Below are 72,089 nucleotides of genomic sequence, written 5' to 3'. Positions count from 1 at the left end.
TTGCATCAACCAAAGTATCACCATCAGAGTGCAAATGTATTCATTAATGATAAACCCTCCCCCACTTCCACTCCAAATCCACTTGGTAATAGATTTGAAAATCCAGAATGGCTGGAGAATTGATTTGCCTTCCAAGGATAACTTCCACTATTGAATATTGTCTTCATGGAAAGTTAGGCCAGATTTAGATCCCCCAAACCCTGACTCAGAATTGCAGTGATAAGCATTGACTTCAGAGAATTTTTGAAAACAAGCCACAATAAAGCAAACATTATGTTTTACTTATTTACTGGGAAGAAACTTACTTCTTATTAATTAATTTTCTGTGTTTTAATGATGTTAAAGATTCCTTTCAGTTCTTACATTATATAATTTTATGACTATTACCATCATTTTATTTTCTCACCACCTTTGATAGAGTTTGCTGAGATACTATTAGGAGGTATGAATTGTTACTGATAACAGATGAGACTGAGCAAAATATGTGTATTGTTCAATACAAGAAATAATCTTGTGAAGTTCAAAAACTCAGAATTTTTGTTTCTTCGTATCCCACTGACTCCCCTACAAAAAGTCTTCTTGGCCAAAATAAAAGTTCCTTGCCATCACCTAAGAAATTTCTTACTCTCCAGAGAGTCTTATCCCCCGCGCCCTCCATAGCCATTGAGGATGATAGAATGAAGTACAGAATTTTAGAGGCTCTGAATTCCTCACTTTCTTGATTCATTCTGGACATTGAACAGAATAACCTGCTGGGAGACCCCAATAAAAAGACTGCCTTTACAAACACTTTGCCTTTCCCTTCATTTATAATTGAGGTTGAGCTTGTCAATAAAGCTTTCCAAAGGCCATTCACCACAATACTCTTAGACAAGTAGTTACATTCTTTCCTCCTCCCCTACCAAAAACAAGACTATTTTTGTTGCCTTAAAAAAAATGAATAGTAGTAGCAGGCAATTGGAAGCAGACCTTAGCTTTTCTATCCTGGTATGATATTAAAGGATACTCTCTCTAACAGAAATACATCATGGACCATAAGAAGTTGTTCCACTTTTTTCTCTTACTGTAGTTCTTGTGATGTAGTCTAAAGGAATTTCAAAATAGGGTCCTGAAGTCCTTTTTCTCCTTGTTCCTCCTGCTGTGACTATTCTGTTGGGCATTCCCTGTCTTTCCTTTTTTCCCTTTATTTTTGGTAACAAATGAAAGAAGAAATTACTGGACTTGGGTCCATTTTTTCTTCTCCAAATCCATTGGTCTTATTGAGCTTTGGTGCTTGTGTTCACATTTATGAAAATAATCCTCTGTAGATTCCTATTAAGAAAAGTAAAGTAAAACAACAACACTAACCGGCGTATTCCTCGTCTTCATCTGGTCAGTCATAATCACCCACTGCATGCAACATCACCAAGTGCTGAAAGTGGTTCTTTTCTCTATTTGTACTGTTTATTTTACCTCAAAATATATGAAAATAAAGATTAATTGTACCTAGACTATGTAGATCATTTTTTAATTACCAGAGTTCACCAGGCGTACAGAATATGATGATTAAATAGGACAGCAAAATGGCTAATCCATCATAAAATGTATAAGTTCCTTACCCCCAAACTTTCAACTTAAGATGCTTTTATTCATTTGAAAAATTCAGCCTTGCAGTAAAAGACAAGAAGGCAACTAATATGAGCTAAAGCCCCATATTTGCATTAGCATCGGTCAAATAGAAGAAAACAACATAACCTATTTTTAATTACATTCAAGGTGTTTGTCCTATTAATCTGAAGATTAACTAGCAAAAATGAATTCCACTGGTGAAATATTACTTTCTAGTATATTAGAAAAAGAAATAAAATCACCCTGGATATAAAGCAATGTGTGGTGAACCCTTCTTACAAACTCTTGCATGGTGGTTTCTCAGGAAACCGAAACTCTGCAGTTGTACAAACAAAAATGCAGAAGTGGGTATTTCACAAAACTAAATCCAATTTTCATTCCTAATCAGACCAGTTCATTTTCAGACATTTATGCAGAAAACCATGTCCCTCTAAACTGAAATTAAAATATGATCTCCTAAGCATGAACACTGATGATGTTCGAAGATGAACATTTATTCAGTCAAATTTGATTTTTGAAGCCATGTATTACAGGATCTCCATAGACTGGCAACTAGTGAACCACCAGGTAACCTTGTTCTTTGGTACCTCTGCAGAGGCCCTGCTGAATCATCGCCTTATAGGTTGTGTGCCAACTCTGAAACAAACACAAACGTGTATTTCCTCTCCAAATGCCCCACTTCTGCCAGGAAACTAACAGATGCACCAACAAATGTTGCAAGTCTGTCTATTAAACATGGAGCTCATTGAATTTCTATTGCATTTCTCCAGCACAAGTGCATTTGGAGCAAAGAAAGAAATTAAAATGAAGTCAGGTGTCATTCAAGAAAATTACAGTCCCACAGAGGATAGTTTTGAGTTGCAGTTTTCAGTTGCCATGCTGTGCCTTTCACAGCTGCCTACAGTTCTCGTCATTAATAATCAGTAAATAAGATCTGCAGGTGGGCCTGGAAGGCACCCCGAGCCAAGAAGACGGTAGTTAGGGCTTCTGTCTCTAAGATGGGTGGCCAGGCTCATTTGCACAACCCAGCTTATGTTTCCACACAAAAGTGCAACCCTACTTAGCATAGCTTCAGGGAAGCTGCCACAATATAGGGAATGCTAATTACTGTAACCAACTGGCAACGATGCATCCAAAATTAAATGGCCTGTGACTGAGCAGATGAACAATTTTTATGGCTCAAAGATCAGGGAACAGGGATAGTTTGTTAAATTAACTGACAGCCTCTTTGGTCTAGGTAGGTGAGTCGAAGTCATTTGAAAGCTGTGTTTGCGTGCAGTTACATAGCAGAGCCTCTCCTGCGTAAGTACGGTTCCCCTGCAGTTTTATGTGGGAGTACGGCTACATTTAGTACATAAAATTCACAAAGTTCTCCGGTTCAGTTCATAAATGACCAGGAGAAGCTATTCTAAATCCCTGTGGGATTGATTTTTCACATACAAAGATCTGATCTTTTAAAATTCAGCTGAATCTAACTCCTAGAATTATGTAGAGAGGTTTTTAGGAAACCTACAGAACCCTGCATGAACAAAAGCTTTTAACTTCTAATTTCCAACATTGATCACACTTAGACACCAAGCCATTTCACTAGCATATCAGAAGTTGCTGTTATTAGATGTTCATTCCCAACTGTTAATGCATAACTAAAAGTCTTCCTGAAAAACAAATAATGTAGAGATGAGAGCATGGCCTCTAACATTTCCAAAGCATTGCTTCTAGCAAACAACGTTTTTTCACCTCACAGTTTAAGCCAAAATTTCTTAGCTTCAGCACTACTGATATTTTAGACTGTATAATTATTTGTTCCAGGGGAGTGGAAGCTGTCCTGTGCATGGTAAGATATTTAGCAGCACCCCTGACCTCTACTCACCAGATGCCAGTAGCAACTCCCACCCCCTCCCAGTTGTGACAACCAAAAATATCTGCAGGCACTGCCAAATGAACCCTGACAAACAAAAGCACTCCTCGTTAAGAACCACATTTATTGAATGCCTATGATATTATACAAGACTCTGTGTAAGATGGGGGATAAGTAAGGGATATACTGACAAACAACAGTCAGACCATGTCACAGTGTTAACCTGGAGGAGTGTGTAGTTTAATAAGGGAGACAGATATGTGAACAGAACATTTCAGCACTATATAATAAGTGCTAAAATACAGGTGTGTAGAGGGTGCTCTGGAAATATAGAGGAGTAACAGCTCCTAAGGGTTCTGGTAGGATTTCCTAGAGGAGATTACTCTGAACTGGGGCTTGAAGAATGAGTTAAAGCTGGCCAAGTAAAGAAAGATGGAAACAGCATTCCAGGTAGAAGGAACTTCATGAGCAAAGACATAGAGGTATGAAATAACAGGGTACATGCGAGGTGCTATGTCCAGTTTTCTAAGCAGCCCTATTGATACTACAGTTTTTAAAAGCACATCCAAAAAAAAAAGGAGACAATGCTACGAGGTTGGAGCAGAAATATATCATGATTTCTGATGTTACAAGAAAGTTATTCCTAATCATTAATTCAACAAATATTAATTTACCGTCAACTAGGAATACAAAGATACATGATACACCTTGCCATCTAGATGCTCACTATCTGGTGAGAGATTTCAGAAGTGCAAGTATGACCCAGATATTGAACTAAGCTGCACATTAGAATATAACTCTGTGTATTACTCCAGCCTCTGGAATCTTTCCTTCGTGTATTGAATTTCACCATGAAACATTAGAATTAGAAGACTGCTATTACAGACTTATAGGAGAATCCTGAAGAAGCTGAAGACATACATCCTACAGAAAACCTTATAATTTAGTTGGAAAGATAAAATCCATTAAAAAGATAATAAATCATACAAATAACAAAAATGCTAAAGAAGAGTTATAGGCTCAAAGTAGCTGAACAGACTGAAATAATGATAGACTTTCATAGCCAGGAAAGGAGTTGAGAAGGACATGGACATTGTTCTGTTCTTAAAATATAGGTCATGTTAAAATAGTAGAAAAGAGGAAAACATTTTAGACAATGGAAAAAATGATAATTACAATGAAACAGATGTTAGATTGTGTCTGGCATTGCAAAGACAGTGAGAAGACATACTTGAGCAAAGCAAAGAGCTCCTGCAGGAAAGAAGCAGAAAGGAAGGGTTGAAAATAGACAGTAGCAAGATATGGAGAACCTTCAAGCTAGAGGATGGGGTTTGTGGATGGGGTTAACTTAGACAATGCTTGGTATTTAAATCTATCCTTGAAAGGAAAACAGAATGTTGATAAGAATTAGGGGGAAATACATGGAAAATAGTAAGGAGGTGGGAAAGGACAGTGTATGTCCAATATGGCTGGAAAGTTTTATTGGCTTTGCATGGTCTTACATGACAAATGGAAGACATGTCTTATTTGTCTGCACTTTTTTTGTATTTCATAAATAACATGATATGGTTTGGCTATGTCCCCACCCAAATCTCAACTTGAATTTTATCTCCCAGAATTCCCATGTGTCGTGGGAGAGACCCAGGGAGAGGTAATTGAACCATGGGGGCCGATCTTTCCCATGCTATTCTCTTGACAGCAAGTAAGTCTCACGAGATCTGATGGGTTTATCAGGGGTTTCCACTCTTGCTTCTTCCTCATTTTCTCTTGCTGCTGCCATGAAAGAAGTGCCTTTCACATCCCACCATGATTCTGAGGCCTCACCAGCCATGTGGAACTGTAAGTCCAATTAAACCTCCTTTTCTTCCCAATCTCAGGTATGTCTTTATCAGCTTTGTGAAAATGGACAAATACATACCATTTCTTTTTAGCATTGTAATAACATAATGGTTACTATAAATAATTACAGGAAAGTTTTTATCTTGTTAGAAAATAATTTCGAAGCCATTCTTTAACATGTATTATATCTCTGCAACCACAGGCCAAACCTCTAGGAAATATCTTCTGCCATTCTCCTTCACTCCTCTGACTTCAATAAAATGACACTCACTTTTCTCAGCCCTGCAGAATAGGCAGTAAATAATACCTCCCAACCACACATGCCTCTGCCCCATGCCCCTTAGGGACTCTGTTGCCTGCAGCCAATAGACTTAGGTGCATTCCTGCCTAAAGCAGGTAATAATCTGGCCCAGCTAGTTAGCATCCTGCAAGTTAGCTCCTTCTCTCCCAGAGGCAGGTGGAAATCTCTTTCTGTTTTTCTTACACTTTATTTAGAAGCATGTAATTTTTATTGTGAAAGGCATGAGATAGAACATAGACTTTGCCTTCCAATGACCCTGTGGCCCTGGCACAGAGGCCAGCATCCACATTATATAATTAAACACACATACAAGAAACGACATTTCTGTCCATGATTTTCAAATTTGAGTGTACATAAGAATCACGTGGAGACCAGCAGCCTAGAAATTCTGATTCTGTAAGTGGGGGGTTGGAGACTAATAGCTCTTTTTACTCAAATGATTCTGACATAGGAACATATTTTTAGAAACAGTTTTCAGAGAAACACAAATTATTATTTTTAAAGGATATTCCAGACATCTTTCTGGAAATTAATGCTTATCTTGACTTTCTCTCTAAATAATGATTAGTCAAAAAAGAAAACTTGTTGTCGCTTTAACTTGAAGCTTTTAGGTTCTGAGGCAAATAGATCAGGAGTATTCAATACTTTAAAATCACTAGAGGAGTCCTTTAAAGAAATCTACTACCACAAGTCACATAGCTCAGACTCAAATCTTCCCTGGCTTGCTCCATAATTCACATTTTACATCGTTGCAAAATGTGAGTGATGGAGAAAATTTCTTGTCAAAGAATCTCCTTCCGTTAAATAGAAGAGAAGCTTTCTCAAAATTCAGGCCAAGGACTGTGGCTCATGCCTGTAATCCCAGCACTTTGGGAGGCTAAGGTGGGTGGATCACTTGAGGTCTGAAGTCTGAGACCAGCCTGGCCAATGTGGTGAAACTCCGTTTCCACTAAAAGTACAAAAAAAAAAACGTTGGGTGTGGTGGCATGTGCCTGTAATTCCAGCTACTCTGGAGGCTGAAGCAGGAGAATTGCTTGAACCCAGGAGGTGGAGGTTGCAGTGAGCCAAGATCATGCCACTGCACTCCACCGTGGGCAACAGAATGAGACTCCATCTCAAAAAAACAAATAAACAAAAAAGAATCCTTTAGAGTGGGTTGAATGCTGATCTGGGGTGAACTTATGTTCTGATGATTGTCCCATAAGGCCTTCATCTTACCCGAGGCTCCTTCACTCTATGCTTTAATTCCTTCCTACAGAAACCAGGGAATCAAAAACATATAGAAAGGGGGAATGCCAGAACTAAACTAGGGAACAATGTGACGTGGTCCTGCTCACACATCAGCCAAGGCAGGGTAAAAGAATCTGCCCCACTTCTAGACTTGAAGGAATCAAAGAGATAGGGAAGGAGAAAGAACAACTTCATCAAAGTTAAATACTTTTCCTCTGCAAAACAGATTGTTAAGAAAATCAAAAGACAAGCCACAAACTGGGAAAAAGTAATTGCAAAACACATATCTAATAAAGGATATGTATGTATCTAGAATATATAACAAACTCTTACAGCTAAAAATGAAGACAAACATGAAATTTTAAAAATGGGTAAAAGATTTCAGCAGTCACTTCATCAAAGAAGACATATGAATGGCTAATAAACATATGAAAAGATCCTTTCAGGAAATATAAATTAATAGCATAATAGATGCCGCTAAACACCTATTACAATGGCTGAACTTATAAAAGCCTGACTGTACTGCTTGTTGGTGAGGATGTGGAGCAACTGGAATTCCCATACATTGTTGGTGAAAATGTAAAAGATAAACCACTTGAACAACACTTTGGCAGTTTTTAAAAACACAAACACACTAATAAACTAAAGGCTGCCAATTATAAGAGGGTTGCTGTATACATACCAATAGCATATAAAATCTAAGAAATTCAAAATGGAGCTTCCTAATCTCCTTTTGAGAGCAAGGAAGATAACCTGCTGATATTTTCCCCCTGCTACAAAAATGAATTGCAATAAACTAACTAGCAGAAACAGGCCTGCTTTCTTATGTCTATCTCAGGCCCGGCCTGCAAAGCCTGATGCCCCAGTACTTAGCCTTGCAAACCTCAACATGGCTTCCCCAGGTACTGAGCATGCCTGTCCTTAATAGCAGCATGCCAGCAGGGACTATCAGTTGCAGCTGTTTCCCAACTGTTTACAGCAGAGCTACATTGCTCTCTCTTTTTGTTTTGTCTGTCTGTTTGTTTGTTTGTTTTAAGATATGGGGTCTTGCTCTGTCACCCAGACTGGAGTGCAGTCACACCATCATAGCTTATTGCAGCTTCAAACTCCTGGGCTCAAGCGATCCTCCTGCCTCAGCCCCTCAAAGTGCTGGCATTACAGGTGGGAGCCACTGACCTTCAGTTTTACTTTTTCAGATTCCACAGATAAGTGAGATCATTCCACAATACTGAATCTTGAGTAAACTTACAAAATTTAGTGATTGCTTTTGTCTTACCCCACACTTTGTTGTCCAAGCTAGTAATCCTGAAATCTTCCCAACTCTCTTTCCCTTGCTTGCATCCCCATGACAAAGGGCACTCTCTCACCCAGCCAATTTCTCTGCATGGGCAGTCTCCTCTGTCCTGAGGGCTTTGCTGTCCTTGGTTGCTGCTGAATATTCTAACCACTATTTCCTAGAGATGGCAAAACTTACCTGATCCCTACCCTTAAAGGAGACTTCTCCACAGGATGCCCACAGCACAGTGCAGACTTCATGACTGGCCCAAAGTTAATGCTCCCTAAGTGATGGCTGTTATGGCTATATTATCTTACTATATTTGATTAAGTATAAAATGTATCTATAGCCAGAGTGACTAAAGCTCTTTGAGGGCAGACACTATGTCTTAATTTAATATTTTCCAGGTTTCCTAATACACAGTTTCCAGGACATAGTGCATCCTTGACAAATGATTGGTGAATAAGCAGCCACTGGAACACATATCAGAAAATTCATCAATGGCATTTTAACAGCTATGTAGTTTTGTTACCTCTCTGAACCTCAATTCTCTGAACTATAAAACAGAGAGAATGACAGTCTATCCATAAGGTTTGTTGCTAAGAACACATAGTACACACTGCAGAATGTCTGCTGGGCTGAACCACTATTCATATTGGGTTACCTTTTGCAGTACTGTATTAGTCTGTTTTCAGGCTGCTTATAAAGACATACCCAAAATTGGGTCATTTATAAAGAAAAACAGGTATGCCGGGCACAGTGGCTCACTCCTATAATCCCAGCACTTTGGGAGGATCACTTGAAGTCAGGAGTTCGAGACTGGCCTGGCCAACATAGTGAAACACCATCTTTACTAAAAATACAAAAATTAGCTGGGCATAGTGGCCTGTGCCTGTAATCCCAGCTACTCGGGAGGCTGAGGCAGGAGAACTGCTTGAGCCCGGGAGGTGGAGTTTGCAGTGAGCTGAAATCACACCACTGCACTCAAGCCTAGGTGACAGAGAGAGACTCTGTTTCAAACAAACAAAAGCAGGAAAGAAAAAAGAAAAAAAACAAGAGGTTTCATTGACTCAGTTCCACGTGACTGAGGAGGCCTCACAATCATGGAGGAAGGCAAAAGACATGTATTACATGGCAGCAGTCAAGAGAGAATGAGAACCAAGTGAAAGGGGTTTTCCCTTATAAAACCATCAGATCTTGTGAGACTTATTCACTACGGCAAGAACAGTACAGGGGAAACTGCCCCCACGATTCAACTATCTCCTACCAGGTCCTCCCACAACATGTGGGAATTATGGGAGCTATAATTCAAGATGAGATTTGGGTGAGGACACATCCAAACCATATCAAGCACTGCTAGAATTTTTGTGTCTGAGAAAGAAATTACAACAAAAGTCATACTCTTTTCTTTTGCTTGCACTCAGTTTTTGCAAAGCCAGAGCAATAAAGTTGAAACTACTTCTTGAAAATATATGTTTAACTTTATGTTTTGGTGGAGGGGTGAGGCGAAGAGGGAATGGGGACAGAAAAAAAAAGTGGTTAATCAAGGCACCACTGGGTTGGTAAAACACCTTCTTGCTTAGGGTGGATGGGTGAGGGAATACTAGAAGATTAATTTGGCCCAAGTCTTGCATTTATCAGATGAACCAAGTTTTGACATTTAACATCATCTCAAAAAGAATGTAAATACTTCATTGTAGGGACATGCTGATCATTCAGCCTAAACTTGTATACTACGATACTAGCTCTGAAATTTTTTAGTGTAAACCATAGTCAGAAATTTATTGCACATCACAACCAGCACAAAGCAATACTTACCATTACCACATGCAATACACTGTGTATTTGTATTACATTCTCTTTTCTGGAAACTTTCTTAAAGTATAGGTTGCAATCAGGTGAAGGTGAGGGGATGGGAAAGGTGGATAGAGTCAGTATAAATTACTAAGGTTCTGCAGGCTGGTGGGAGTGGGGAGAAAATACAAATCCCACATAAAAATTTTCAACCCATCCACCCTGGCTTGGGGGAGGGAGGTGAAGGAGTTTTTTTTACACCTGAACCTGCTCTTGTTTGCTCTGCTGTTCACCCACTAATTGATTTCATGATCCACTGATGGAGATGTGACCCATGGATTGAAAAAACCAAAAACTTCCCAAGACAGCAGTTCTTGTAGTGTCCAGCACTTAATATTCTACAACAAATCCTATAATTTTCTTGGACAATGTGAACTAACTTTGTTATATTATATTTTTGTGTTAAAGAAATTCATTTGTTAAATGTAAATCTTCAAAATATACTACAATACTGTAATACTGTGTTGGCATTTTCTTTCATAAAAAAATGTATACTGAGGAGCTTAAAAAATAAAAACCAAAAACCAAAAAAGGGGCCCTGCCTTTTGACTTCTGAAAAGTCCTTCTTATACACCTGTAGTTGATAAGGAGTTTCCCTCAATGACTTTCAACATGAAAACCAAGTCTCCTTCTGAAAGACAAACTTGCACCTCTAACATATCCTCTAGAAGAAAATAGTCTCTGAGGCCCACAGGAGCAGAGGGGCTGCAGCTAATCAGTAATAATGACCTATCTCAAGAACAAACGGGTAACCAAAGGAGGAAAGTGGGAAGACCCTGAGGCACAAAAGCCTATCCACAGCAGGTGTGTGCCCAACCCACTCCAGCAGAGAGAGCTACTGATTGCAAAGATCAGAGAGGAGAAGTCTCCTCGGTCCTAACTCTTTAGAATTCTCTGCATCCCAGAAACAGCATACCCTCCAGACTCGCCATTTTCCTTTGCTCTAAAGTAATGGCTGCTAAATGAAAGATTCAAGTCACCAGAAAGGGGTTTCCTTCTTTGTAAATTCATGCGTTTGCATTATTCTTTATGTATCTGTGGTGGTCAGTTTGATTAAAGTGAACCTGGTAAGCATTGACTGAACTGATATATTGCAGTTTCTGGACTTTCAAAGCTGAGAGTCAAATCTGAAGCAAACTGAATTTACCAACATAATGCCAACTGTGAAGAATGATGGCACCATTTACAGTGTTCTTCTGATGCTTCTATCCATGTCCCAAAGCTCTTGGGTGTCCCACTGGTCCCTTGGAATTCCTCAGCCACTTATACCCTCCCTAGAACTATAAGAGGAACTTCTATATTTGGTAGCTGTTTTTATGCTATAATTAGATTTAGCAATTAGATTCAATGTTTTAGGCTTCTTTTAAGACCCGAAAGAACCTTTGGAGGTTGTTTTGCCCAATCTCCTTGACATGCAGCTGGGAGTACTGAGGCCCACAGAGGTGCAATGACTTGCCCTCTGTCATGCAGGTAGGTAAGGTGTGGTGCCAAGGTAACCTTCTACCTCCTGGATTCCCAGGGTAGTTAATGCTGAGACTGCTGAGAATCGAATGTGTAGTCAATAACATTACAGTAAAATGTGTTTAGGTTGTCCTAATGTGGGGTCAGAGAGAGAAAGCATAAAGATGGGTAGGATATTTCAGTGAAAACCAGGAGAAATGGGAGCTAAAACCCAGTGTCAAATATATCCATGTAGAATTTGGGACAAGGACAAAGAAAAGAATTTTGGGCTGGAAATGTCTCTCTATTCTCTTTCAATCTCTCTCTTTCTCATTCTCTCTCTTTCTTTCTTGCTCTCTCCTTCCCTCCTTTCTTCTTCTCTCCCTCCTTTCTTCCCTTCCTTTCTTCTTTCCTATTGTTGTTTCTTAAACCCAATTGTTTCTTTATAGAATAATTATGGAGATATCCATGAAGCCAGGATTAGATGCACAGATAATTAAACATACGTGTCCATTAATGCACACATGAGCACATGCATGCACACACATGCGTATCCTATGTACCAAAACCAAGATCAAGGTATATTGTTGCAGGTTGGGTTCTCTGGGAAGCTGACTCTGAGACAGAGTTGAACATGCAGGAGGTTTGTCAGGAAGTGCCCTTGTGACGAATACCAGTGAAAGGGTAGGAGAGGGAAGTAGGGTAAGGAACAGAAAGAAGTCAAGCTGGGATGCAGACCCATCAACACTTCATCAGATCCCACAGGGAGCTCTACGGCTAAAGTCACCCATTACAGTTGTCCTGCATTGTCCCCAAATAGCTGAGCCTTTATATCCCTGCCTCCATTAGTCTCCAGGTGTGAGCCACCCCCAGAAGGATATGACCTTGACTGAGATAGTTCTCTGTAGTTGAGGCCAACCTTGAAGGGGATGAAGGCTGAAGAGTGTCTGCTGACAGTTCTCCCAACAAGTGGAGCAACAAGATCCCCCTGAAATAAAATCTATGTGGTTTATCTGTGTTCAGCACATATTTTTCCAAGAAAGGGCTAGCCTGTACTGTATACATAGACAGAGACATATATGGTCTCACAAAACATGAGCACTTAGAGGGCAGGGCTGTTGTATTGGAAGGATGAGCTGGCATTTGCAGCTGTTGAAAAAAAACACTCCAAAATGCCAGTGGCTTATAACAATAAAGATTTATTTCTAACTTATGTTTCAAGCCTGTTGCATGTGGCTTGAGATTCTTCTCTATGCTGTCTTCACTGTAGGAGCCAGGCTTACAGAGAAGCCTCTACTGACGTACTTCCAGTACTCACAGCAAAAGAAAAAGGGGCATGAGGAAGTAGATAAATATTTCTAAAATTTGAGTATGGAAGACACCTATCTATATTACCTCTACTCATATTTCATTGGCAAAAGAAAGCACCATGATCAAGACAACTTCAATAGGACTGTAAATATAACTGTCTTCCAGGAAGGGGAGGAGAAGCAGATTTTGGTGACCACTATTATAAATTTTTCACAGCTACATTAATCTCAAGGAACACTCTAGGGAGACCAAAAGCAATTCTGCAAGTCACCATTTAAGTTCATGAAGTACAGAAATGATGTGTGTTATAACTGTTGAAAGACAGGTATGAGATTTGTGTGAGGCCGTTAAGTATAGCACTTGTTAGGGCTTTGGCTAGACCCAGCAGGTCCTCAATATATTTCCACAAAATTGAATTGAAATTTGGTTTTCATGTGGATTTTCCTTGAATTTTGCTCACTATAAGGTAACATAGGTAACATATTGAGTAAAATATAGTATAATGATGATGCTTTTAAGGTTGATTTTTTTTTTACTGTTAACTTTTGTGGTTATGAAAGTAATTTTTAAGTTTAAGAAAATCAAAAGCATAAATAAAAATCATAAATAGAAAAAAGTATAAATAAGTAAGAAAAAGACATAAATAAGGAAAAAAGTGTCTTGGTTCAGCCTGCCATAACAAAATACCATAGACTGGATGGCTTAATCAACAGAAACTTATTTTCTCACAGTTCTGGAGCCTGGAAGTCTTTTCAGAGTGACAATATGGTTAGGTTTTGCTGAGGGCTCTCTCCTTGGCTTGTAGACAGCCCTCTTCTGCTTTTCTTGTACATCTTGACATGGTGGGGAATAAGAGAGCTCTGATCTCTCTTCCTCTTCTTAGAAGGCCACAGTCCTATAAGATGAGGTCCTCACCCTTATGACCTCATTTATCTTTAATTACTATCTAACAGTATCTATCTTCAGATACTTTCACAGTGGGGGTTATGATATAAGAGTTAAGGAGAAATCACTTAGGCAGATAGCAAGGATATGGGAGTCCTTGGTAAGGCTTTTCTTTTTAATGGGTATATTTAAAAGACCTTTATGTTTTTCTCTTCATAAATCTTGTTTTTCAGGAAGAGTTTTTTTTTCTGTCAACTGAATTACTTCTTTCACTGTTGCTTGCCACTCTTGGTGCATGCATGAAAGACCCTAGAATGACTTCTGGCGGCCTAGGACTCCTCGGGAAAACAGAAAAGTCACCACAAATCCCATTTTGGAAAAAATCTGGTTTCTTCATGAAACCCCTGGAATTAGAGGTGAATAAGTGCCTCTCAAAATCTGTCTTTGTCTTCCGGCTATGCTTGTCTGCTAGGCCCTGGAAATTGTATTCCTAGCCCTTTTCTTAAAGGGTCTCATCAGGAGGCCAATAATCTAATTGAGAAACTAGCAAACAAAAAATCTTATAAGAACTGGATCTTCTTCTGTCGGTCTGTGTGGTTATATATGTGTTACATGTGTAATGTCTATTTAAAAAGAGCTCTAATTAATTGGGCTAAGAACAATAAGTGCTTAAATCAAATATTTTTAAGGGAAAAGTAAAAGCTCTGGTAGCTTTCAGTTCACGTAACTTTAATCTTTAAAAATAAAAATAGTTTTAGAAATTATTGGTAAAATACAAAGGTCTTCAAGGTGTAAAAATGTGGTCTAAATTAGGCAGGTCAAACACTACAGGTTTGCTAAATGTTTTGAGGTTGTAAACTGCTTCCTTAGCCTTTAAAAACTGTCAACTTGCCTGCTTCACAATTGGTAAGGCCTGGGAACATATGGAAGCAAGCATGCCCCTAACTAAGTCATACTTTATCTACATCTAAAATAAGTCAAACTTTTTCTACATCTAGCACATAATTAAAACAACCTACCAGGTTTTACATTAAAGTTGAAAATTGCCAAGTTACCATTATGACATGTAATCGAAACTACTGAATATAAATCTACATGCAAGGTGTATAAAAACCAGTAAAAGGTGTTTTTATTTAAAGAGTATAAAAAGGCACGGAAATGTACATTTTGCCTAAAAGTAAAGGATTGTCTTAAATTAAATAAAATAAAGTGAAGGGTTTAAGGAAATTGTGAAAAGATGGTAAAAATTTATCTTGCAAAAGAAACTGTGTGTGAACATATTAACTAAATTCAAAGGGGTATTATATGTTTTTTTCTGTAAATTAAACACTAAAATAAAAGCACAACAAGGTTGTTGTTGTTGTTGTTGTTGTTTTTTCTTTCTTTCTTTGAGACGGAGTTTTGCTCTGTCACCCAGGCTGGAGTGCAATGGCGTGATGTCAGCTCACTGCAACCTACGACTCCTGGGTTCAAGCGATTCTCCTGACTCAGCCTCCTTAGTAGCTGGGATTACAGGTGCACGCCACCACGCCCAGCTAATTTTTTGTATTTTTAGTAGAGACAGAATGTCTCCATGTTGGTTAGGCTGGCCTCGAACTCCTGACCTCCTGATCTGCCCACCTGGGCCTCCCAAAATGCTGGGATTATAGGCGTCAGCTGCCGCACCTGGCCCAAGGTTTTCTTAACATGCCAATCTGCTCTTTAGCAAAACTTGCAGAGAGTTATAAAAGGTTTGTGAAAATCTCACTTTATAGTCAAACTGGTTAAGATTAAATAAGATTGTCCATAAGGTTTCATTAAAAATTAGGGTTAACATTAATAACAAACTAATGCAAAGGTGAAATTTTTTTTTTTTTTTTTGAGACGGAGTCTTGCTCTGTTGCCCAGGCTGGAGTGCAGTGGCGCGATCTCGGCTCACTGCAAGCTCCGTCTCCCAGGTTCACGCCATTCTCCTGCCTCAGCCTCTCCGAGTAGCTGGGACTATAGGCGCCCGCCACCACGCCTGGCTAATTTTTTTTTGTATTTTTTAGTAGAGACGGGGTTTCACCGTGGTCTTGATCTCCTGACCTCGTGATTCGCCCGCCTCGGCCTCCCAAAGTGCTGGGATTACAAGCGTGAGCCACCGCGCTCGGCCACAAATTATGTTTTAAAACTTATTGGCCAGGCGCGGTGGCTCACGCCTGTAATCCCAGCACTTTGGGAAGCCGAGACGGGCGGATCACGAGGTCAGCAGATCGAGACCATCCTGGCTAACACGGTAAAACCTCGTCTCTACTAAAAATACAAAAAATTAGCCAGGCATGGTGGCAGGTGCCTGTAGTCCCAGCTACTAGGGAGGCTGAGGCAAGAGAATGGTGTGAACCTGGGAGGCGGAGATTGCAGTGAGCCGAGATCGCGCCACTGCACTCCAGCCTGGGGGACAGACAGAGACTCCATCTCAAAAAAAAACCAACAAACAACAACAAAAAACTTATCATACATCTATCATTAACTTCTAGTCTCATTAGTCATTTATAAATTCTTGCCTACATTTTAAACTAACCATGCTTATTCTTGTAAGCCAACCACCAATCTTCAGCTGTGGCTCAAAGGAAACAGAAAGGGACGGGTAAAGTAAAAATCCAGAGCAATGTTCTAGTTCTGGGCAATTATCCTATCCATCCTGCTGGGTAACCTATAAACCAAAGTTTCCTTTTTTTGCGGGGGCGGGGGGAGGAAGTACAACCAAGAAAGCTTAACAAAGACAAGCCCCATACACCCACTTACAACAGCACAACCCATCTAAATGGCTCACAGGTAGAAAACTCTGTTGTCATGGTTATGGCCTATAGTGCCTCCACTAATAACGGTAGTCTTAATGCTCATATTTAAACCCTATATTCTAAACCTCCTTGTAAAGTTTGTCTCTTCTCACCTAGAAACCATCAAGCTTTAAATGGTGCTGCAAATGGGGCCAAAAATAAAACCGCTTTTCTACCAGGGACCCTTAAATAAACCCCAGGAGGAGCCCTAGCTGCTCTTCTCATACCACTTTCCTCTCCAGCAGGAAGTAGTCGCCCAATTCACCCAAAGGCAGCTAGTGATTCCATTCCTGAGGGGGGAAATACTTATACGAGACAGAAAGAAATTATTAGGTAGACAGGGTAAAGAGAGTCCCCGGCAGAAAACTTTCCTTCTAACAAAAAGCAGCTAAGAAATTTTCTAACCTCATGTAGTTCAAAGAAATCACTTTTCTTCTAACAAAGAACAGCCTGAAAGAGCAGGCTGTAAAAACACAGATAAACAGGTTGGGCACAAAAGAGTCGGAGAGTCTCCTGGGTAATCACCAAACTTCACACTCATACAATGGGCCCCAGGAAAAACAGTGGGCCTTAATAAGCACATTCCTTTCCCTTTAGGCACACTAAGATAGGGAAGCTAAAAGCGGACTCTGGAATGAGGTGGGGGCGATACCTGCAGCTGCAAGAAGATGTCTGGGAACAGACACAGAAACCCTCACTCCTAGATAAGCAAAACAAAGCAGCACAGACGAAGAGTTTGCCTATGGCCGCCGCGGTGGCTCACGCCTGTAATCGCAGCACTTTGGGAGGCTGAGGCAGGCGGATCACCTGAGGTCAGGAGTGCGAGATCAGCCTGGCCAACATGGTGAAACCCCGTCTCTACAAAAACACACACAAAAAAGCGGGCATGATGGCGAGCGCCTGTAATCTCAGCTACTCAGGAGGCTGAGGTGGGAGAATTGCTTGAACCCGGAGGTTGCAGTGAGCCGAGATTGCACCATTGCACTCCAGCCTGGGCGACACAGCGAGACTCCGTCTCAAAAAAAAAAAAAGAAAGAAAAAAAAAAAAAGAAAGAAGAAAAAAAAGAAAAGAGTCTGCCGACATAATCAAGGAATGGGGTGAATGCGGTGAGAGCTGACAGAAATCTCTGCTCTATGCAGACAGCACACCTGGCCCCAACTAAATCTTTGGGCCTTAGGAAGATAAGTTCTCCACCCCTCACTCCTCACTAGCCCATTTATAAAAACCCTAACATTTTTACCACGACTTGGCAACCCGCTTGGGACCCTTCTCTGACAGAAAGCTGTTATTTCCTTTTGCCTATTGAACTCCTGCTCCAGTCTCCCTGTGTGTGTGCGTGTGTTTCTGCAACCTCAATTTCCTTGGCCGTGAGATCAAGAACCTTGGTATTTACCCCGACAACGAGTCTGCTTCACAATGACTGGTGGCATTGAGTGCATAAAAGAGGTGTTGAGCCCTATTTCCAGGAAAAGCAACTTGAGAACTCCATGGTCAAGTTTAGCATGGCTTTGTGGGAGTGGTACCCTCAGACAGAATGCAATTATTTGTAGAGCTTCAGTAAATAGAATGAAAACACTAGTTTTATTAAAAGGGGACTGACTTTGGGTTCCTGTGGCGGAGCGGCACCTCGGAATTTCTGTTCACACATAAAATAAGGTAGGAAGAAAATGAATATGCTCTGATGGGCAACTTAAGAGACAAAAGCAGTCAGTATCTCAGAGCTGGGTTCCCTATTCTGCTACTTTGCCCCACAACCTCTCCGCCTTGGTGGTTCCTGTTACAATACTCCTAGAAGTGATATTTCCTTCCTTTATTCTCCAGCACTCAACAAACATTTGTGAAGCCTTAGGTAGAACTAAAATATTCTTTTTCAAATGACCTAATTTAAAACAATCACCCAATTTGCAACATTTAAAAATATTTAAAATTATAACTTGCTGTGTCACAATGGCCAGAGGCTAAACAAGAGAGAAATAAGAGCATCCAGAGAGAAATTACTATACAAATAGACATTTCATGATTGAATAGAAGAGTTGGGCTGAGTTCTTCCATTTATAAAGTGGTTCATTAATGGTGCAGTGACTGGTACATCATTGGTAGTGAATAAAATATTTGTTGAATGAATAAATGAAGGCAAGGATCTTGTTTGTTTGATTCACATTTGTATACCTACTCTTACACCAGTGTCTGGCACATGAAAGAAGTTTAAAATATTGGTGTATTGAACAAATAAATAACTAACTTTATTTATTTATTTATTTTGCAATTACTATACTGTGATTACATACAAAGCTGATGTGCGGGTTCAGTATTAAAATCTCAACTGCTACTCAAGAGGCTAGAGTTAGTTCCTAAACAGTGCCACATAACTTTTCCCACTAAAATGTAAGCTCCATGAGATGGAGCTTTGTCTGAGTTAGTTGTGCCTTAATGCTTTTAATAAAAATACATTAAATGAATGACTGCTAACTTCTAGGAGTTTAACAGTGAAAGCAGACAACATGTGTCAATCTATTCTAAAAAATCAAAACCAAAACCGAAACCCACTGTTTAAGAGAAACCTAAGTTTTCTGCTGCAGTAACAAGTATCTTTCATGCCAACATCTTGAGACACCTTAGTTCAGAATTCCCAGCCTGTGAGAGGACGGTACCATACCTGACATTCATGCTACTGGGCCAGCACCCCTGATTAATTTTTAATGTATCTTTATGAGTTTCCTCAGTGTTAACCACAATCCAGGTGGGGTGTACAAGTTTAAAACAAAAAAAAGTCTTTCAGGAATGAAAAATAAATGTAAGCTGAAATCAATATTTATGAAGTTGTGATTAATTGACTGATGACCAAATGATTACAAAACGTCTGTCTGAAACATCTACTCAAATTTATTAGCTTTGACCAAAAAAATTAAAAAACAATCCAAACTGGGTCAATGAAAGAATAATGCATTCCTAATCAATTTTTAATAGCACTTAAGATTTTATATTTTTTTAAACTTGGTTTTAAATAATTTATCATCAAAATGAATCTGATTTAAACATGGGGTAAAAGGTGTTCCATGGCTATTTGATGGTTTTCTTAGCAAAGAAATTCAATTATGACTGACTTTTTATTACTGAGACACTTTATTAATAATAATACATCTTGCACTTACACAAAGGCATTGGGCCAACATTCTCGAGAGTCCAGCATGTGTGATCTAGGATTTAGCCCCAATTCTACTGTTATCTGGTGATTTACCTTATGTAGGCCTTGATTTCCTCATCTGTGAAAGGAAAGGCCTGCATAACAACCTTAAGAGCCATTTTAGCTCTAAATGTTTATAATTCTAAGGATGTAGGATAGCTTTAGCCCATTCCAGATGTCAAATGTAATAGAACTCGTCAGATCACAGGGCTGCTCATAAAGCTACCAAGATGTGGTGATCAAAATTAAGCAGCAGTGAACCAAGTAATTTTTGTTTTCCTATTAGGGTAATGGTAGGATCACATTTAGTGATTTGGGCCAAAAGACATCTATTTAGAACATGAATTGTCAAAAAATGGGAAATGTCCTTCACAGAGCAGAGAAGAGATAATTCCTGACCTTAAGCCACTTGCATTATTAAAAGCAAAGCCTGGGAACTAGCCTGGCATCCATCTGGACTGAGGAAGAGTCCTAATCAATCTATATTGCTAACAATATTATTTGGATATGTGTGTGCATGTGTGAGGGTATATGTGTATTGATCCATAAAACATTAAGTGAATAAAGCAGGTATGTTATGCTATGACCTTGTTTGTGCTTATGTATACAGTAATAGATGAATTAATATGTTTTAAGGATATGTTCTAGAATGTTAATAGTGATTTCTACACTGGATACAGAGGTGAGGAAGAAATATGGAGGAACTTTTACTTATTATTTTGTATACTTTTTAATGGCTTATTTTTCTTAAAATGAGCATGCGTTATTTTTATAATTCTCAAAAAGCAATAGAATCTTCCATTTTGAGATTAAAAACAAGTGAAGACATTGTTTAAAATAAAACAGCCCGGGTTTATTATAAAGGTAGGCTGTAGCAAATGAGAATATTACTATTTGTGGAACAGTAACCTATTACAGACATTAGATAAATTGGATGCAATCCCTGACCTCAAGAAACATAGCCTGTTGTGGGGACAAACACATCACCAACTATAATACAATGTCATCAGCACAGAAATAGCTGTATGGACTGTGCACTGAAACACTGAGAAGCTGTGACAATGGTATGAAATGTGGAAAGAGATGTTAGAAATAGTCCAGATTTTAATACTTTACTTAAAATGCAGGATATGATTTTTTCTGGACAGTGTGGCATTTGTCGCCTTTTATTTTTACTTATTTATTTATTTATTTATTTATTTATTTTTTTTGAGACAGAGTCTTGCTCTGTCGCCCAGGCTGGAGTGCAGTGGCGCGATCTCGGCTCACTGCAAGCTCCGCCTGCCGGGTTCACGCCATTCTCCTGCCTCAGCCTCCCGAGTAGCTGGGACTACAGGCGCCCGCCACCACGCCCGGCTGATTTTTTGTATTTTTAGTAGAGACGGGGTTTCACCATGTTAGCCAGGATGGTCTCGATCTCCTGACCTCGTGATCCACCCGCCTTAGCCTCCCAAAGTGCTGGGATTACAGGCGTGAGCCACCGCGCCCGGCCTGAAATGCAGGATATGATTTTTAAAATTATCTTTGTGACTACATATTGACACTCATCAACAAGATGATTTACAAGGAAATGAACTTGCCCCATTAAGTAATGGAAAATGTTTTGAAAAGAAATGTCTTTACAATAGAATACTATTGAGCCATAAAAAATACTAAAATCCTGTCATTTGCAACAACATGGATGAACCTGGAGGACGTTGTGTTGAGTGAAACAAGCTAGACACAGAAAGACAATTACCACATGATCTCACATGTATAATCTAACAAAGTTGATCTCACAGAAGTAGAGAGCAGAATGTTGCTCACGGCTGTAATCCCAGCAGTTTTGGTAGGTCAAGGAGGGGGGATCCATTGAGCCCAGGAGCTCAAGACCAGCCTGGGCAACATGGGGAAACCACTCCCCGACCCTCGAGGCAGGCGGATCACTTGAGGTCAGGAGTTGGAGACCAGCCTAGCCAACAGGATGAAACTCCGTCTTTACTAAAAATACAAAAATTAGCCAGGCATGGTGGTGCATGCCTGTAATCCCAGCTACTCGGGAGGCTGGCTGAGGCAGGCGGATGGGATCGCTTGAGCCTGGGAGGTCGCTGTGTTGGCACCCAGTGGTGACAGAGCTAGACCCTGTCTCTAAAAACAAAACAAAAGTTGCCTGAAGCCATGGAGCTACCATTTAGGTAGGAAGTTGTTGGCGGCAGGGATTTCCGCTGAAGCAGCCCAGGTCCAGAACCCCTTTCTCTTAACCATGAGGCTGCTTCTTGAAGTCATACTGCGTCTTTTTCAGAAAGATTAGTAAAAGTTGTCCCAATGGTCTTGTTTTTAAATCTCTCAACTCACAGATTTTACTTGTTAGCATAATTTATCACATCAGCTCTTCCTCTCTTCAAGTAAGTTGCAGACAAATTCCAAATCTGTTATACTGCATTTAAGATGAATTTAGGAACTTTTAGGTTTTTTTCTTTTTTGTTGGTAGGAAACGCAATTTATAACCTCACAAATTCTCCCTTGGGGTTCAGCAACACAGCGGTACATTTCATATGCAACCATGCACCTGAAATGAAGACGTTAAAACGTTAAATCTCCTTTTGATGGAAAACCCAGAGAAGGCCACAGTAAAAATGTATTTTCAGGGAAAGCTGCGATTAAGTGTATCCAGCTCGTCTCGGACACAGATAAGGAGACAATCACTGTTTCCTGAAGTGAATTATTGTGCCCTCTGGAAGCACATTATATTATTTGAGTGGAAAGACAACTGGCAGAGGTGGAAAGCTGTTTTGAAAAAATTGAAACGTGTAGATAACGTCTTTTCTCTTCATGTTTTGATTGCGCTGTGTTGGCGGATGTGTGGGGTTTAATAATTAAGCGAAAAACTCTCCATCTTTCACCCCATCCAATCCCCGAAAACAATTTGGGGATTTAAAAAATCGCCTTTCCGTATCTTCCTCTTCTCTCTCCACTATTACGCTTTCCTTTAGATTTTCCAAGATCCTCGATGCTTGTAGTAAACTACCTTCCTACACATTCGCAGGAATCTTGCAGCTCCCTAATCAGTGAATTTTTTTTTTTTTTTTTTTTTTTTTTTTTTTTTTTTTTTTAATGAAAGGAAAATGCCTTGGAGATCTCCTTTCGAAAGCGCGTTTTCGTTTTCTCTTCCGGGCGGATTATGGCCCTACCGGGCCGCCGTAGCCGGCCCGCGCGTGCCCAGTCTTGGCAAGGAGTAGCGGTAGGTCGGCGGGACTTCCGTGTTGGCGGGATTCTGAACGCTGCCATGGCTCAGACCGTGCAGAATGTTACATTGTCGCTCACTCTGCCCATCACGTGCCACATTTGCTTGGGGAAGGTAATGGGTGATTGTCGGCACAGCTACAAAACGGGGTTGGATATGAAGTCGCTCGCCGGGGCCGAGGGCAGTCTCGTGCGGGGGCGGGGAAGGGGCGTGAGGCGTCGAGATGGGAGAAAACGCTAACTCGCGTACTTGATGGGAGGCCGCGTCCTGGGAGACTGGGGTAGCGCACCGTGATTAATGGTTTCATCTGGGCGCCTTTCGGAGGAGGGTGACAGCGGCGCGTGGTCTGCCGGGAGGGCGGCGAGACGGCCCTGCCACCGCCCGCGGCCTCACACTGGCAAGACGCCGGCCTCGAAGGAGGCCCCATCAGAAACGCAAAGCAGGGATATTTAACTTCACTGTGCAGCCTCGCGTGGCATGTAGTGAAGCCCATTAAAACACATTTCCTGGGAGCCTCATCGGGCTTCTTAGTCCTTTGTAACTAGTGTTCATCTTCTGGGGCCTGCGGTGCTATGTATTGGGTCTTTTCCATTTCCAAGACCTTTTGCCTTTATCCTGGCCTTGAGGATGACCTTTGCTCTGAATTCCTAATTTGAAAAGTAAATAGTAAGTGCTCCTGCAGGGTATTAGAATAAGAGGTGTGGCCTTTAACTCCAAGAATGGGTCAGTCAGGAGATAGAATACTCTCTCTTTGTGATGCAAGAGGTGCCTAATGTGTTTGTGAAACAAGGTAGGGAAAGTGGTTCTGAATTAGAAACGGAGCTTTGAATATTCTAATGCATTCCTCTCCTCTTTCATTTCCATTTGTGCCTCACTTTCGGTGTTTTAAAGAGCATTTCTTTACCGAATAGATAAAGAAGGGGAAAGATACAACCACCAACTTTTTTCCACCCTGAATTATTTTTACGTCTGCGGTGTGTCAGGTTGTGTGTTTACCCCCCAGCGCAGACTGAAACTACAGCCGTAGACTTAGACTTGAGAAATACAAACTTCTAGAGCAAGCATTTGAGTGCCGGCCAATACGATCTGCCTGGGGTGTTTGAAGTTCTGTGTGAATTTACTGTGTTCAAAAAGTAGAAGAAAGTCAGCATTGGAAGCAACTGATAATTCTTGATAGCAGTCAGAATGAAATGCCAATGAAAGCAAATGTGCTGGGAGATCATGTATTGGGGATGGCTTGATCAATTCGGAGAGATCAAGGATGGCCTCATCGAGGGTGGTGTTTGAGCTGGCATTTGCTATTACTTACTGCCTGCCCGCATGGCTGGGGGAGGGAAGAAGCGATGTTTCTATTTGCCACAGTCTACATTTGGCTCCTGACATAAAGTTCCTGGAAATATGTGTTAAATTCTGAGTTAATTTCCTCCAACACTGGCTTTAAAGGCTGATAAAAATATTCTTGGGAAGTAATTTTGTACACATTATACCTAGTTTCCATTAGTTATAGGCTGTCTTTTGCAATTGTGTTGACAGTGTTCTGTTTGATTTACCAAACCTATACTTTTTGTATTTAACGAGAGTGATACCTCATAGAATATAGTGATTTGCAGACTACAGAGTGCTTTTGTATGCATATATTATCTTGTTTACTCTTCATACCAATGCTTAAGATAGGGCTGGTTTTTCCATTTTAAAAATAGGAATTCTAAAGCTTAGAGTCTGTGGTTGAACCTCTATATATCATTTGTGTCTTTAGAATACTAAGGCTTTGAGTCTTCATAGTTGAACCTCTATTATTATTACCATTTGTCTTCAGATTACTTCGTAAAACACTCAGCTAAGTTCATCCATGACAGCAGGCACTTTTAGTGTTTTTTTTTTCCTGTATTGGTTAACTTTATTCTAAAATAAAAATCTGATAAAGATAAAAAGATTAAGACTTTTGTGTTAATCTTATGTGCCAGACTTTATGCTAAACTTTGCACATGCTTTGTTTAATCTTCTGAAAACTGAAAGGATGGGGAGTTGATGTTATTACCATATTTCTACTATTACAGATAAGGAAACAGGCTCAAAAGACTTAAGTAACTTAAGCCAGGCGCGGTGGCTCACACCTGTAATCCCAGCACTTTGGGAGGTGGAGGCGGGCAGATCGCCTGAGGTCAGGAGTTTGAGACCAGCATGGCCAACATGGTGAAACCCCATCGCTACTAAAAATACAAAATTTGCTGGGTGTGGTGGCAGGCGCCTGTAATCCCAGTTGAGGCAGGTGAATTGCTTGAACCTGAGAGGCGGAGGTTGCAGTGAGCTGAGATCCCACCATTGCACTCCAGCCTGGGCGACAAGAGTGAGAGTTTGTCTCAAAAAAAAAAAAAATTTAAAAATTTAAAAAATTAATTAATTAAGGATTTTTAAACAGGCTTCCCCCCCACACCCTCCCCCGTCCAGGTACCATGGAAGCAGAAAGGTGATGTGACTGAGGGCCTGAGTTCTACATTCAGGCTAGCCGGCTTCTAATCTAATCTACCACTTACCAGTCATATAACCTTTTACAAGTTACTTAACTCTTTTTTCTTTTTCTTTTTTCTTTTCTTTTCTTTTTTTTTTTTTTTTAAATCTGAGACGGAGTTTCGCTCTTATTGCCTGGGCTAGAGTGCAATGGCGCGATCTCGGCTCACCACAACCTCTGCCTCCCGGGTTCAAGCAATTCTCCTGCCTCAGCCTCCTGAGTAGCTGGGATTACAGGCATGTGCCACCATGCCCGGCAAATTTTGTATTTTTGGTAGAGACGGGGTTTCTCCATGTTGGTCAGGCTGGTCTTGAACTCCCGAACTCAGGTTATCTGCACGCCTCGACCTCCCAAAGTGCTGGGATTACAGGCGTAAGCCACTGCGCCCGGCTTAAGTTACTTAACTCTTTTGAGCCTGTTTCCTTATCTGTGACAGTAGAAATATGGTAATAGCATCAACTCCCTATCCTTTCAGTTTTCAAAATATTAAAGAAAGCATGTACAAAGTTTAGCATAAAGTCTGGCACATAATATTTAATAACTGTTAGCTTTTACTGTAGGCATTGAGGCCAGCCCTCAAACTGAGGAAACCAGCCTTTTCCAGTAATTGTTCTTCCCAGTTGCTCTGTGAGGCTGGAGCACTTCTAAATGAAGATTTGCATTCCCAACCAAATGAGACCTGTTTGTTCTGGAAATTGCCACAGTACATCCAGAATTTTCAGCTGGTTCCATGTCTCTTTTTTATAGTGAAAGCAAATTCAGTATGATTGTGCTGCTCACCCTTCTACACATATTATACTGTGAGATACTAAAAACGGCGTGTCCTCAGGTTCGCTTCTGCTTCCCTGACATAGAGCATCTCTGGCCACTTCTAAGAATGGTCCTAAGGTCCTTCGTGCCTAGCTCTTTTTAAAGATAATCGTTCTTGTGCCACTGTCACCATATGTCCCCAGATCTCACAGTCAGCATCTTCTCTTCTGATTATTCAACAGAATTAGGGACCATTATTCCTGGAGGGTCACAAAGTGGATACCATGAAGGGGGAGAGATGAGGTCAGGGCATTAAATCTGAAGAGATAGATGCCAGTGGGGATGGAGAGGAAGGAGAGAGAGCCTAAGTATTCACCTGTTAATGCTTTGTCTTTGCACTTAAAATTGGAAAATTTAGACCTCTGTCTCTACTTCAGTCTTAAAGGTGAATTTTCTCTGCCCAATAATGTTTTTAGTTACTTTGCCAATATTGTAAGTAGGAGCTCTGTGTGGCCTGAAGAAGTTAGGTACCATCCCATGGGATGATTTACGTATAACATATTTTCTTGCCTATTCTTCCCTGTTTTTTTTTTTTTTTCTTTCTTAGACTAGTGGGCCAGCAAGCAGAAATGTAGTAATGATCTATCCCAGGGTATCTGTTAAGTGACATTTTGATAGTGCCACCAGGCTGTTACAAACCAGTTTACCTCTAGATAATTCCAGGGTTTATTTTTTTAATTGGGACACAAGCTGTGAAACCAAATTATGGCATGTAATACTTTTTATTTGCCGTGTATTCATTTTGCCATGAGTGAAAGCCAAATGTGGCCCACAGTTGGTTTTATGAAAGGGTGGAGATTCTCAAGAGAAGTGCAAAGCAACTAATGCTTTTCAGCATTAATGTATCATATTCAGTTATTTCTCATTTGACTATGAGTCCAGTTTTGGGTCCTACCCTTTAAGATAAACAATAAACCAGAGTATTTTGAAAGCATTTGGGAGAGAATGAAATTGGGATTGGAATGTAGGTGGACTGGAATAGTGCTGGAATGAATGGATATGATAGAGAATCTTTAAATAAAATATTTTTCATTTGGAAGGGACTCAAGCCTTGTGTGGCTCCATAAAATTATGATTTCTGCTTAATATTAAGGGCAGGTGTTCTGGCTGAAATAACCAGAAATGAAATCAGCTTCCTTATAATGCAAGAGTTCCTGTGTCTTGGAGTATCCTCTAATAGACTGACTGTTTGCCATAAGGAATGCTATCAAAAGGATCCCTTCTTTCAGGGATGCCTCTCTGCTTCTCACCCATATTGTTTATTTAAATGATTGAAAAGATAGGGCTAGAGACAAAGCCTTATGCAACTTAGAGTCCTCACTCTAGGATGACAAAATTCATTAATCACTGTTCACTTGAAGCTGTTGATTGACCAGCAAGTCATCCATGTCAGTACATGGAGCCCATGTTTGAGTCCTGATTGCCTCTCAGTTCCCAAGAGTGGATTTAAGAACCAGCCTTGTACATAATTGTCATAAGTAATTTGCTTTGGAAAAAAGCCATATGGACTGCAAGTTCTATATTTTTCTCTTTTTTCCAGTTTAAAATAAGTTTGAAGGATTCAGTCATTTTCAGAAAAGTATAACAATATTGCATTTTTACATAGTGCATAATAAATTAATTCAAAAATCGTAGATGTATCCTAGTAATTATCAGGGTTGGTATGTAATAGCTGACATACTTACTTGACAAATACAATTCCAGTTTATCCTAAAGCATTTCTGGTGGGGATGAAGGTAGAAGAGAAGAGATATATCATCTCTCCTTTTACCTGGATGGGAATAGGGAACCAGTTCTATAGGCATTAAGTGACTTATTTCACACAGGTTTTTTTTTTTTTTTCCTTAAGTTATGGGACCTAAATTCTGGCCCAGAGCCAGGGATTTCTTAAAACGTAACCAAGAGCTATCCAGGAATTTTATTTTGGAAAGTTTGCAAATTCCCAATATTGAAGTAGTGGTGCCTTTACCATAGTCATTTTTACACTGAAGACTAATCCTTTTCATAGTCTTTCCAGGTCTTCACTAAAGAAACCGATAAAGTTTTGACAAGGTGCAAGAAAGAATAATATTCTTTATAGAAGCAGAGTTGGCTCTTGTCTCTAGTGAGGGGAGGATGCGAGAAGAGCAGGGGAGTTGGTTTTATAATAGATATTATTGCAAGACCAGTTGGTAAAGTTCATCAATACCGTCTTCACTCCCATCACCTCCATCAGTGTCCAGGATCTCACTTCCTTCAGGCACATCGTCCTGTATTTATTTCTCCCAGATTATTGTTCACTAATCCTGCTCCAAGGAAGAAAGAACTGTTTCTTAGTTGAAAGAACACATGATTTTGCAGTTGAATCACATTGAGTACAAATGCTAGCTCTACCATTTATAACCCGTATCATTATTTCTTAGAGTCTCAATTTCCACAACTGAAAATGGATTTGATACCAACAGCCCCACTAGCTTATTAGTAAGATTCCTTTGAATATCCCATACTAGTGGTTCTCAACTAGGTGGAGGTAGATTTTGTCCCCCAGGGACATGGGGCAGTGTGTGGAGACATTTCTCATTGTTTTCAAGGGGCTGCTACTGGCATCTAGTGGGTAGAGCCCAGGGATGCTGCTAGCCAGACATCCTATAATATGCAGGGAACCGCCTAAAACAAAAATTCCTTCAGTCCAAAATGCTAGTAATGTCAAAGTTGAGAAACGCTGTTTGAAGCCAACGTATAACTCCTAGTAGGTGAGTCTAGGATGATATGGATATTAATGAACAACAGCCTTAGGCATGTCTCTGCCCAAGTATACTTGCTTTTTTAAGAAAGGGGATTTGGTGGTAGAGTGGACTCTCTTAAGACTGGAACATCTTTAAAAGAAATGAAATATCAGAGTAACAGATTGTAAGGTTAATATATCTGCCCCAAGAACTGCCCCCCCTCAGGCCCATTCCAGTAAGAAGAGCCAATCCTTTACACCTGGGGGATATACCCTAGGGCAAGAGTCTCCAGTCTCGGTCTGGTACTGGTCAGTCAGTGGCCCATCAGGAACCAGGACTGTGCAGCAGAAGGCGAGCAGGGAGTGAGATAGCATTACCACCTGACCTCCGCCTCCTGTCAGATCAGAGGCAGCATTAGATTCTCATAGGAGTATGAACCCAAATGTGAACTGTGCATGCAAGGGATATAGATTGTGTGCTCCTTATGAGATTCTAATGCCTGATGTTCTGAGGTGGAACCCCCCAGTCTGTGGAAAAATTGTCTTCCACGAAACCAGTCCCTAGTGCCAAAAAGGTTGGGGACCACTCCCTAGGATACCACTTTAATATGCTTACTCCAGATGAGTTTGGAATTGTATGTTACTTACCATTGCCATTTTTTTGTCTTGCATTTGTATTTCATGAGTACTGTTTTATTGCCACAGGTCTCATTTGAGAGTAAATTGGATAGAAAGTCTAATAATGTGACAAATGATGACCTTTTTTTTTATTGTCTTGGGAAGATCTTATTAAAGAAAATTATGTGTGTGTTTTGTTCTACCCAGAGCAGGATCTGGGTAGAAGAGGATGGGTGCTAGATTCTTTGTGTTTTGCTACCACAGATTACAGTCAAATATATAACAAGTAACTTGTTTTAGTAGTTCTTTAGAAATTTCTGTTCTCCTAAGGTAAATTCATTGATTCCGTTGTCTAGAAATCATCATCTGATAAATACTCATTCCAATAATCATTTCCAAAGAAATGAATTAGTCACCTGTTTCAGAAATCGTCCCAACACAAAGGTGGTGATAATACCAGGTATCCAACAGTGCAGAAAATTTTCCTGTGGGTGACATTGTTAATGACTCTTACCAGACAGAGCCAAGCAGTCAGCCTGTGGTGGTGGTTCCGTATCGTTTTGGCATATTAAATGGGGAGGTTAAACTTTTGCTTTTTTACAGTTTGATAGTGGCTGTTGACCTTTTGCTGCTTGAAGCACTTTTAGGATTGTCTCAGCCTTTCATTATAGTACATCAAAATTCACTTTTATTAATCTTACAGTTGTTGTTAGAGATGAGAAGGACACTCACCCTATTGTCAGTGAGCCTGAAATCTAATAAGGAAGACAGAATGTAAGCAGTTTTTAAGTACAGCACAATGCAGAAAGAGGTGAACATTAAATAAATGAACAGAGAGTGCCCTATCAAAGACTTGGTTAATTCTGAAAAAGATTAGTGAAGGGCTTGCAGAGGAGGTGGCATTTTATTTGCATCTTAAAAGGAGGGAAGGAATTTTTTTTATTATTATTACTGTCAAGAGGATGGAGAGACCAGGAGGGTACATCAAGCCGAGAAATGGGAGCTCCATAAATAGGGAGCCCCATAAACAGGGAGCCCCCAATGTTCATATTCTTATTGGTGAACATAAGTAGACCTATGAGGTTGAAGTGTGCATTGTGTCAAATATTGAAATGGTAGATCAAGGGAAATGGCTGTTTAAGAATTAGATTATGTTCTTTGAAGGCTATACCTCGAACTGTGAGCAGGAAAAAAATCATTACTGTTTTGTAGGAGAGGAGTGAAAGCTGCTTATTCATATTTTAGGAAGGTAGCTCTGGCATCATTGTGAAAGGTGTACTGAAATGAACATTTGGAAGCTTGGGAGGTGGTCATTGCAGTAGATCAAAGATAAAAGAATGAGAACCTTAAATTCATTGGGGTGAAGATGCAAAGGAAAGGATAGATGAGAGGTGAAAGAATCTTTGGAGGTAGATTTGTCATGTTTTGACTATTTTGAGATGTACATGTTTTTTTTTCTTCAAATTATAACATCTCTGGAATCTGGTTGTATCTTAACAATTGTAATTGACAGTTTTTCATTCTTAGTGATACATAAAATATTGGTGAGTCTTCAAATCTGTGGCTTCTTAGACTTAATGTATAATACCAGCGTCTGGTGACAGTTTGGATGGTGAGGATAAGTAAAAAGAGTGATTCAGAGATAGCTCTGTTGTAGCTCAAGTGGAGAAGTAGTGATCTCATTAACTTAGATGGGAGGGTGTGCAGTAAGAGGAGCAAATGTGTAGTGGAGGCCAAGTTTGATTTTGGACATGTTATGGTTGAGGCAGCTGCAGGAACCTTATATGTAGTTGGCTCCTAGGCACTTGGATATAGTAATATTACCTTGTTTTTTTTTTTTTTTTTTTTTTAGGGATTGCTATGTAGAAGTGTCTGTGCTGACATCCATTATATTATCTTAAACCTGAATGAAAAGGTTGCTAGGTTAAGTCACAGTTTTCAGAGGCAGAAACTGATGCCCACGGTAGCTAAAGGGCTTACCCAAGGTCAGACTGCTCAATAAATGGCAGAACTGGAGTTGGCCCCAGGTTTGTCTGTCAGAGCCTAAGCTCTGCCACTTACTGAGGTCCAGTTACAGAGGGAGACTTGGGAGTTGTCAGCATAGAATAGATGTTAATGCCATGTGACACATGAGATTGAGAGAGAAAATAGAACACATCAGATAAGATGGCCCAAAACAAAACATTAGAGAAAGCAGTTATACCACCTTTAGTATCTTGACTATAAGCATCCCACTCTCTAATCCTGTTTCTATCATACTTATTCTGTACCATTACTTCAACCTTTACCGAGACATTTTTGTTGACCCTATCACTTTTTCACTGTCATCATTACCACTTATGTACTTGTTTCCCTTATTATTCGTGGTCATTTGTTATCATCAGTCCCTGTCTCTTCCTCCTTGGCAAAACCCCAACTCTGGGTAAACCAAACTACTCATCTACTTCCTGCCTGAGTCTCCACAGCTAAATATTGACAAGAAAAATACACACCTACGTTAATTAATCTTACTTTGCATTAGAAACCACAGACCTGGAAAAGGAACTTAACAGTATATAGCAATCTGCTACATATCCCTAGTAAATTTGCTTTCTCACTTTTCAAAATTACTGCTTTGTTCTCCTGTTTTCTCAAATCTGTAACCCACTTCCCTTCTCGTTTTCAGCTGATAACTTCACCTCATATTCGATGACAAAAGATAAGCAGCTGAGATAGTTGGAACATGAATTTCCTCATTTTTCCATCCACAGATCTTCCAACCCCTTTGTATTTGTTCACACACCCCCTATTTTCCCTTCTGTTGTAAAAGAAGACAAACCCTCACTCCTGTATAAGCCAAAATCTCCTTTTGTGCTTTGGATCCCTTTCCCCTCTTGACTTCTTAGGGACTTTGTTGCCTATTGCTGTAATACTCCCATCACTCTTCCTCCATCACTAATATCCTCTCTTTATCATTCCCATTGGCATTCCTAACCGTCGTCTCATTTTTATGCTCTGTCCTTTACAGCAAACATGAAAGAATTGTCTGTGTTTTCTGTCTTCACTTCTTCATCTTTCATTGTCTCTCAACCTCCAGTCAGGTTTCCATCCTCAACATTTGCTGAAACAGTGCTTGTCGGGAACTGATCACAGTGACTTCCAAGCAGTTAAATCCCATAGTCACATCTCACTGCACATCAAACTCAATCTCTCATCAATGTTTTACTTATCTGGCCGACACCACTCTCTTGAAAAACTTTCTTGCCTTGACTTCTGTGATATCATATTCTTTCCTACATCACAGGACCCCTCCTTGTCAGTTGCCTCTGCTGGTTGCTCTTCCTCTTCCTTTGCTTGCTGGAGTGCCTTCTTCTTTCCAGCTGTTTTGTCCATTCATGGGATCTCCTCTAGTCCTATGGCTTTATATGCTCATATGTTTTATGGCAGTGACTCAAAACCTGCCTTGCTGAACTTGTCGACTTAAAAATGGGCTTAGCGTCACAAGTTTAGCATGGCTAAAACAGAATTCTTAATTTTTACCTTGTGCGAAAGCTACTTTTCTTGTCTTTGCCACTTCAGTATAAGATAACACCAACTACAGAGTTGCTCAAAACCACTTCATAGGTTGGGGAGATAATATTTAACCTTTGTTGTGGGAGCAAATACATGAAAAATACTGATTCCTTTTTTTTTTTTTTTTTTTTTTTTTGAGATGACGTTTCGCTCTTGTTGCCCAGGCTGGAGTGCAATGGCATGATCTCAGCTCACTGCAACCTCTGCCTCCCAGGTTCAAGTGATTCTCCTGCCTCAGCCTCCCAAGTAGCTGGGATTACAGGCACATGCCACCACGACCTGCTGATTTTGTATTTTTAGTAGAGATGGGGTTTCTCCATGTTGGCCAGGCTAATCTCAAACTCCCGACCTCAGGTGATCAGCCCACCTCGGCCTCCCAAAGTGCTGGAATTATAGGAGTGAGCACCGTGCCCGACCTACTGATTGCTTTTAAATGTGTTTTTTTTTATGGAAAGATTGGCAGAGCATCTTGAATTGTCTCATATAATGTGCACACTTTTATGTCTTGAGCATTGGCTTTTATCCATTTTCAGATAAGTTCATAACTTATAAAAAGTAACTTACTATAAAAGTAGATACCAGTAGATAACTTCCTTTTTTACCTGAGCTTCCTAATTTGGGGGCATATAGTACTTCTAGGAATATTGCAGGGATATGATGTGTGTGTGTGTGTGTGTGTGTGTGTGTGTGTGTGTGTGTGTGTGTTCGGGGGAAGTTACAGGATAGATAAGGCAGTATCTTCTTGGTTTGGGATTTTTGTGCTCTTAAAATATTTCATGACATAAAGATGAAATTAAAACGTATCTGAATATATTATGGTCTGGACTTGCAAATCACATGAATTTTTAAGAAAAATATAGAACCTGCAAAGAAAGTTCAGGTTTGTCTGCCATTTGAGACTATGACCAGGAATACTTTATAGATAAGCGTTCACTCCTGGCTGCTGGTAGGACCACTTTGGGAGAAGACTTTGAAACACTATGGTTCATGATTTTTTTTTTTTTAATGAATCTTGTCAAACCAGTTGAAATGAATGATTAGAATTAAGTTTCTCCAAGAAGTTTAAATCTATTCCAAATTATCTTTGTTTAGTTTTCTTGGGGTAGTGTTCATAATCAAGGGAGATCCAGAATGTTCAGAAAGCCAGACTGAGACCAGAGAGCTCTTTGTAATGAGACTCAAATGATTACCTGCCCATCATTGAAGTGGGCCAGGCCCTCCACACCTGTGGGTATTTCTCATCAGGTAGGACGAGAGACTGAGAAAAGAAATAAGACACAGAGACAAAGGATAGAGAAAGAACAGTGGGCCCAGGAGACCAGTGCTCAGCATACGGAGGACGTGCACCAGCACCGGTCTCTGAGTTCCCTCAGTATTTATTGATTACTGTTTTACTATCTCAGCAAGAGGAATGCAGTAGGAGAGCAGGGTGATAGTGGGGAGAAGGTCAGCAAGAAAACATGTAAGCAAAGGAATCTGTGTCATAAATAAGTTCAAGGGAAGATACTATGCCCGGATGTGCACCTAGGCCGGATTTATGCTTCTCTCCACCCAAACATCTCAGTGGAGTAAAGAGTAACAGCAGCATTGCTGCCAACATGTCTCACCTCCCGCCACAGGGCGGCTTTTCTCCTATTTCGGAACTGAACAAATGTACAGTCAGGTTTTATACCAAGACATTCCATTCCTAGGGGCAGGCAGGAGACAGAGGCCTTCCTCTTATCTCAACTGCAAGGGGCCTTCCTCTTTTACTAATCCTCCTCAGCACAGACCCTTCACGGGTGTCGGGCTGGGGGACGGTCAGATCTTTCCCATCTCAGGAGGCCATATCTCAGGCTATCACATAGGGAGAAACCTTGGACAATACCCAGCTTTCCTGGGGAGAGGTCCCTGCGGCTTTCCACAGTGCATTGTGCCCCTGGTTACTCGAGAATGGAGAATGGTGATGACTTTTATCAAGCATACTGCCTGTAAACATTTTATTAACAAGGCACATCCTGCACAGCCCTAGATCCCTTAAACCTTGATTCCATGCAACACATGTTTCTGTGAGCAAAGTTGGGGAAAAGTTACAGATTAACAGCATCTCAGGGCAAAGCAATTGTTCAGGGTACAGGTCAAAATGAAGTTTCTTATGTCTTCCTTTTCTACATAGACACAGTAACAGTCTGATCTCTCTTTTCCCTACAGTCATGAATAGCCATGCATCTATTATTTCTTTGAGAGGTGGGGGCCCATTTTAAATTAATGAATACTCAGTAGTATCCTTTTAAGGCAGTCATAGAGTAGCACAAGCATTTTCTCCGAGAAAAGTGGTTTGTGGTGGTTCTGCCTCTTCATTCTCCCTGTACTTACTCTGTTTTCCCTTGACCTAGTCTTCCAGTTCCTAGTGCGGAAGGGTTCTATACTGTAATTACTATTAGGGAAATATTGAAAATGGCTATGAAATGTTTTGAGTCCCACCGTGAAGATACCATGTAAATCAAGTGAAAGACTAAATTTTTCTGTGCCGTTTTTGTTTGTATTGTTAAATTTGTGCTATTTGAAAAAAAATATTAATCATTTCCTTCTGACAACTTTCCCAACTAGTTGAATGTTGATACAATCTTAATAGCAGTTAATCATTCAACAAACCTTTGTTGAGTACCTGCTAAGTACCAAGCTATCTTCTAGGCACTAAAGGTTTAGTTATGAATGAGAGTAAAGAAGTTCTTGCTCTCATAGAGTTTCCATTCTGATAAGGGAGATAGACAATAAATATGTAAACACACGTATAATATCAGGTAATGTAAATGCTGTGGAGAAAACCACAGCAGCTTCTCTTTTCTTTCTTCCTCCTGATAAAACAACTACAAACAGTCAACACACCCAGTTAACCCTGAGCAAGCTACCTAATTTCTTCATGCCTTTGTTTTCTTATTTGTAAAGCATATTACCCTGTTTACCTCACCAAGTTGTGTTATTTTTAAAAAGGGAGATGGAAAAGGGTTGGGGCAGTGAAAGATGCATGTGAAAGCCGTTTGTAAAACATGACTACAGGCCAGGCGCGGTGGCTCACGCCTGTAATCCCAGCACTTTGGGAGGCCAAGGTGGGCGGATCACCTGAGGTCAAGAGTTTGAGACCAGCCTGACCAATTTGGTGAAACCCCATCTCTACTAAAAATAGAAAAATGAGCTGGCGTGGTGGCAGGTGCCTGTAGTCCCAGCTACTCGGGAGGCTGAGACAGGAGAATTGCTTGAACCCAGGAGGCAGAGGTTGCAGTGAGCCTAGATGGTGCCACTGTACTCCAGCCTGGGTAACAGAGCGAGACTCCATCTCAAAAAAAAAAAAAAAGAAAAGGGGGCTATAAATGTAAGGTATTATTTGTGCTTGTTTAAATGGAGTCTGGAGTCAAAGATTTGTGTATTTGGTGTATCTCAGTAATTCTGTCTGCATTGTTTGCTGTTTAGATTATAAACTACTTGAGAGAGAAGCTCATGCCTTTTGGGTTGTTTTAGCTTTCATTACTGTTTGGTTTTGGGGAATTTCTAGTAAAATATCAATACAATACTTAATAGTTGCTGTTACTCTGTAACACAGTGGAATGAATTGAGAAAAGGATTCGGGCATCAGATGGATGATTGTGCTAAATGATATTTTCAAAAACCTAATCCTGCTGTTCTATAATGCTAAAATAGAAGAGTTTGAGCAAAATTGTCCCAGCCTTAGTGGAACAAAAAGCATTTTCTTTTTGGCATGAATTCTGTGCTGTAGGTACAAAATAAAGCATTTTGTATGTCAAAAGCTTCAGTCTCCATGATCCAGTATCTCAGCTAGTATCTCTGTTAAACATGTGTAAAAAGAAAAGTGACCAACAGAAGCAGTGTTTTTAAAAGCCCTAGATATCCCTTCCTAAACACCTACTCTGCTATAATCTAGAGAAGCAGTTTGCTCTAAACTAAACCATTTGATCTTCTAATTATGACTGTTGTCCTGTACTAAAAGTGATGTTTTTTTTTCAAAGGTACGTCAGCCTGTCATATGCATCAACAACCATGTATTTTGTTCGATTTGTATTGATTTGTGGCTGAAGAATAATAGCCAGTGTCCAGCTTGCAGAGTCCCCATCACTCCTGAAAATCCTTGCAAAGAAATTATAGGTAAGGGCCTGTTTTATATATGCATAGGAATAGGTTGAAACAATCTCCAAATAATGTGTATTTTGGGGAAGACTGAAATAGACTATTTTCAATGATGCTATTTGGCCAACATAATACTGAGTGGATGAGTAATTTGTGTAATGTATATGTGGAGCAACTGGGGCACAGGCACTGAGAGGTGCTAAGAGGAATAACCCTGAGAGCCTCACGGAAGTTACATTTTCGTAGCAACTGAACCAAAAGAAAAGCAGCAAGTGCTAAGGGCCCCCAAAAAACCCCAGAGAGTTCAGGCAAGAAACTTCAGCTAAGAACGCTGAGAAGGGCTTCATAAAGTAGGTGGCCTTTAAGCTGGACATTTAAATTTAAGGATGGATAACATTTCAGTGGTGAAAATTAAGGAGGGCATTTCCTGCAGGAAGAATAGCATGAACTAAAGTTTAGATACAGGAAAACACAGAGCATGTTTTCAGAAATGATCAGTAGTCTACTTTGGGTCTGACTACTGAAATAAGACAAAAGGTAAATTGAGACTTTAGTGCAGAGAACCTTGAATGACAGCTAAATCAGGGACTTGCTCTAGGACTAAGAAGAAGGGTGAATTGGGCATGATGGTTTTGAGCAAGGGAGTGGTATGATCCAAAATGTGCTTTACGAATATTACTCATGTGGTAATACATAGGTTGGACTATAGGAGTAGACAGGATGTGAGTAGGTCTGGTAGGAGGCTTTTGCCTAGGTGATAGAAAATGTAAGTTTGGATTAAGGGTAAAAAACAAATTCCATGCCCCATTAATATTTGGTGGGGCGGGGGAGCAGTAAAACTTGAACTAGAGGATCCTTGAAAAGGAAAACTTCTAAAGAGCCTTTTTAGAGTTTGGTTTTTATTCTACTCATGTAAGTTATTTATTTTAGGTTGTAAAAATTAAAATGATTTCTACTTATTTTTGCTATAGGAAAACTTGAAAGTGAATCTATAATTAGCCAACTATAGAAAACATTTTTCAGAAAACTTAAGAAGTCATTGTAATAGTCCCAAGTTAGGGAAAATGGACTTAAATAAGATTTTTTTTTTTTTTGAGACAGAGTTTCGCTCTTGTTGCCCAGGCTGGAGTGCAGTGGCACGTTCTCGGCTCACCGCAACCTCTGCCTCCTGAGTTCAAGCGATTCTCCTCCCTCAGCCTCCCGAGTAGCTGGGATTATAGGCACGCATCACCACGCTCAGCTAATTTTGTATTTTTAGTAGAGACGGGGTTTCTCCATGTTGGTCAGGCTGGTCTTGAACTCCCGACCTCAGGTAATCTGCCCGCCTCAGCCTCCCAAAGTGCTGGGAATTACAGGCGTGAGCCACTGTGCCCAGCCAAGATTTTTACAAAGGAAATAGAAAGGAATATATATGCTACAGAGCTAAAGAAGTACTAGTAGGACTTAGGAAATAAGAGATCTGAAGGAGCAATCAGAGTTGGCTCTTGGTACCTGGGTGAAGTCTGGTAGAGGACTAGTTCTCTGCTGTGTTGCATGCTACGGGGTTAACCTCTATCTGTTTTTTTTTTATACCTGCTGAATTTCACCAAGGAGTCAAGTCTTTTCTTGCAGAATATGAGCTTTGATGATTTGAATATTTTCCCCCAGCTTTTCTTCTCATCCCATATCCTTTATTCATTCATACCTAAGTGATATTTCATAAATTCTCTCAAGGAAAATAGTTCATCCATTTTTGCATTTTGATAGAACATCCTGAAAAAGAACATCTGTAAAATACCTTTGCTATTATTATAATGCTAAGAAGTACAAAGAAGGTAACCAGAGCATCAGTGAAGAGCTCTCAGGAAGAATCATTGTGAGTGCATTTGTAACAAGTCATGACATGCAGTTAATGCCATGACTTACAACTAGGCTGTTAGAATCTGTGAAAAGACACATTAATCTATATACATAGGTATATAGCAGTAATACTTTTTTCTTTTTTTTTTTTTTTTTTTGAGACAGTCTCGCTTTGTCGCCCAGGCTGGAATGCAGTGGCGCAATCTCGGCTCACTGCAAACTCCGCCTCCCGCATTCATGCCATTCTCCTGCCTCAGCCTCCTGAGTAGCTGGGACTACGGGTGCCAGCCACCACGCCCGGCTAATTTTGTTTGTTTGTTTGTATTTTTAGTAGAGATGAGGTTTCACTGTAGCCAGGATGGTCTTGATCTCCTGGCCTCATGATCCGCCCGCCTTGGCCTCCTAAAGTGCTGGGATTACAGGCGTGAGCCACCGCACCCAGCCTGTAATACATTTTTATATAATCTGTTGGTTAAATGTAAATGTAATAATTGGTTTTATTATTTAAATATAGTCTAGTTTTCAGAATTTGAAATAGTCCAAATGTGATAATATATAGCCCTTTCCTCCACTGAGTTTGCTGTGATAAGATATATAGATATGTAAACACAATGTGATGTATTACTGAAGGTATTTCTTATGGTGTTATTTGACATATTTTTTTTTCCTCAAGATTAGGATAGAGAAAAGGCCTAAATGTTAGCCCCAAGTGTGTACATAAGGGGAAGGGTAGATATGAAGCTGGGAAGCTATATAAAAAATACGAAAAAGGATCATTTTCATTCTTGCCGAATCAGAATGAAAAATTAGGATTTTTTTTTTTTTTTTTCCTACAGGAGGAACAAGTGAAAGTGAACCTATGCTAAGCCATACAGTCAGGAAGCATCTTCGGAAAACTAGACTTGAATTACTACACAAAGAATATGAGGTAAACAATAATCAAAGTTTAAAATTTTGTTAGTAGTGAATTCAAGGTAAAAACTGACCTACCTCAGTCCCCAGACTTCTTAGAGTAAATATCCAATGAAACTTTGTTTTAAAAGCCTATAAAAAGAAATTGTTTGATAAATTCTTTTTCTTTTTTCCTTTCATGTTATAAATTGAGGAAAGAGTTTTTTGTTTTATTTTTTTTCTTCAAGTACCAAGGAAAGGGGGAATGGGATTCCAGAAAAAAGAAACAGATGGAAGCATTTCTTTTTTTTTTTTAAGTTAAAATTTGTACCTCTACAGACATGTCATTTTGTACCGCTACAGACATGTCATTTTGTATTTGCTTCCTCAACAAGTTGGGAGAAAAAGGAAATCTCCTTGTGAAAGCCAGTCCGACCTCTGCAGTCATCAGTTGCTTCTGCCTATGAAGTTACTGATGATTATAAGCCTGATCAATTCTAGTAAAGTAAATACTATACCTTATGTCAACTGCCAGCACAGAGATTTTAGTGTGAAACATGCTATTTCCTAATTATTGTCTAGAGGTGAATGAACAGGATGATTGGACATGGTGATGCTATTTTTACAAATAAATTCATGCTAATAGAATACATAAACTTTTGAATAGTACACATTAAGCCCAGTTGTCATTTTATGTTGACTGAAGAAGGAGATATTATCGATCCCCTCTTGACTCAAAATATCTTTCAGTTTAACTGTATACAGGGAAGGTGCCTCGACTGCCTCAAAAATTTTTGGAATGCAGTGGGGCATAAATACATGATTGAATATATGTTTATTCATATATGTGTTCCTTACCTATATGAATTTGCTTGTTTTATGAAAATGCTATTTAAGTTGAAATGTATTGCAATTTAAAATAGTAAGTAGTACTATCTGTGTGACATTTAATGCTAAAATGTATTTTTATATAATGAATATTTATCATACTCAGTAAACAAATTAATCCTTTGGGAGATCACTTGAGCTACTTGGGAGTTTATTTTCTAAGAGAATTTTTAACAACCTCAATTTAAGGTGACCACATATTTATTATAGATGAATAAATGGCATCATAGTAAGAAGTTCTAACCCAAATGTTTAGTGACTGGTTTTAAGATAATAAACAGTTCCAGAGTGGGAAAGCTAATACTTGCAATAGTCACAGTAGTAATTGAAGAACCAGAATCCAGAAAAGTTAAAAATTCAAAATTAACTACAGATATTATTCTGGAATGAAAAGTAGAAGGAAATGGTAGATGGTTTCACTCATACTTCAAATATAGAAGTGAAAATATAAATATCAAAACCCTAACGATCATCTTTTTCTTTTTTGAGACAAGAGTCTCATTCTGTCACCCAGGCTGGAGTGCAAATGGCACGATCTCGGCTCACTGCAACCTCCGCCTCCTGGGTTCAAGCAATTCTCCTGCCTCAGCCTCTCAAGTAGCTGGGACTACAGGTGCCTGCCACCACACTCAGCTAATTTTTTGTATTTTTAGTAGAGGCGAGGTTTCATCATGTTGGCCAGGCTGGTCTTGAACTCCTGACCTCAGCTGGCCCACCCGCCTCGGCCTCCCGAAGTGCTGGGATTACAGGCATGATCATCTTGATAACTCTGTACAGTCAGCCCACCATATCCAAGGGTTCATCATCTGTGGATTCAAACAACTAAGATGGAAAATTAAAAAAATAAATATATATAAAAATAATGCAGTTTAACAACTATTTGTATGACATTTACTTTGTATTAGTTATTATAAATAATCTAGAGATGATTTAAAATGTATGGAAAGATATACATAGGTTATATGCAAATACAGCACTAGCGATTTTCCTTCAGGAACTTCAGCATCCACGGATTTTAGTATCCCTAAGGGTCCTAGAACCAATCCCCTGTAGATGTGGGGATGAGGTGGGGACAAACTGTACCTTTTTTTTTTTTTTTTACCCTGCCCCCCTCAGTGTACTTTTAAATTCCCCTCAGTAAAGCAGTTTAATATGCCTCAAGTTTTTTTTTTCCAAATGGAATCTACTTCCCTGTTGGAATTCATGTGACTTTTCTTATTTTCTGGGTGATATCTTAAATAGAATCAAAGATTTGGCATTTTTAAAAATCACAACTAACATTGAATTAAAATGAAGGCAACATAAATCCCAATTTTTATCAGTCAGGCCACATTTTGAGAATTTAAACTGTATGTGACTTTCTCCCTGCAAAACTCTTTTGATGTGTAAAGAATCTATGTATCTACAGAATTTTAAGTACAAAATTCAAACCACGTTGGCTTCAGTTTAGCATATGTGTGTATGTGTTTAGTGTCTATGCCTGCCTCATGACTATGCAATGCTTTTTCAGGACGAAATAGATTGTTTACAGAAAGAAGTAGAAGAGCTTAAGAGTAAAAATCTCAGCTTGGAGTCACAGATCAAAACTATTCTGGATCCTTTAACCTTGGTTCAGGGCAACCAAAATGAAGACAAACATCTAGTCACAGATAATCCAAGTAAAATTAACCCAGAAACTGTAGCAGAGTGGAAGAAAAAACTCAGAACAGCTAATGAAATCTATGAAAAAGTGAAAGATGATGTGGATAAGCTAAAGGAGGTAAGCTGTGGTTTTTAAAAATCTATTATGGTTGTTTTTAAAATAAGTACCTTCAAAAGCATAAATAGCCATATTATCTTGACTCATCAGATGATTTGTGAGGAAAGGACAGAATATCTGGATGAGCATTTATATGCAATAAGAAGACTTTTTCTCATTTAAATGTCATTAACTGCCAAGAAATATCAGGTGGTTCCATGTGTGACTATAATTAGAGACTGTTGTGCTTCTGTATAAGATTGCATCTTCTTCTAGAAGAGTAATACCAATTTAGAGGATGTGTTTCTGTTTCGTCCTCTTTGTGGTTTGCCATAGTTTTTTTAAGCTTATATCAGCGACTTCCCCTGTGTACCTAAAAACAAACACATACCCATTTTCGCACCAATGAAAGGAAAAGTTTTGACCTTATCTTTTCTATTGCTACCACTCTCTTATTTTTAAGATTGTAGATAGATAAATAAAGGCTTAGTGACTAATTCCAGGACAGCAATAAGCAGCTGCTTTAGACTACTTCATGCAAAAGAATGTTGTGATTTATGAAACTGGTTCGTTTTTTTCAGTTAGTCTTTGAACAAGATACAGCATGGTGAAAAAGGCAAACCTCTAGGATTTTTCAGCCTAGAAAGAGAGATAAGATCCATGCCATCAGCACTAGATGTTCCAGTCAACTCCTACAACACCATCTTGACCCAAGTGACCAGCCTTTAGCTTGAGTTCTAGTTTATCCACAGTGGAGTCCTCTTGTGCTGAAAGGAGATGGCTTTGTAGTACTCAGTTCTACAATCACATATGCAACTATTTGCATTTCCTTAAAATACTATTCCCGTGTGAAATTGCTAAATCTTATCTCTCAAAATTATTAATGAGCTCCATATGGTATTTTAAAGAAGTTCCCCTGTATATTGGCTCTCAGGTCCTCAGGTTAAGTAGCAGAGAAATACTTGCAACTTAGATGTAAGCCATCTTCCACATATAAAATAAATGTTGTTTGGACTCAGTAAAGGCCAGGGTGTGGAGGAGAGAGAACCTAGTGCTTTTAGATAAAAAAGAAACTACAGACATAATTGTACTGAGTTTGTTATAAGTGTGTAGGAGGGGGAAGTGCATAGTTTCTTTGGGTATTGATGGCCAGTGTTAGTACCTTGATTTGTTAGAAGACAATAGGATACTAAAAGGAATGCCAACTGGGAAATTACAGTATTTATCAATTTGCCTTGTTCCCTTTAATTTCCCTGGTTCTTCTTGAGCCATTGGTAAGCACTATATGATCTCCTTTGTAGTTATTAAACTTCGTTTAAAGTTCTGGCAGTAAATATTTCTTAGAACATGAGGCTTATAAGGGTGATATGAGGGATGGATATTAAAGAAGAATACATAAAGCACAGTTAATTTTCCTTTGCTCTTTAAATGGTCAAATGTTAAATTCAATACTCAAAGCTACCCTGGGACTTCAGAATTCTTTGGGATATTGAATAAGCCCATTTTCTACGCCTAGTGATGCTAGTAGGTAATAGGCTATAAACTGGGACATAAGTGAATGAAAAAACATGAACTGCAGAGACAAAAACTAAAGTGTGGAGTAATAACATACTCAACATAATCAAATACAGGAATACAAAAGATTCAGGATAAAGGACTACTTAGCATGAATGAAATGGACTTTTTTTCTGATGTTACCTGGAATGGGTGAGTTTTGAACCATCATGAGGCCAGTGTCATTACCCAATCAGTGTTGAGAATGCAGGAGAGTTAGCTGAAATATTCATTATTCTTTTAGGTGTAAAAGATAGGCAGAACTCTGCCCTTCATAACTTTTACTCACCTAACCCTCTTGAACTTGAAAAGATTCTGATAGTTGAGGAACTAGCCAGCCTGTAATGAGAAGTATTAGAGAGTCAAAGGACTGTTGAGAGACTTTGAAATATAGCCATACAGTAGTGGTGGGGGGCAGGGAAGGGGAAGGGAAATCAAATGAGTTTCTAATTTAAGCTTGTCATCATCATCAAAAAGCATTCACTAAGTGCCTCCCCTTATGGTGCTATGCTTGAGAGCTTAATTCATTGTCTGCATATATGAGGAAGTAAATGGCTTTCCTTATATCTTCAGAGAAGCAGTAATGGTGTTTATCAATCACTTAAAGAATTAACTCTCCACAGTCCTGGTTGGTGTGCATTCATAAAGATAAGCAGGTGCCTAGAGCCCAGAGGGAACCTGGATGGGTCTAAGTAAGGGAGTTAGACTTTAAGCCCCCAAAGAATGTTCTATACCTTATTTCTCCTGTGATCCTTGCGCTGCAGCTTATGTGGGTAGGTAAGTAATACAGTCAGAAGTTCTGGAAATTCATCAAAGTAATAGCCAAATTTTTGAAATATGTTTTAAAGGCTTCTCGGTTTAAACCTTTTTTGGTGACAGTTATTCTTGTGACCCATTCACTTTAAATGTAAACGTTCTGGTCAAATAATTTTCCTTTCCCAGGTTAGTGAGGTTGGTTTCTAGTCTAGGGAGTGTTATTTTTCTTTGTAATACATAAAAGCAATGAGTAGGGAATTTAAAGGAAGTAGCTTCCAAGAAGACTCTAAAATTTAAGCACACTAGTTTTCAGTGTGTCCAGAATTAGTGTTGAGCCTCTAGATTTTCTAGCAATTGGTGACCTGTTAGGTAATTTTTAGGTGTTATACAATTCAAGAAAGAAAATCATACCTGGAAGGTTTTTTTTTTTTTTAATCAAAGAACAATTCATAGAATTTATTAGAAAATACTTATCCAGGCCTGGCAAGTGGCTCATACCTGTAATCCTAACACTTTGTGAGGCTGGGGCAGGTGGATCACTTGAGGCCAAAAGTTCAAGACCAGCCTGGCCACTGTGGCAAAACACCGTCTCTACTTAAAATACAAAAATTAGCTAGGCATGGTGGCACATGCCTGTAGTCCCAGCTCCTCGGGAGGCTGAGACAGGAGAATCACCTGAACCCTGGAGGTGGAGGTTGCAGTGAGCCAAGATCACACCACTACACTCCAGCCTGGGCAACTGAGCAAGACTCTTTCAAAAAATATAGATAGATAGATAGATAGATAGATAGATAGATAGATAGATCCAATTTTGAGGGCCCTAGAAGTTGTGAGCCAGAACTTTGGAAAAGCCTTTTTGAAGAAAAAAAAATCAAGTGGTTAAATCATATTAGATTTGTTATCACTAGAAAAAAATATTTTTAAACAGCACCCCAGAAATCAATTTCAAAGCTCAAGAATTAACTCTTCAGCATTAGTTTGCTGATATTGCATGTGGTATAATGTTACCTTGCCTAGAGTATTCAGTTATGTGAAAAAGAAAAAAATCACACATATATTTGCCATTAGTATGGTCCCTTAATGACGCTAAGCTAACTAACATAGTTTCGTTTATTTCCCTGGATAGGAGATTTGCAAAGTGCTTGGGGAATATGGATTTAAAATGCTCAGTAGTATTCACAGTTTCTGAAGTCATTCCCAGTAGTGATTTTAAGTTTCTGAAGGCCATGTTCTACTATTCAGTTTTCTGATATTATCACTCTAAAAAATACAGATAGCTCATGCTGTAATTTTTACAAGGCACTTTTATTGTAGCTTTTGCTTACTTATTTTCAATTTGTTATTTTAGGCAAATAAAAAATTGAAATTGGAAAATGGTGGCCTGGTGAGGGAGAATTTACGACTGAAGGCTGAAGTTGATAACAGATCACCTCAAAAGTATGTATTTTGCTCACAGAGCAATGCTTCAGATTATGTCAATATTTTAGACTAGGCTGCTGTGAGGGTTTGTTTTTTGTTTGACTCTTCATTTAATCATGTAGATTTAGGTAGAATGTCTTGCCTTTAAAAGTCAAGTTTATACTTCGTGTTGTTGGTAAAATTTTAGTCTCGTTTAAAGCTAATTTTAAAGAAGGAATTTTATGCCTGTACTTTTTTCTTATCTGGTGAATAATGTGACCTAACACAAGTGAGCATTGACTTGGTTTTACATATAACTGTTTAATAGTACTAACATAGTAGTGAGATTAAGGTAATGCCCTTTAGCTATTTTCTTAGTCTTAGTAATAGTTAATGTTCATATAGTTCTTTCTCTTTGCAAGATACAACAACCTGTAATGAAGAACTATTATTATTCTTTATTTCAGATGAGAAAATGGAGGCATAAAGAGATTAATTTACCTAAATCTTCACAAGTGGAAGTGTTAGAAATAGCATTTGACCGGGGGCGGGGGGTGGCACGCGATGGCTCATGCTTGTAATCCCAGCACTTTGGGAGGCAGAGTTGGGCAGATTGTCTGAGGTCAGGAGTTCGAGACCAGCCTGGGCAACATGGCAGAACCCCGTCTCTACTAAAAATACAAAAAAATTAGCTGCGCGTGGTGTCAGGCACCTGTAATCCCAGCTACTCGGGAGGCTGAGGCAGGAGAATCACTTGAGTCTGGAAGGCAGAGGTTGCATTGAGCCGAGATCACACCACTGCACTCCAGCCTGGATGACAGAGCGAGACTCTGTCTCAAAAACAACAAAAAGAAATAGCATTTGACCTTAGATAGACCAGCCCCAGAGTCTGTGCTCTTAACCATTACACTAAAAAGCCTATCTGAAATAGAATTTAGGACATTGTTCATTGAATTTTTTGCTGATTTACAACTATACAATTAAGTGATCTTATTTTTCCCTTATGGAGTAGTTTTTATTCCATTCCAGAAGATAAGAATTTGCAAGTATTGGACTGCTTAACAGTTTGTCTGTTCAATATTTTAAGAAAGAGTTGGGATTTAAGGGTTGCAAATGGAGAAAAGATCACAGACAGCACTTAAGGTTCTTCTTTTTCTAGAAAAAAAAGATGACAAATGAGAAGACAATATAGCCCCCAATGTCCAGCAACCTCTCTGAGGGATGGCACGTGAGAACGCCACACTTTCTTCCCATCCAACCACTGGACTTCATTTCTTTCTAATGGAAAAAGACAATGCAGGAATAAGCAAACGGTGGAAATTTATCCTACCAGAAATAGCTCTCTGCTTGTCATTTGAAAAGGAGGAAATGTTGCTCTTGGTAAAACCAGATGTGGTATCAGGAGATGGCAAAAGCTAACCATAATTACTGGAGGCAGAGATAACTAACCAATGAGAAAGAAGCATGGCTTTTACGTTTAAGTAGTTTCTTCCCCTGTGCTCTCCAACCCTGTTTTTCTTTCACTTCAGATAATGTCCTACTTTGACAAATGAGTGAAATAAGCTTAGGAAGTGTTACTGTTATGCAGTGGTTTGAATCTCTACGCCTATCATTTATTGGCAGCTTGCCTTGCCAGTCACAGTAATGCTTGTCCATTAGCCATTTCCCACAGCATGCTGAATGGAACGAAAGCTATTTTGTTTGTAGCTCTTATTTCTTGAAAACTTGCCCACCAGGTTTCACATTTAATGCCAGCCACAAGGATGTGTGTTTTAAAATATCCATGGCTCAAACTGGATAAAGAACTGAAGAATCTCACCTGAGGAAACTTGGCCTCTGTCTACGTTCAGAAAAGGAGCTGCACATCTGAATCCAATATAACTTTAGGATTTTCCATCTTTAACTTCCATTGCTTCCCTTCAGGGGAAGGGAACAGTTCACTTGAAAAGCGATTTGAGCTGAAAACCGTATTCCAGATCAATTTGCAATACATTGAGGTATTAAATGCATTGCATTTGATTTATAGCTTTGTTTACTCTGCATTACCAAACCCTAGTGGGATTCAGAGAGAAGCTGACCACAGCTGAAAATACCCAGATCTGGTTCACCTGAGGAGAGCTCCTATTTGTATGGAAAAGAGTAAGACATTTCAAGAGTTCACAAATAAATGCAAGCAAATAAAAATCACCCATTCTATTTTAATCCCTTGGTTTAGGAAATGCCTTGACTAACTATTTTTCTCTTTTCTACTTGGTTAGGTGTCAGGGTATACTTTTTTATACACTTGGCCTTAGTCTCCAATGTATCCTACAAGTTGAGCAGAAGTATTCTACAAATCATACAGAAGAGAGAGCTTTAAAGTTTAGACACTAGAGGGGGAAAAATATTAGGAAGGTGTATTAGCTCAGATTGTCATAACAAAATGCTATAGGCGAGTGGCTTGAACAACAGATTTATTTTCCCACAGTTTTGGAGGCTAGAAGTTCTACATCAGAATTTGGCAGGGTCGGGTTGTGATATGGGTTCTCTTCCTGGCTTGCAGATGGTTACCTTCTTGTTATGTCTTTATATGGTTGGGGGAGAGAGAGAAATCTGGTCTCTTTTCCTCTTAAAAGAACACCTAATGACCTCAGTTAGCCTTAATTGCTTCCTAAAGATCTTATCTCCAAATACAGACACATTAGGGGTCAGGGCTTCAACATACAAATTTGGAGGGGAGGGTGAGGACATGGCTCAGTCCATCACAGAACATATTTCTTTCTAAGATGCTCCAACAGATACCACGCTATTTTCCAAAAACTTGGCTAAAATCTGGTACGAACAAAGGAAATTTACATTGGTCTCAAGAACATGGTATTGTATAAAAATGAATATATTTTACATACAGTCTTTTAAAAACAATACTATAATCTTTTAAAATGAAGGTGTTGGTTATCATTTATCTCCTCTGCGATAGTGTACCTGGACGTTTTTCCTTCCTCAATTTTAACTTAAAGCCCTCTCGAGCAATGTGGCAGATGGCCTACTAAGCATGTTCTTCTAGGTTTCAATAATATTCATCCTGTTCCTTGCCAAAAATTCATTATCCTAAGATCCAAACTCGTGGTCCAGAAAATGCAATCTTTTCCTTTGGCTTTATCTATTTAGCCACTTTCTGAATTCTTACTATGCTTCTAAATTTATTTCACCTGGAGGAAACCACCTGTTTGGCCCTTCAGTTTCCCCTAACTTGGACTCCTAAGAGATTCGGATTTGATCTTCAGAGCTCAAGGGGTGGTGATATGACCTTTAAGTTTACAAGAGTAATATGTGAAGATGACTTCCTCCACTTGCCAACCCAGAAATAATGAATTTTTTGTTACTTAACATTATGCTAGATGCTTTGAACAAAATAAATACTCTCTCTGACCCCTAAAGAAGGTTGGGTTCCCTTGCTGCGATTTCTTATTACCTGTACTTTCCCTTAGCAAATGTCACAACTGCTAATAATTAACACTTTGTGTAATTGTTTTATGACTTTGTTCTGTTTGAGCCAGGGCTATAATATGTAGTCACTATTGCAGCCACTGCATTTTATAGGATTCTGGCTCTCATGCTGCTCCTACTACGTATCTATTGAGTAAATGAATGAAAAAAGCATAACTCCTATGACTGAGGAAACATACAGACAAATCGAGAATGTGGGATACTCAATAGGAAAAATGACTAGGTTTCTTCATTAAGTCATTGAAGGAGGGTGCTGCTTTACAATAAAAAAGAACTATGAAACATAATAACCAAATGCAATGTGGACTTGTTAGCATACTGATTAGTAACAAACTGTTGAAAGACATTTTAGAGGCAGCTGGGTAAATTTGAATATGAAGCAAGTATTAAATGAAATAATAGCAAGGAATCACTCTTAATTCTGTTTAGGTATCATGATTACTTAAGAAAACACCATTTATGTTAGTCCTTTTGGGCTGCTATAACAAAATACCGTAAACTGATTGGCTTATAAGCAACAGAAATTTATTTCTTACAGTTCTGGAGGCTTAGAAGTCCAAGATCAAGGTGCCAGCTGGTCTAGTGAGGCCCACTTCCTGCTTCATAGACAGCTGTGTCTTTTTGCTGTATCCTCGCATGGCAGAAAGGACAAAGGAGCTTTCTGGGACATCTTTTTAAGGGCATTAATTCCACTTATGAGGGCTTGAACCTTTTGACCTATAGGCCCCAGAAGCCCTTACCTTTAAATATTATACCATCACCTCCTAATGACCCTGCCTCCAAATACCGTCACATTAGGGATTAGGTTTCAACGTAAGAATTTATGGGGGACACAAACATTTAGTCTATGGCACCATATTTTCTTTTGGAAATGCATCCTAAAACATGAACTGTAGAATACTTTGGCAAAAGGCAAAGGATATACATACAAAGGAAATAAGACAAAAATCTTGATAATTGTTGAATATGTGTTATGAGTAAATGGGAGTTTATTATGTTCTCCCTACTTCTGTGAATGGTTAAAATTTTTTATATTAAGGAAAAAAACCCCAGCAAAACATGGTCCCTGCTTCCAGAAAAGTAGTTAATGAAAGGATGACATGAAAATATATGAAACAAATGCTAAACAGATACTAAGCCAAATAATAGAGACAGCAGTATGGGTTCAGAGAATGGTGGTTAGGTTGCAGGGATAAGGAAGATCTTTATCAAAAAGGACTTAAGCCCAGCTTTGAAGGATGGAGATTTCAGGGAGGAGAAAGGCATTCTGAGTAAGAGAAAATGGCATGTGCTGTTGGGAGTACTAAGCAGTCCCTTCAGCCCTAGTCCTTTTTCTCCAGTAGTAGTAGCCACATATCATGGTACTACTCAGTAAGCACACTAGCTTTCTTCTCAAATTTATCAGAGCAAAGGTCCATGTAATTTTTACATGTCTCTTTTGTGACCATCATCACTCTATTTTTATAGCTTGGTAGCATGACTCCACTACATCCACCACTTTCTACTCTAAGCAGAAGGGCCTGTTCTCAGTCTGAATATTTAGTGGGGAATGTGAAGCGTGTCACACCTCCACATGATAAGAAACATCAAGAAAGGGAAGAAGCTGAAGGGAACACTTAAGTACTGGATTCTCGTATTCCTAAATTCCCTTGACTTTAATTACTACTCCTAAAGTGTGCCAAGCAATGTGGATATACTTATCCTTGGTAGAGTTAGAAGTTCCTTAGTGATTTTTTAACTTGAAGAGATGTGAAGAATTGACTTGTAAAGCATTTGAAAGTTCTGTGCCCTCTCTCCATGTTTCTGTTCAGTTGTGCCAGTTTTTTTTTTTTTTTCCTTTAGCCACTTGAGGCAGGGATCGTGCTATGTCACCAACTATTATGAGTATTTAGTAGAGCAGGTATTTTTATCCTCAGCCACTAACTCACCTTAATAGTATGGGATATACTATTAGGTCATTTATATCAAACTTGGTTATAATTGAATTAATGGCTTTTCTTTCTATAAATATGTATGCAAGAATGTTATGTGTTCTGTCATTGTGTCTTTAGTGAGATCTATGGGTTTGATAATGTCTCCCTGAGTGCGATTCATTTTACTGTACAGCAACCCCAAGGCTTGTCATTATGGACAAGCCATCACCAATGCCTCAGCTCCTTTTGGGGGAGGATAAAGGCTCTAGATACTCTGGACAGTAAGTAATATTTTCTGTTATTAATATATGAAAAGAAGTGTTCCGAAGAGAAAGGAATAGGCTTCATTGATTGTGACCTGGGCTTGCTTCCTTTTTTGCTCTATTTTTATTTCTTGAGCCATCAGAAATGAAATTTAAAATCAGTTAACTTAGGGCTTTAATAATTGTCTGCCTATATGTCAGAGATTACAAAACAAAATCAAAATCTTTGACCTCACATTCTCTCCTGAACTGCAGGTTCATGTTTTCATCTATCTTTTTTGTGCCTTTACCAGAGATTCTATACCTCAAATTAACCACAGAGCATGGTGGTTAAGAGCTTAACTCTGGAATCAGACTTCCTGGATTCAAATTTCCCTTCTTCCTTTTTGTCCCTCCTTTCCCTACCCAATTCATTTTCACCATATTCAAAAAATATGTCTTTTAATAAAGTACATATCAAATTATTTAAATCTCCTGCTTAAAACTATTCAGTGTTTTCCTAGAATAAAATCCAGACTCTTCACTGGCTAGTCTGCATCTGCCACCTCTTCTTCGTCTAATTCTTAACTCCTCCATCTCATCCTACTCCAGTTCTACTAGACTTTGTTTCTAAAACATACTGTGTTTATTTCCTTTGCTTAGAATATTCTCCTTGCAGATCTTTACATGGCTGTCTCCTTCAATCCTCAGATGCAGGGAAGTCTTTTCTGATCATTCAATCTAAAGCAGCCCTTTCACTCAGCACCTTCTACTGCCTTAACAGAAGACCATAATAATAAAATCATAGTTAGGTAAAACAGTAGAGCATGGTTATTATGAACACAAACCTTGGAGCCAGACTCCATATGACCGAACACTAATCTTGTCTACTACTAGCTCTGTGATTTAGACGAAGATACTTAACCTTTCTGTGTCTCAGATTTTGTCTTCTGTGCAATAGGGTTAATAGTACTACCTATCTTGTAAGTAATAGTAAGAGTTAAATGAAATGAAACTTAAAATACCCTTTTAACAGAGTCCATAGTTAGCAATTAATATTATAGTATTGTCTGAATATAGTATAGTATAAAGGAAATTATAGTATTGTCTGAATATAGTATAGTATAAATGAAATAAATGAAATTATCTTGTTCATTTAATTGCATGACTTGTTGTCTGTCTCCTCCATTCTAAACTCTAAGCTCCATTTTAAACTCTAAGCTCCTTGCTGCCTATCCCCTTCACTTCCAAAGCCCCCAGTATCTGAAGATAGCTGATAGATATTTTTTGAATAATTGAATGAATGAACAAATAAGTAAATAACATTGGATAAATTAACCTTGAAGTCTTTTTTTTTTAACATAAAATGAGGGTGCATTATTGTGAGGATTAAAGGAAATCTATTACCTTGACACGATGTGTCATATAAAGAATGGGAAGACAAAATAATATAAATCTTCTATAAAGATACATGCTTGCATATGTTTATTGCAGAACTATTTATAATAGCAAAGACATGGAACCAACCCAGATGACCATCAGTGATAGACTGGGTAAAGAAAATGTGGTACATATACAGCATGGAATGCTGTGCAGCCATAAAAAGGAATGAGATCATGTCCTTTGGAGGAACATGGGCGAAACTGGAAGCCGTCATCCTTAGCAAACTAGCACAGGAACAGAAAACTAAACATCACATGTTCTCACTTATAAGTGGAAATTGAACATTGAGAGCACATGGACACAGAGAAGGGAACAGCACACACCAGGGCCTGTTAGGGGGTGGGGGCTGAGGGGAGAGAATTTAGAGGATGGGTCAGTAGGTGCAGCAAACCACCATGGCACATGTATACCTATGTAACAAACCTGAATGTTCTGCACATGTATCTCTTTTTTTTTTTTTTAGAATAAATAAAACAGGTTGGATAGGGGAATGTGTATGTCTAAAAAATCATATTCATAATCCCCCATCCCATGCAAAAGATCTGCTTTGTTCCTGTCCTTCTTAATGACTTCAGTACTTTATAGTATGTTCTCTGTAGCCTGCCTTTTTAAAATGCCTCTGTAATCCATCTCATTTTCACTAGTTTAGATCCATATTATTTCTTGCCTAGCCTGTTGTAACAGTCTTTCTACTGCCTACCTTTCTTTCCTGTGCTGTCACCCAGGCTGGAGTGCAGTAGCACCATGTCAGCTCACTGCAAGCTCTGCCTCCTGGGTTCATGCTATTCTCCTGCCTCAGCCTCATGAGTAGCTGGGACTACAGGCGCCCGCCACCATGCCTGGCTAATTTTTTGTATTTTCAGTAAAGATGGGGTTTCACTGTGTTAGCCAGGATGGTCTCGATCTCCTGACCTCATGATCTGCCTGCCTCGGCCTCCCAAAGTCTGGGATTACAGGTGTGAGCCACCACACCTGGCTCCAATATTCTTAGTCTAGTATAAAAGGGTCTTTACTATATAACTTCAGTTTAATATCGTTGCCTCTTCTGTAGCCCCTCCCTTCTTGTGCTCTGCTCTGGCTATGCTGAATTTCTCATTGGGCCTACATTCATCATATTGTATTTTCCCTGGTTCTCCACATTAGCCTCTCTTGTTTTTATTCTTCCTGGTTAATCCCTGTCTGTCCTTTGAGATCTAGCCCAGTTGTTGCTTTATATGTGATTCCCTCCATAATTTTCCCAGACAGAGGTAGCATTTTCCTCTTGTTCTTTTGATTACTCTTCTTCTACCCTGTTGTTTTAATGATCGTGTTGTATATTGATCATTTCCATGACTGTCGTACCCAGTTAATCTGGCAGCTCCTTGGCACCAAGACATATTTTTTAAATACACATTTGTGTATTTGTACAAAATACGTATATGTGTGTGTGTATCTTCCTTTTATGGAGTCTTACAGAAGGAAAGAGTCCTTATACTCTAATACTTGAAGCTTAAAGTATAAAGGATGTAAGAGAACAGGAAATCAGAGATTCCTGGAACTTTCTCCAAATTAGAGCAAAGGATTTCTAGAAGCTTTCCTCTTTAAGTTATGCCAGAGAGTCAGAGTTAGAAAGAGAAACAGAGGAGGTGATAGTAGGGACTTGTCTGGCTACAGTCTTGAGTTTCTTGTCTGCATCTATTTACTTGAACCAGATTTTCCTTCCTTTACCTGTCTCCATGCTGACTCTGAGCTGTGCAGTTCCATTTCACAGGTCTGCTCTTTCTAAACTATGTCTCAAGATGCGCTAGTAATGCTCTAAACTTTTGGTTCCTCATCAACACCGCTGGTCTGGCTGGCTCTTGCTGTTGTCCTTTTTTGACCTATTCTGGCCTTTTTTGTTTATCACGATTCTTCTCTGACAAATGTGATTCCTAGTATTTGACCCTAGCCTGATCCAATGACTGATTCTGCTATGCCCTTTGGTTTTCCCGGAAGGGGAACTTGTAGACTGTCAGGGGAGCCTGATGATACCCTGGGGCCAGACTGTGACAGCCAGTTGTGCTCAGGCCCCTTGGCTGCCTGAGGGACCCTTCTCTGGATATTCAGCTAATTGGGGATAGACAGGTACTGCAGTTTTCTGTCAGTTTGTCTTTATTGTATTGATAAGGTACTTGGGGAGGCAGCAGTGCATGCTAATGACTAAGCAGTAAGGTTGTCAGAGAGATTATGAACTGTTTGAGAAGAGGAATGATCACTTCTGCTTCCTTTGTTTTCCTTCTTCATACCCCCTGAGCACACATTAGTCCTCAATAACTGTCACCTGAGTAATAATTACAGGGTATGTAGATCAGTTTTTTGTTTTGTTTCATTTTCTTTCAGATTTTGTTTCATGCTGAGAGAGAATAAGAGATAATTTTGTTAAGGTGGAAAATGTATAGACAGGTAGATACTAATCCAGAGATTTTTAAGTATATTGTTTATCACTCAACAGTAGTTGCACTCTTTTACAGTATTGAGATTTTGTTGTTAAGGTTATTTTATTTTGTGAAAAGATGTAAGTCCTTTATTTCTCTTAGAAATAAAAAGATATGAAATAGCATGGCTTAATGTTCTCTCCTTTCCATGACAGATTAGGATCCCTGTTAATGTCCTGCAAATTTCAAGGCTGATCTTGGTTGGTCGAAGGGAACAGAGGGGAGAAAATGAGGGCATTTCTGCATGGAATCAAAATGAGATATATTTGTCAAATAGAATAGAATTTATTCCACAGTAAAAAGAGTAATCTGTCCTCACAGGCAATGCAGAGAAAGTAGTACTTAGAGTTAGGGATCCTGTTTTGAGCTACTTTGCCCAGTGTGCTGCCCAGAGAGAAGGAAAGAAGCCTTGGAAATGGAGGCTAACTAGTTGCAGTTTCCAAACAGAAGGCCAGAGACCATGTCCCAATTGCCATAGAAGCAAGTAGGGTGAAATTGGCCAGCATGGAACACAGTTTAGTTCTGTATTTCTCCTTATCCACCTGCTGACCCAGTACTATGTGGGTCAGCCCTTAGAGGCTTACCACAAAAGGGACCTGTCTGTTCCTCTTCAGTTCACATATGCTGCTCAACACTCAGGTCATTTTTATTAATTTCTAAGGCATCTCAGCTAGAATTTTCGCCACAGTTTTTAACTACAGATGCATAGTTGGTTTAATAAGATAAGCACACAAAGAATTTCCTTTAAAATTTTGTTCTGCAGTGAGCCATGATCATGCCACTGTACTCCAGTCCTCCAGTCTGGGTGACAGGATGAGATCCTGTCTCAAAAATAAATGAATAATATAGTGTTAATAATATGAGCTATTAATTATTAACCCTGCTCTTCATTTGAAAACTTGAAAAGCAAACTCTACTTTGATTTTTAAACGGTACTTTTAGAAGATGGAGGGATAAGGAATTACTGCAAGGGCATAATTCTTTTTCTTGTTTCCCTGTCTTTATTAACTTTGTCTTTAAGGGTGAAATTCTGGCATTTTTTATTCTTGCAAATATTGGAACACTTTCTGTTTTGTGATAAAACTAAGATGCAACATAACGTAGCTTGTATTTTTTTATTTCTCTTAATTATACCCTGAGAAATAACCCATGTGATGTTTAGGCCTTAAAATTTTGTATTTAGTTTTTCTCATTTCATATAAAAAACATCTTTTACTTGTAGTTGAAGATACCTGCTGATTGTACATGAACCAGGCAAGTTTTATCATACATACTTTCTATACATAGCACATTTAAGTATTATGCTTTCAGCTCTGTTTCAGACTTAGTCTTTATGTCTCTGGTTAAATATTTGGGTTGGCATTTGCCAGGGTGGTCTGTCAATGCTGTACTTTCATGCAAGGCCACTTTAATAAATGATCTTTTAAAATTTCAAAATATTACTGGATTTGTGCCTAAAATATGGTGGTGGTTTGATAAATGTTTACTGAATTTGTGCATATATACTGTATGTCTCCTACAATTTTTGTATTTCCTCTCTGTGTTTCTATTAGCAAATGTATGTACCAATAAACAGCACAAGAATGCTAGTTCATTGACTCTGTAATACACATTGTGCCTAGAAAAATCTAGTCTACATTTGATATGATATAGGTGCTGATATTATTTAAGAAGGGCCTTATGTTCAAGTATTAAATATGGTTTCAAAGATGGTGTATGGGTTCAGAAGGACTTGGATTCAAATCCTATTCCTGCCGCTAAGCCCGTTTTAAGCTTCTCATTTCTCATTTTTAAAATAAGAATAATGGATCTTGCTTCATAAAGTTGATATGAGGATTAAATGAGATAATATATATCAAGCATATAGCACTGTGCTTGATACCAAGTAAACACTTAATGAATTGTGGCAGCTGCTTTTCTTTTTGTCATCATTGTCAATAGTAGTCAGTTATACAATGTTAAAGATGTATTTGTTACACTTACTTTTGGTAAATTCCAGCCAAAAGTTCACTTTCCTTTTTTTTTTAAAAAAAATGTTCTCTTTCAGTATATCTCACTTAACATTTTTGTGGAACCAACACGTGTGGCTAGGATTGACCATAGATAGTACTTATATGATTAACAAATTTCTAGGAATGTAGCAGTTTTGTAACTGAGAGCTTAATTTTAAAAAGAGAAAACTCTCTTGAGGAAACATTGGCAAATTATACAGCTCAGCAACAGTATAAATTGTATGGGTTGCTTCCCAAAACTTCCCTAGTAGTTTAAAGACATAATGTTTCCTCTCTACCCTCCCAACACATATACAAGGATGGGTAATGCACAAATAATCCATAGGAAGCAGGTGAGAGAAAAGAGATGCCAGAGGCTTTGAACCTTTTCCCCCACCACCTAATACAGTTTTGAGTTTCCTACAGCTCTGGTCCTCCCTGTCCGCTTTTCCTAAAATATGCACCACCCACCCTGCACACATGTACACGAGATAGATACCAGTACCAGGACCTTTTCATTTTTCTTCCCGCTTCTGTCAAAACTCAGATTTCTACAGAGCTCCTGTTAAGGCTACTCATTTATTAAGTGTAATCAAAAAGAGGAGTTAGGAAACTCAGAGAATCTGAAACTGGTAGATTGTGCGTTGGGAGATATAATTAAGAAAGGAAAGGGCAAATGGAAAGCTCTTCTCTCTGAAACCTTACCTCCCTGTGTTTAAAATAAAAAAGATACTTTACTAATATTTCTGAAATTCAGGAAATGAGAAGCTTCTATGGCTATGTAGACAGGCAAGTCCACAATAAAATCCATTCTATGAATGGATCATTCTTTCTCAGATTAAGTGGCAGTTCTTTAAAGAAAAATATTTGAGACACATAAATGTATTTGGTTTTGTCCCATATCAACCATTACTTTATGATGCCCACTTGCAGCCTTGATTTCCCAGGCTCAAGCGATCCTCCAGCTTCAGCCTCCTGAGTAGTTGGGACTACAGGCGCATGCTTCTGTGCCTGATATATATATATATTTTTGTGTGTGGAGACATGATCTCATTATGTCGCCCAGGCTGGTCTTGAACTCCTGAGCTGAAGCCATCCTCCTGCCTCACCTCCCAAAGCAATGGGATTACAGGCATGAGCCATGGACCAAAGCAATCTTAGTAATTAATGGGAAAAATCACAATTGTTCGATGACCTTTAGCAACTTTGTCAAAACTTTTAACTCTTATTGTCAATTATATATGTATATGGATAGGCAAAAACAGTAAAAGTAATATTTAGTACATTGATATTTATGCAGTACAATTTGAAACATGAGAAATATTGAGAATTAGTGGTTTTTTTGTGAAAAACTTCTGGAGAATTATTTGAATAGTGCTTCCCTTCTCATATAATTTATGATATGAAGCTAGCATCATTTCTGATACCTTGATGAATTTTCACAGACCTAAGTTTGCATCAACTTCCAACATTTTATCCTTTGCTCTCAATATCGTGAAAGAGCTCCACATTGCTTTAGTGTGAAGTGTTTCGTCAGCCTGTCATTTTCTCTGGACATCTTCATCCTTTGCACCACCACTTTTCTCATCCATGTCAATAAGTTTGCCTCTACAAAGTGCTTCTGGCATATCTAGAATTTCTTGAATGGACTGACATTGTTGTAATATTCCCACAGTCAGTGATTTCTTCCATAACTACATTTACATTTGATTTCAGTTTCACTTCCAGTGTTATCATTGTTTATTTCTTTGTTACACCTTCATCTTTGTTGACCAGTTCTGTCTCTTTGTTTACTGTTTTTGTTAAATGTCATGTGGGTTTTTTACTGGGAGACAAGGAGCATCCCAGCTGCACGCTTTGCTATCTGTATGTTAACTGAAAAACAGGTAGATGCACAGTGACTAATCACTGACTGACCTTGAAAGAAGTGACTTGATGGGTCACTGATCATGAAGCACGTCTGTTGTTTATGTGGTGTTTTTTGAACTGAAAAGCTAGAAGTGAAGGTTTTACTTCATGCAGTTACTCATTAGTAATGGTGTGGTAACTGAAATTTGAACCATGTTGCTGGGTGACTGGTAAATTAAACCATGGTAACTGAAATTTGTGCATATTGGGACCATATTAAGCAAGGATATCAACACTGAAAACCTGTCAGATAGGCCAGACCACAAAAGCTGGTCCAGGTCCAAAGACAGCTTTCACTTTGTTTCATCACCTCAGCTAACAAGTGAGGAAAACATATAAAGTCAAAGTTTGATGAGGCAAGTGGACTGACTTCCCCAGTGTCCCCCTTGTTCCTCCTCAAGAAGGCATTTCTGAATTTTGGCAGTCTTGGCCACCCACTGGGCTTGCTGCATTTACCCATTTTGTTGGAATTGCCATTGAGAACCAGAAAGGCAAAGTGAATTGCTCGAGGATAGTAGCGTAGCACTAGAGCTTATTAGTTTTTTGGTACTCAGGTGTGATATTCTTTTACCACATTTGTTTTCTTCAAACACATCCTGTTTTTCTGTGTGATAGCTATGAGACAATACGGTCTTAGGAACTTTCTGTTGTTAGAGATGCTCTTTAGTTTAGTTATACCACCTCAAAGGTCATACCAATACGACTTCCATTTCTCTTTCACTAGGGACAGAAATGATCTTGTATCTCTTAGAGCTGTTTGGACAAGGGGAACTCGCATCCTTTTCTCTCATCCAGAATGTATGTATCAGTTAATATTGCAAGCTGAAAAATCCTTTAAGCTTCTGTTAGATTCTGGCAGAATACACTTCCCATACCAGTTGTAGCTCCCAAACTGCTCTACAGTGTTTTTTCTGGCACAATGAAGCCTTTGGCCATCACTGCTACTTTGAAAATCAAAGCCTTTTGGTCTCTAATGGAATGTTTATAAAAATACTCCGTTTTGAAATTTGCTCAAGAAAAGGAGGAAGTATGGTAAATGATATTAGAAATCCCTCCAGCTTGCCTTGGCATAGCTTCATTTAGTGTTATGTACTTGAAATATCTAGAATTAGTGTGAATACAAAAGTATTAAAACCCAAAGATAAATAAGCTCATATCCTCCTTCTATGGAAGTTTAGCATCAGATACTTATCCCTAATTGTTATTTCTCTATAATAAGATAAATTGCCCTTTGCCAAATTTAATATAGTTATCTTGGATAAGCTGAAAGTCTCCTGACACATGTCAAAAGTCTCATCTATTTGCAGTCTTAGTAAGGTGAAGTTTTTTGGGGTGGAGCAGTATAGAATGCCAAGCCTGTAGCAAAAAAGGCTGTACTGTATATATGTCAGTCTGTTGCTTTCCTGGGTGTCAGTGAAATAAAGTAAACAGTCAAATGTAGTAAACTAAACATGTTTAGTTCAGTAATACAGTGGCTGTCATAATACTTAACATGTAAAAGAAGGCCAAGGACCTTTAGTTTATCCTGTGGTGTCAATCCTGTCTCAATGTAAGGCACTAGTGTATCTTAAAGTGAGAGGATGACTTTTATTCAAGAAATACACAACAGGCAAGTGCCATATACCAGGAATTGTTCTAGGAATCTGGCAGTGAATATCAGACAGACTATCTGCTCTCCTTGAGTTTCTGTTCTAACGTGGGAGAAAGAAAGCAAATAAATTACATGAATTGATTAATTGATCAGTTGCATGGCTTTTAGTATACATTTCTGTCAGTCTGCCCACCAGCACAGGTCCCTTATTAGCATGGGAGAAGAGCCTGATCACTGAAAGTATTATAGATTTATACAGTATTGAAATGAAACTTAAGAAAATTGGGGGCAGTGGCCTTTTAGAAAACAGCCTAACGGCATCAGTGACTTCTGCTTGCTTGTCTCTCTCATATGTGATCTGCTGGCCTTTGTTACTTCTCTCTGAAATAACACAAAAATTATGTTTAGGGCTCTCATTGACTTCAACTCCAAACCATATGTTACTTCTTTTAAAAACATAATTTCTAAAAAAAAAAAAAATATATATATATATATAGAGAGAGGCAAATACAGTATCTTAAGATGATACTATATTTGAAATTCCAAGCTAAAACCCTGGAACAAGAAGCTGGTAATATTTTGGGAGGCATTCTTTATTTTTGAGTAGTCTTTCTGTGTGTAGGCCTCTGAGTTCCCAAAGATATCCTTTGGTAGCAACTGACTTAGTATTTAGTAGCATTATTTGATTTTAAGTCATTTGATTTTTTTATCTGAGGAGATACCTTTATTATAAAACATTTTACTTGAAAAAATTTATCTTGGTAAGCAAATGTAAGGCTGTCACTTTTGCTTATTTGTATTAAATAAACATACTACACAGTTTTCCCATTTAAAAACGTGGGTTATTTGATTATGCCAGAGTAGTTACAATCAAGAACTCACAAACATTTGTACTTAATGTACTGAAAGGTCTTTGCCCACTTTTTAAAAGTTCTCTTACAGAACTACAACTCTGTGAAGTACTACATTTATAAGCCAAAACATTTTTAACAAAGAGGAAAAATCCCAGGTTATTTAACCAAATACAGTAGTAAACTTTGTCTTTAAAATGGGGAGGCTTGTTATTATAGTTGCTTTTGTTTTTGTTATACCTGTGGTTTTTGCTGTGTTTTTTTAGAAGTTGAAGGGAGCATGCTCTCTCTGGGGGTTCAGTTAATTGCAGTGAGTAGATCAATATTCAGCAATCATGTCTTTTAAAGCCCTTTGTAATCTTGAGATTTTATGATTCTATATTTACCTTTGCCTCTGCTTTTTCCTTCAGTGATAAGAGTGCAGGGATTATGTAGGGGTTGAGATAGGGAATGAATTGGGCTAGTAGTTTAGGAGGTGATAGGCATTAAGTGGGAGTTGAAAACATGTGGTTGATTCTGAGAGGGGCAATTGCTATTGGCTTCTACTTTTTTTGTAGTTTTTTTTTTTCAATACTAAATACATGTTCTTAATCGTAATTATTTTTCAAATTAGGGGAAAAAAGGAAGAAAATGATAAACCCAAAGATAAAAATAATTTTCGAAAGTCACCTTCTCATAGCTTCCTCCAAACAGACAATCCCTTAATTCTTAGAAATAGGCCAATATATAAATCATCAAAAAGATGATTAAGAACAGGCTTTGAAAAGAATTTTGGAGGAGATAAGGTATTTTTCATGGGATTAGAAAGTAAGGCTTATGTTATTTATTGGCTCATAAGAAGTTTCCTGAAAGATAGAATTTATTTTTGGTGATAAGATTGAATTTAAGGTAGATATTTTATCTAGACAGTCTTTTTAATCTTTGTGTTCCCAGCCCCAAATATACCACCTAACCTATACTAGGTACTCAAAAATTGTTTCCTGAGCTTAACACAGTACTCATTCTTGATGGAAATAAGAGCAAGATAATACCGGTGTAAAAGGAGTAGATTTTTTATGAACAAAGGAATTCTTTTTCAGTTACTCTCCAAAATGTTCTCTTTCAGAAAGTATACAAATTTTTTTTTTTTGCCTAGTATATTAGAATCACAAGCACTGACTTCGTATTTCAAAGTTGAAGGAAATGAGATTGATGTCCCACACAGCTGTAAAATGCCTAAAATAAGTAGTGCTGACATGAATTAAAGGCCAGTGCTCTGAAAAGCCACAGAAAAGCTTCAGATCAAGGGTGGCTATAATTGAAAGGGCCCAAATAAGTATTTAAAACCACCCCTCCTGAGACTGCTAAGATTTCTGAATTTCAAATTGGCATTTTATGTTTGACAAGGTGACATTGTATAAGAAATGTATTGTAAAACACTGCTGTATGATAGGAAAATGATTGAATGTAAATATTTCAAGATGTAGACCACTGTTCAAATGTTATCATAAATCTTTGCCATTGTTTTAGGGGATAACTCTTCATGCATATATGAGCTGAATTGATAGAGCCAGCTCTTCGAGGGGAAATCATCAGCACATTTCTGCCTCTCTGCTACCATAGGTCTGATTCAACCACAAAAATATCCTATTAGGTTTTGCTATTATTATCATATGTTTATTATTATGTAAGTGGGGAAACCTTGTTTTGAAAATATACATCTAGCATTTTCCCTACTCATTGAGTGGTCTGAAATGTCACTGTTAGGTGAAATTAGAATAGCCTGGGACAGTTTGCACTCTCAAACCTTGAAAAGAAAAAAGCTTGAGTTATAAGATTAACTATCTTTCCATTCTTTGTAGGTTTGGAAGGTTTGCAGTTGCTGCTCTTCAGTCCAAAGTAGAACAGTATGAGCGTGAAACCAATCGCCTCAAGAAAGCCCTGGAACGAAGTGATAAGTATATAGAGGAACTAGAATCTCAAGTTGCACAGCTAAAAAATTCAAGTGAGGAGAAGGAAGCTATGAATTCCATTTGCCAGACAGCACTTTCTGCAGATGGCAAAGGGAGCAAAGGCAGTGAGGAGGATGTGGCATCAAAGAATCAAGGCGACAGTGCCAGAAAGCAGCCTGGCTCATCCACCTCCAGTTCTTCTCACCTAGCAAAGCCTTCCAGCAGCAGACTGTGTGACACCAGTTCTGCGAGGCAGGAAAGTACCAGCAAAGCAGAACTTAACTGTTCTAAGAACAAAGACCTATATCAAGAACAGGTAGAAGTAATGTTAGATGTGACAGATACAAGTATGGATACTTATTTGGAAAGAGAATGGGGGAATAAACCAAGTGATTGTGTACCCTACAAAGATGAAGAACTCTATGATCTTCCAGCTCCTTGTACTCCTTTGTCCCTTAGTTGCCTTCAGCTCAGTACTCCAGAAAATAGAGAGAGCTCTGTGGTCCAAGCAGGAGGTTCCAAAAAGCACTCAAACCATCTCAGAAAGTTGGTGTTTGATGATTTTTGTGATTCTTCAAATGTTTCTAATAAAGATTCTTCAGAAGATGATATAAGTAGAAGTGAAAATGAAAAGAAATCAGAATGTTTTTCTTCCCCAAAGACAGGATTTTGGGACTGTTGTTCCACAAGCTATGCCCAAAACTTAGATTTTGAAAGTTCAGAGGGGAACACGATAGCAAATTCTGTTGGAGAAATATCTTCAAAATTGAGTGAGAAATCAGGCTCATGTGTATCCAAAAGGTTGAATTCTATTCGCTCTTTTGAAATGAACCGGACAAGAACATCCAGTGAAGCATCAATGGATGCTGCTTACCTTGACAAAATCTCTGAGTTGGATTCAATGATGTCAGAGTCAGACAACAGCAAGAGCCCTTGTAATAACGGTTTTAAGTCACTGGATTTGGATGGGTTATCAAAGTCATCTCAAGGCAGTGAATTTCTTGAGGAACCTGATAAGTTGGAAGAAAAAACTGAGCTAAACCTTTCCAAAGGTTCTCTAACTAATGATCAGTTAGAAAATGGAAGTGAATGGAAACCCACTTCTTTTTTTCTCCTCTCTCCATCTGACCAAGAAATGAATGAAGATTTTTCACTCCATTCAAGTTCTTGTCCAGTAACTAATGAAATCAAACCCCCAAGCTGCTTATTTCAGACAGAGTTTTCCCAGGGCATTTTGTTAAGCAGTTCACATCGACTATTTGAAGATCAAAGGTTTGGGTCATCTTTGTTTAAGATGTCCTCAGAGATGCACAGTCTTCATAACCACCTTCAGTCTCCTTGGTCTACTTCCTTTGTGCCTGAAAAGAGGAATAAAAATGTGAATCAGTCAACAAAAAGAAAAATCCAGAGCAGCCTTTCCAATGCAAGCCCATCAAAAGCAACTAAAAGTTGACTCATTAGAAAGGTGTCATTTGTGGTTTTGTCCTGAGAGAAATAGAAAAGTTGTTAAAGTTACCTTTTTTCCTCATAAAAGTTCTATACAAATTGGAATTGATAATCTTTAGTCAAGTATCAAGTCAGGATGGTGGATTAACCTGTACCCAGAATGCTTTTGTTCATTTTGAAAAAGACTTTGTTCTTTTCATTTTTATTTGGGAGTCTTTGTGACCAGAGAAGTTAGGGAGGAGGTTATTTTTGTGTTTTGGGATTGGTTGGTTGGTTTTGTTTTTGGTTTTGTTTTTGTTTTTTTACTGAATTTGGTATGTATCTCGGTTGGATGTACATTGTTTTTTAAAAAATGTTATTTAACTGTTAAGATACAGTGGCCTGTTGATAAGCCCCACTTGTCTTCAGAACTTGGATTTCTTAAATAAAACTTTTAGTGTTGTCTATACACTGCTCAATAAGACACTTGAGTTTAAGCTTTTCCTAGGGTGGAAATTATTTTACCTGTCCCTTTTTATTTATGTTTAGTGATGGCCTAATTTTTCTGCAGGACCATGATGGAGAAATAGCACTCTAGCCTTAGTCCAATATTGATTTACTTTTTTTTTTTTAGGTTTTATATATATGTTTGCATTTTTTAGCATTGTGTTTTGTCCAGTTTTGTGAAAATGTTCTGATAGTATGAAAGAATACATTTTCTATATGAAGACATTTGTTTTATGTTAGGTAGCTTATATTTTCTCCTCTGTGTGTGTGTGTGTGTGTATGTGTGTAAAATCAGAAGTTTAGCATACTATGGAAAGAAGGCATGGAGCACTTGGGTTTACAGGAACCTAAAACATAGCTTCATTGTTCCAGATGTACAGGTTTGAAAGAGCTCATCGCCAAGTTCTTGATCCACTTGCATTCCAGGGGAGTTTTCTTTTGAGTAGTATGTTTCTCGTTTGCATGTTACTGTTCTTTGTGGAAACTATGCATGGTAGCATTTTTGCTTGCTGTGTTTTCCATACTTAAGAAAAAGAGGTTTCAGTTGGCTGATAGAATATCTTTTATGTAGGACAAAACTTTTCTGTGAAGAGTGTTGAGGGGGTGAAGATAGGTAAGAGGTAAGCACAATTTTTAATTTAGGCTCTGAAAAAGTGTATTGTTCTAAACGTATTTGGTATGCCTATATAGGCCTTTAAAAATGGGTTTGTATGCTGTTTAATGTTCACTGAACATTTTACATTAATATTGTACTGTTTTACATTAATACTGCATGCTTTTCTATGTGAATTGAATAAAGAATGTCATAAGCACTGTATTCCTTGATGTTGATGATGATTCTTTGTCTCATATATTGAATTAGCCTATAAAGACCAGGAGAAACTACCTTTTTTTTTTTTTTTTTTTGAGACGGAGTCTCACTCTTGTCACCTAGGTTGGAGTGCAGTGGCACGATCTCTGCTCACTGCACCCTCCGCCTCTCAGGTTCAAGCAATTCTCCTGCCTCAGTCTCCTGAGTAGCTGGGATTACAGGCACCTGCCACCACACCCAGATAATCTTTGTTTTTATTAATAGAGACAGGGTTTCTTCATGTTGGCCAGGCTGGTCTCGAACTCCTGACCTCAGGTGATTCTCCTTCCTCGGTCTCCCAAAGTGCTGGGATTACAAAAAACTACCATTTCTTAATTGATTTTATAATACATTGACAAACTGTGGTCCATGGACCAAATCTGGCCTGCGGCTATTTCCCAGGCTGGAGTGCAGTGGTACAGTTATGGCCCATTGCAGCCTCGGGTGGGCTGGGTTCAAGCCATCCTCCCCACTCACTCTCCCACAGATCTGGGACTACAGACACGCACCATGTCAGGCTGATTTTTTAGTTTTTGCAGAGACAGCGTCTCACTATGTTGCCCAGGCTGGTTCTGAATTCCCAGGCCCGAGTGATCTTCCTGCCTCAGCCTCCAAAAGTGCTGAGCCACCACACCTGGCCAATCATAAAATTCAATTTTATGCATTTTAATCTTTTTTAAAAATCTCCCTTGAAAGGCCTGTGAGCAAAAAATGGAATTTACAGTTTTAGATGGTTTTTAAAAATCCATAGATTATTGCATAACAGGAAAATTATATTAAAGTCACATTTCATTGTTTCTAAATAAAGTTACTTGAACACAGTTACACTCATTTGTTTACATATTACCTACAACATCTAAAATATTTACTATCCGGTCTTTTACAAAAAAATTTGCCAACCCTTGTTATAATAGACTGAGGATTCAATGAAACCATAAAAGTGACAATTCACATTTGTAATTTGAAGAATCATGTCCTCCATTTATAGAAGTAATAGCCAGAGGCCGGCGTGGTGGCTCATGCCTATAATCCAAGCACTTTGGGAGGCCGAGGTGGGCGGATCACCTGAGGTTGGAAGTTCCAGACCAGCCTGACCAACATGGAGAAACCCTGTATCTACTAAAAATACAAAATTAGCCAGGCGTGGTGGCACATGACTAATCCTAGTTACTTGGGAGACTGAGGCAGGAGAATCGCTTGAACCCAGGAGGTGGAGGTTGCAGTGAGCCGAGATAATGCCATTGCACTCCAGTGAGCGAAAGTCCGTCTCAAAAAAAAAAGCCAGAAAGAGCTAATTTAAAGCAGAATTTTGTTTTATGTTACATATTTTCCAATCATTTTTCTGATGTTAAAGCTAATGGATACATTCAGAGCTATTGGCACTTTAAATGTCTTCGATAATATGACTACATGTTAGAAACTCAAATATAGAAATTAAAATTTTTCTGTCACAGGTTAAATTTAGGGGTGGTATGATCTAAATCTATGTTCCTCCAAATTCACATGTTGTAACACCCAAGGTAATAGTACTAAGAGGTGGGGCCTTTGTTAGGTGATTAGGTCATGAGGGCTTTGCTTTCTCTGAATGGGATTAGTGCCCTTATAAAACAGGCCTGGGTGCCAGGCACAGTGACTCAACGCCTGCAATCCCAGCATTTTGGGAGGCCGTGGCAGGCGGATCACGAGGTCAGGAGATCAAGACCGTCCTGGCTAACAGTGAAATGCCATCTCTACTAAAAACACAAAAAATTAGCTGGGCATGGTGGCGGGCGCCTGTAGTCTCAGCTAATTGGGAGGCTGAGGCAGGAGAATCGCTCGAACCCGGGAGGCGGAGGTTGCGGTGAGCCGAGATCGCGCCGCTGCACTCCAGCCTGGGTGACAGAGCGAGGTTGCCAAAAAAAAAAAAAAAAAGCCTGGGGTAGTTTCCCTGCTTCTTCCGCCATGTGAGGAGGACACAGCTGGAAGGTACCATCTTTGAAGCAGATAGTGAGACCTCACCAGAATCTGCTGGTGCCTTGATCTTGGACCTCCCAGGACAATGAGAAATAAAATTGTATTGTTTAAAAATTAGTCCAAAGCATTTCGTCATAGCAGTACGGACGGACGAAGACAAGGGGTAAGCCTCATTGTAGTTCTATCTGTAATCAAGGATGTGTCTTTTTAGTCCAAATACACACTGACACTGTGACATGGATATCTGGAGTGTGTAACCTGATTTACTAATGACTAACCTAGGTGAAAGCATCTATGTTGGACTAAGGTATTTTCCCACTGCTTATATTCAGAAACATCCCTCCATTCTCCCTAAAACAGGATTCCACGTATTGAATGTGTGCCATTTATTTAAAGGGTCTAATCTGTGTAGGATTTGATTTTAATCACACATTCTAATTTGTACTCGACCATAATGTGATGTCATGGTAAATATGGTGGTTTCGTAGATTTTTACATCTATTATGTACACACACTACAGGCAAAAACAAACAAAAAACAACCCTATCTTATACTAAAACTAAGTATCTTGCTAAGCTAACCTCTATTTCATCTAATTCCTTATTTCATCTAATCCCTTCTTAAAACTTTGTGAGCCAAGTACTATCGTCCCCAGTTTACAGAAAAACAAATTGAGAAAGTAATAACACAGCTGGGATAGATATGAACCATATCTTGGAGCTGGGTCTCTGGCTCTAGAGCTTCTGCTCTTCTTGTGTAATAAAGAATTCACATTTATAGACTAAAGGACAAAGGGATTTGAAATTTTTGAAATTTTCCAAGAATTATTTTTAAAGTATTTTGGAAGTATTAGCATGTTCATTTTTTATTTTTACATTTGAGACAGGGTCTCTCGCTCTTAGGCTGGAGTGTAGTGGTGCGAACACAGCTCACTTCAGCCTTGACCTCTTGGGCTTAGCATGTTTTTTTACAGTAGCATTTAGTTCCTGAGTCTGACTACTAAACAGAAGCTCAATGGTGGGAGTTGTGTGTGTGCCATTTAAGAGATTCACACTGACTCTGACACTTAGATTAAGTTAACCTTCCTGTCTTGGTTAATTTCACTAAGGCTATGATAGAAAAAGATGTACTCATGATAAGGAAGCAGACAGTTCATGTTTTTAGAAAAATATCTTTTGACTGCTTAAAATGCGTTGGCTATGGGAATGTGACAGGATGCTAGCAGTTTTGTTTGTTTTTTGGTCATGACTTAGCATTCATCTTTTATTTTTAAAATCATTCCATCCAAAAATGACAAGTCTTTTTCCTGTTTTATGGAGTTAGCTGACACAAAAAAAGAACATGGTACAGTAAGATTTACAGTCCCTTAATTTCAAGTCTGCTTTGTTTCCCAAACATCTCTTGGCCATCTACATTGGTTTGAAAAAACTACTGAAAAAGACAACTTGGTCTTGAATCTATAATGTTTCAGGAACTTCTTGTTTCTACTTGAATGGTTTTCAATGATTCAAAGTGAAATACATACCCTAGATTTTTCCCCCTTTTGTACCTTTGGATGATATTTGTAGAGAGAATCAAACTAAGATTAACTTTATGGGATGTACTTTATTAGATTGGAAGGGTTTCCCAGAGCCTCATAAGAAGGTCTTTCATTCCCATTTGTGGGAGTCCTACAACACAGCTTTTGCCTATCACGATGTAACCTGATCCTTTTAATAATACTTGGCAGAGAAAACCTTTTAAGCAATGATCTCTGAGTGCACAGTGAACATTTATTGCCTAATTCTCGGAACCCCACTCAGCTAGGAAGCATCTGTGAAGATGCAGATTTCTTTACAGAACCCACCTGGAGCGCAAGTTAGGGCGATCTTCAGTTTTATACGACTGAGGCAGTCTAGAATGCCTTGAGTTACAGCTCCACTTCAGAAAGAAGGCGGATTCTTAGGCCTGCTGTGTCTTTTTCTTTTCATTATCCTAGATTCTAAGTGTTATGTCTTAATGAGGAGCAGACCCTCTCTAATAAATGTTAGTTTATTGGTGTGTAGAAGTGTGGGCCTTATGTGACATTTGTAATTTGGGGATATAAAGATCCTTTTCCCAAGAGATTTGGCTTGGCCCTTTACTGAGACTTACTGGGAGGTGGGAGGATGCAATTCTAATGCATTTTGATACTTACATTATTTGTGAGTAGAAAAATGCCCCTGTTGGGGATAGCGTGGAGCAGTGAGAAAGTCTGGTGTCTTCACAGACTTGTTATTCGTAATGGGTCTTGAAGGGTGAGTAAGAGTTCTGCGCGGAAGAGGACTTCTCTCCTGCGTGTCGGGCTGTGCTGGAGGGTACGCCTATTTAGCCTCTGTCTCAAAAGAGGTGCTGAAGAAACCATTCCTTAACGTCAGGGCTCATATTTGAAAAAAGTTTTCCCGGATTGCTCCAGCCTGGGTTTACACGTTTGGCTTTGCTCCGCCTCCTCTCGGAGTCCCCAGAGGCTCTTGGGCTTGCCCCAACCTCCTGAGCCGGCGGCCTGATGGCGAGACAGTGGCTCCCTGGGCGCTGGAAGGCTTAGGCGGTGGCGAGCTGGCCCATCATCTGTCCATTAAGATGAGACTTGACCTTTTGAGGGCAGGAAGGGGCGACCTCGCCTAATCCACCGGGTCATCTTTGTGTTCGGGTTGGGGAGATGGGGTCCGGCCCGCCAGCCTCGGCTCTGAGCCCTCTTCTCTCCCTGGGATTCCAGCGAACTCGGCCTTCTCGGATTCCCGCCGCCGGTGCCCGCTCTTCCCTTCCCCTCTAGCCCCCACCGGACCCCCACTCCCCAGTTTCGGGAAGACAGACGCGCCCTAGCCCTTCCAGCCTGATTTTCCCACTTTCTCGGGGGCACTCCCGGCTGGTCCCGCCCAAGCCCCACCCGAACGGCCCGCCCTGAGGTTTCCTTTCGTTTTATTACTACTCGTGAAACCTGGCGATTAAGACGCGAAACCAACAAAGAGTTTTCTTTCCACCTTAACCTTGCACACAATCCTTTAACAAATTAATTAATCCTAATGAATTAACACTTCATTTATTTAAACGCGCTACAGTCCATGAATTAAATTTTCATGCAGTGATTAAAGGCTGTTAAAATATGCATGATTTCGTTAAAATTTTATAATAAATCAGGGCAATGTGTTACATGACAAGGCAACGATTTCCCAGTCCCTCGCAAGGGGCTTTGATTTGTGCGGGCGGCGGGAAGGAGGGGCGACTGGCGGCGGCACCGGCGAGCGTTGGAGCCGGGCGACAGGACCCAGCTCTGCACTCTCGGGTTTGGACTCGCGTCCTTGCGGTTTTCTCCACGGCTTCCAGACCCTTTTGGGGA

General features: G+C 39.1%; 1 protein-coding gene across 2 annotated transcripts; it reads left to right on the top strand.

Moving 5' to 3' along the window:
- Window positions 1–22,788: 22,788 nt before the first annotated feature.
- Window positions 22,789–66,751, top strand: OBI1 (ORC ubiquitin ligase 1). 2 transcript variants are annotated; one of them, XM_003257363.3, is made up of 6 exons: window positions 22,789–22,925; window positions 37,009–37,144; window positions 39,802–39,893; window positions 42,255–42,503; window positions 46,141–46,229; window positions 63,910–66,751. In XM_003257363.3, exons 1-6 carry the CDS (start codon window positions 22,854–22,856, stop codon window positions 65,450–65,452), a joined length of 2,181 nt encoding a protein of 726 aa, XP_003257411.1. In that variant the 5' UTR covers window positions 22,789–22,853; the 3' UTR covers window positions 65,453–66,751. The 2 variants fall into 2 exon arrangements, with proteins under 2 accessions (XP_003257411.1, XP_003257413.1); XM_003257365.3 differs by lacking the exon at window positions 37,009–37,144 and having other exon boundaries at window positions 22,815–22,925.
- The last annotated feature ends 5,338 nt before the right edge of the window (window positions 66,752–72,089 follow it).

Source organism: Nomascus leucogenys, chromosome 5, assembly GCF_006542625.1.
Source record: "Nomascus leucogenys isolate Asia chromosome 5, Asia_NLE_v1, whole genome shotgun sequence".
Classification (NCBI taxonomy): domain Eukaryota; kingdom Metazoa; phylum Chordata; class Mammalia; order Primates; family Hylobatidae; genus Nomascus; species Nomascus leucogenys.
Note: the sequence above shows the minus strand (reverse complement) of the source record. Positions and strands in the feature narration are given on the sequence as shown.

Bases quoted from the DNA above. Each gene is read 5' to 3' on its own strand.
- OBI1 (XM_003257363.3), top strand. From the start codon at position 22,854: ATGGCTCAGACCGTGCAGAATGTTACATTGTCGCTCACTCTGCCCATC. The intron at 37,145-39,801 runs GTAAGGGCCTGT...TTTTTCCTACAG, and splicing joins TCCTTGCAAAGAAATTATAG to GAGGAACAAGTGAAAGTGAA. The intron at 42,504-46,140 runs GTAAGCTGTGGT...TTGTTATTTTAG, and splicing joins ATGTGGATAAGCTAAAGGAG to GCAAATAAAAAATTGAAATT.